This window comes from Vigna radiata, chromosome 3 (assembly GCF_000741045.1).
Source record: "Vigna radiata var. radiata cultivar VC1973A chromosome 3, Vradiata_ver6, whole genome shotgun sequence".
Classification (NCBI taxonomy): domain Eukaryota; kingdom Viridiplantae; phylum Streptophyta; class Magnoliopsida; order Fabales; family Fabaceae; genus Vigna; species Vigna radiata.
In genome coordinates, this window is record NC_028353.1 from 1,721,931 (window position 1) to 1,792,416 (window position 70,486).

Here is a 70,486-nt window from a genome sequence, read left to right on the forward strand (position 1 = left end):
CAATAACTCCCCTTCACTCTTCCATCTTCATCAACATCATCATCTTAATACCACATGGAATGAAATTGAAAAAAGAAGTTAGAATATAAAAATTATTTATGAAAATAAAAATAAAATAAGATTTAAATTAAAGAATTTACTATAATCACGAAACTTATGTTTCTAGTTGGAAGTATAAATTATTGCTTCAACATTTTTTATCAATAGATGACTTCTATATTTATTCAAATTCCTTGAACAATTGTTGAAAGCATATTTTTAGATACAACTGTAGTGATTGGGATACTTAGCAAGTAATATTTAATGTTGGCTCATCCAAGTATATATCAAGTTGATTCCTTCCTATTTTAGCATCCGCTTGAAGCTTGTATTGTTTTATTTCGTAGCATAAAAAGCGAAATCAAAGTTTAATTTATATGTATGATAATATTAATTAAATAACAAGAAAGCAATATGACTTACATCAATAGGATTGACTTGATTAAAGTAATTGAAGATGACTTTGACAAATCACCATGCTTATGTTTTAGAACAGGGAAGTCTCATTCTTGGGACAATATTCAGAGAAAAGATTGTATCATTTTTCCTTCATCATCTCTAGTTAGAGGATTTATCTTCTCATAGCAATATCCTAATGTTTTAAACTTCATCCTTGGATTTTAAAATTGCCTCAAACGCAAGGACAATGTTACTTTCATCTCATTATTTATCAAACTTCACCATCATCCTTTCAGTCATATCTCTAATAACTCCATCTTCATCTTTTAAACTTTCCATTAGAAGTATTTGAGTCCACATAATGTGATTTCAAAGCAATATAACCCTCAGTAGTTAAAGATGTCCAAAAATCCGTTATCGAACAAATCCTATTTTAAATTTTCTTAAACTCGTTCTTTAGCATGATTTTTTTCTTTCATAAATATTCTAAAAAACATCACTATTTATCGTATTTCTAGAAACTAAACTTGCATCAAGATTTAGATAAGTTATCCAAATTCTAAGCGTTTCACACTCAACAAAGTTGAATGGTAAGTCGTGTTAATAATTAATTAACACGCATCTCACTGAAAACCATTTGATATATATATATTTCCTTTCAACTTTCATTGTTCGTCCATTATCATTTGCCTCATATCTTCACATTTACTTTTACTACATTTTTCAATGTGATGCTTCAAACAGAAAGTGTCATATTTTTTACTACCAATTATGCATTTTTGGTTGCAGCCATTACAATTTTATTGGTAAAATTGAAATTTTCGACAAAAACTCAATATGCAAAATATTTTTGGTAAAATGTTTATCAATAAAATTTATCAACAACTTGGAGAAATCTATAGATAGTTACCGACTACCATAATTCATTGGTAATTACCAACGAATTCGTATTCATGGATAACTATTGCAATTTGGTTCTTCTTAATTCTCTTCATCCTCTTCCTTTAACTCATCCTCTTCCTCCTTTAGTTTTGATTTCGTTCTTCCAACTTCATCTGCTCCTAATTTTCTTTTTCTCTCTCCTCTTCCTCTTCTGACTTTATCTTCTCTTCCACCACGACCTTCTTCTTCTTACCTTCTTCTTTTCATCTTTTTTCAATGGATTTAATAATATATTGTTAGATTTAATAATGGTTTTTTTAAAAAAAAATCAATCACATAAATTTTATCGATGAATTTTATTGATAAATTTTATGAATAAAATTTATCAAAAATAATCAAAACCAAAATAAATTATTAGAATTTTTGACCCATTTTAGAAACAGATTCAGTACCTTTTTGTCAATAATAGAAATTCTAAATTTTCAATAAATTGATTATTGACATATATATCTATCAGCATTTGGTTTAATTTTAGTATTTGATTAACCTCTCGAAATATATACTTTGTAATGAAAAATTACTTTACAGATGTATTTTTTATTTTTGGAAATATAAATATAATGAAAATGAATAAAGAATCAAGATAAAATTTATAGTTGTGATGATAAGTATGAGTGATTGTGGTGAAGGGATATTAGGAAGGTATATGTAGGGAAGGAAAGTGGAGTGATTGGTTTAATTAAATCTACTATGGGAAATAGGATCTAGAAAAAAGATTAGGTGTTCAGAGGATATATATGGTAAAAAGCAAATATATCGTTCATGGTTGTATGTGAACTCAAATAATAAGGCAGACATTAGGGCATGTTTGGACATTTGTAAAAATTGGATTACTGTGACACTTGCACGACATAATCTACTAATTAATCACCTTAAAAACAAATCAGTCTACTAATGTTAATTAGCTAGGTAAGGTAATAGAGTTTAGGATATAATATGAAAGTTTTAAAGGTAAAGAAAAGATCCTGTGACTTGTGCCTGTATCTATAACTTGTTTGAAAATTGTGGTAGAGGTTGGTGGGAAGGTAGTTGGTAGGTTAAAGAATATTGGTAGGTCACATGAAATTATGGAACAGAACAAATATGAAGACTGCTACTCAAAAAATGTTAAAGAGACAACTTGAGGCCAATTGTAATAAGTGTACTAAAAAAGTTACTAACTGTCTCAATTTTTTATTATTTTTTTTAGATTATATGGCGTTAGTTCGCACTTTGCAAATGTGTTGCAGATAACAAGGTTGTCAACTGCAGTGATACATTCAAAACATCTAAAGAACATACTTATGTTTCATATAGTACGTATGTATTATGATCAAAACTAGTTTATGATATCGGTTCATATTTTGCATAGAATTTGTGTACACTCAAATGTATGCTTTGTAAACATAATGTTAATAATTGTAAAAATGTAAGAGTTGAAATCATTCATTGTTGATAAAAGAAATCAATTTCTTATTATTAAGTGTTTGGATAGTATGCGACTAATCTGATTTTTTTCAAAAGCTAAAAGTAACAACTTTTTTATTTTTAATAAGAAAAGGTAACCAAATCTTTTTTTCGTTTGGTAAAATGTTAATTTTTTAAAATTAAATATACTTTTAATTCTTAAATTTTAACGCAAAATTATAATTTATTTGAAACTTTAAAATTAAATGGTTTACGATTAATTTATTTTACATATCAAAAGACATTTCATATTTGAGTTATTTAAATAGTTTAACATATTATTATTTTAATGTTAGTTAAAAAAAAGTGTTTTACTCGTTAAAACAATTTAAAATAATTAAGTTAATAGAATTATATCTATTTATTTATAAAATTTGAGAATCAAAATGTATAAAAGTTTACAAACTTTAATTTTGTGTTAAAGTTGAAATATTAAAAACATATTTAACTTTTTTTATAATTAATTAATAAATATTTTTATTTTCTTATTTCTTTTAGCAAAAACTCGTTTAGAAAAAAAATATATATTTCTTGCTTATTTGTCCGTTCTTTATTATCTATTCTATCTCGCGCACTAAACGAAACATAAAAATTAAGTTACACACTAAATAGATATTTTTCTTATATATATATAAGCCTATCATCGATAAATTACCATTATATAGCGTTTTTTAATAGTTATGTATATAAAATATAAATTTGAGACAATAAGATAAATTTACTATAACAATCTAATACTATTTAATTTGTACACACAATATTGGATTGAATATTAATCATAGTTTCCTTTTAATAATAGGGATTAAAGATTGAGAATCCCAAAATCAGTACACCAAATCTTAATGCGTAACTACCAAGTTATTTTTTTGCATTAACTTGTAACATGGCTTAACGTAGTGTTCTTGGTGAATGTTGCCTTTGACCACCACCACCCTGACTTACATGATTTTTTTCTGGGTTGAAATCATATATATTCTGTCAAACCGACAACCAAAATGTGGCAGTTTCTGATCCATCTTGAAGTGGGATATTGAAGTTGACGATACATTAATAAAGAAAAAATAAATCACTTTCAGAGACAAACAAATTAAAAATGTTGGCACTCATTAGTTCATTTCCTTGACAGTTTTTGCACGAAAGAGGGTTAAGTTGGCCCCCCAGTTTCGCAGCCATGGCCATTGCTACGTCACTCTGATTCAAATCATATATATTCTTCACAGTTTTACTTCTTTTACTCATCTACTCTCATCATGTTCCTTCTGTATAACAATATTCTTCATCTTTACGATCAATATATATAGACGTTTCAATGAAACTGAAAACCATATTTTTAAGTAAAATCTATTTTTTAACCCTAGATTAAAAGAAAGATGTTTGAGAAATGAAACCTATTAAAATGACTTTTATATTAAGTTTTCACAAATTTTCTTTTCATATTATTCTAAAAAACCTTTTATTAATAAAAATATTATATATATAAATTGATGTTTATTTCTTTTTTTATCTTATATGAAACTTTGTGTGTATGATTCATATCTTAACAATTGATAGATAGCATGGAAATAGGAAACAACCTTTGTTATCGGTTGGGTGAAAATAAAGTAGAAACAAAAGTTGAGTCCATCAACACTTTTTGTACTTTATTTCACATCATTTTATCTTTCTCTTAGTTTTTTAATAAATTACGTTAACTTTGGTTTAACTTTTTTTTTTTTTCACATCAATCTCTTTAATAAATTTGGTTTCATTTTTCAATAAATAATTGTAGTTTCACTTTATCTTTATATATGTGTGTGCAATTGAATTTACTTGTGTTAGAAACAGCGGCCCATAATCTATTTCTAATTCGGGCTAAACATTACAAATGAAATAATTGAAATATCTGTGTTGTCATTCTACTAAGAACAATGAAGAATTTATTGATCTTTGGGAGAGCCTTCAAACTTACAAGAAAGTCAATTTGTATTGCTGGATTGAAATCGTTGTTCCGTACTCTATATTTCACCTTGTCTCGCCATTTAAGACATTCTAGTTAAAGGATAACTTACACTTTTCTCCTTTTATTTGCAATGTTAAAGTAATACAAGTTTTAAAAAAATATATATTAATTACATAAATATTATAACAAATATTTTTTTATAATTTGGTTGTTGAAAAATTAGAGTTAAGTGTAAATTAATCCAAGTTCTTTGATCAAACTTTGTTATATTATGTGTTCTTTTTTTTTTTTTTTAAAAAAAAGAGTTAGTATCTTTACATGCATTTTTAGAAAAATGATTCAAGATCCCATTATAATGGCTGGCAACACTAGGGGAGAGAGGAAGACAAAAAAAGATCGTGCACTATATGATAGAAATAAAAGTGATAAAAAAAAGTAACATATGTTTATTTTAAAAATAATAAAATACGATGTGATACATACATATTTTAAAAATTCTTAAAAATATTATAAATTATTATTATTATTTTATAAATAAGATATTTTATTAAAAAGTATTAGTAAAGTATTTTAAAATATGATTGAGCATGAATAGGGTATCCAAATTGAAGTATGAGAGTGTTTGTAATATTGAATATTTTGAAGGATAGGGAATGTGGTGAAAGGAGACAGTAACTTAGGTTATGAGATAGTGTTTGGTTGACGAAGGGGAAGAAGTGAGATGGTGTAGCTAAGGTAGTGAACAATGTAAGTCACATTAAAGTCGACCGTAGCTAGCTAAGCCTGCGCCAATGTCATGTGCAGAACTGACACAAGCTGAATGTGAAACATTGACAAAACAAAAATCTCAGATTCTTAGTACCAAGGGGGTTCCCATGTTCAAAATGGTTAAGGTGGTGTGTACACTTTAGGTAAACATGGAATCCTATTTCCACTTCGTCATCCACCTCAAGAAACCACACACAATATTGGATCTCAGATCACGCAAGATCCAAGAAAAGGAACAACTTTTTACGCATTCAAAACAAACTTAATTATATATCGCCAAAATCATCATCATGCCAATAATTTTTAATGCAATCTCTTGATTGCAATCTCTTTTTCATTTTTTTTTTCTGTTCCTAGATAGCCCCCAACCCCCTCAAATGAGACCCTATCTGGGTCTAATCTCCGTTTCTTTAAAAAAACATTGTTTTAAAAATTGGTTATCATATATATATTTATACCATATCTCTCATATAGTATAAAGAGAAGAAAAGGAAAATAAATGATTGTTGTATAATGAGGAGTGATGGTCTCGAAATTAAATGGTATATGAATTTATAATTTATTGAAATAGTTGAATACGTAAATGGGATGGTGAAGGCCTATAATTTAGAGGATAAGAAGTTATACTGTGAGGGAAATGTTTGATAATAGTGCAACTTTTTCCCGATTTACACGAAGCATTACTCTTGTCCCTATATTGTTGTGTCTCTTATTTGTAAATGGTAAAATAAGAAAATCTATATAGGAATAAACAGAAGGGTTAAAAGGTAAAGGAGAGAGAGAGAGAGAGAGAGTGAGTGGGGTGCCCTACAGCGGCGCACATGGGATAGGGTTTGACACCTAGGACTACATAAGGCCAACAAACCCACATGGCCACTTCCGTGGGACCTAACAATTCTTTCCAATGAATCTTACCACATGACTATGTGACATATATTGGTCCCACCCTTATCCCTATACCCAAATCACCTCTTACACCATTTTTGGTATTCATCTTCTACAATTTCCTATTTCATATTCTTCCATTTTCATCAAACCTCACATGTTTGACCATCACCTCCCATTTTCCTACATTACTACACTTCTCCATCTACCGTTTTAAGGAATTCTCAATTAACTTGTTTTAGTATTCATTCTCACCTTTTAAAAAACCTTTTTTTTTAAGTTTTTAGCAATTATAACTTTAAAGTTTTAAATGTAATTTTTTTAAATATCATCCCAGAGTTTGATCTATGTAAGTTTCTTTCGCTCAAACCGAAACATGCTTTTTGATGTTTTAAATTCTAAATTTGTTTCCCTATCATGATTTCGGATTAAACCGTCTTTTAAGTTTGTAAAGATTCAATAATGATTTCCAAACTATACAAACATTCGAACTTTTAAAATATATATATATATAGGAAAACTTGAAAGAGAGAAACCTAAAAAAAGCTCAAACTCTTTGATTGATCGAATATTAAACCATGCATGTTTAGTACACTAAACCTATATATAGGTGTGGTGCAGAGACGGATATTTAAATAAAATATCATAAATTCTAAATCGTATCATATATATATAATTCGTAACGTTTAAAAAAGAGTTCATGGTAACATGTTAGGTTGACCTAATAAAGAAAAGTTTCTGTAAGAAGAAACAAATTTTGAAATTATAGTTATAAGAACTTTAATATATGGGTTCTACTTGATAAGTTGGAAGACTCTGAATAACAAAATGGATTTGGTTTGAAATGATGTCCCTCAACTTGCGTGAATGAAGATCACAGTCATCCCACAAATTAAAAGCCATTGCCAAAACAAGATTTGGGTGTCTCAAACTTAACCTGACTCGAATATCAACCACGATCAGAAGCTCTCTAACATAATCTTCGACACAATCTTTTCAGTTTCTTTTCTCACTGTCCAGTTTGACAATTCCAGATGTTGAAAGGAGAAGACAATTGGGGCAACATGGACGTGGCCACCATGTGTGCGTGCAATTCTCAAGTAAAACCTCTCCTATCAAACCTCAAATCTTTATGTATGCACACAGTAACAACAAACAGTTAACTGTTCCTGTCAAATAATTGCATACCTTCATTTATATATGTTTTTTTTTTCACCTCCTTTAGCACATACATAAGGGCACATCCCAGCAAAAAAATTAGTCTGTCGTCTATAAAGTGCGCTTGAGTACTTTTATTTGTAATAATTATGTACATCACATATCGTATTAAGTGCTAGTAAATTGATGTAAGAGAATGCAACCACACACACAAACATGTCTTTCATTTTTCTTATTGATATTTATTTGTATGCTTTATTTGTTTCTCTACCACTGAACAATTGGTTATCTTAATAGGCAGCATGCCTGCCTCACAAAGAACCAACTGGTTAAGTTTGATAATTACCGAGCTATGGATATTGATGGACAGAAATGAAAGGGTTCAGCTTAATTACCAGTGGTGAAGTATCGTCATTTTCAGTAATGTAGGTTGATTTAACTATTTATGGCTACTCAGATTGACAACTCTAGATAAACAGTGAATAAGTTTGTACAGTGCAATTGTTTTAAATTCTTAATTACACTGTGTGAATTAACTGCATAAAATGAACAGGGAGTTTGATTAATATGGAGTTAGTATGTGTCTATTCCTTGATTATCGATGGTAAAATATAATAGAAGTCCTTTTTTCTCACGCATGCATCCACGTAAGAGTCCACTTGGGAAGCGAGTACTCCTTGAGTTTGGAATCTTTTTTATCGATCCTAGGTGGATTATCGATCTAAGAGCAACAATAATAATGGTGGCTAAACCCAAAGATGAATAGTGGTGTTCACCTCTAACGATGATCTTTGCTTAATAAAGGGCATAAGAATTGAATGAAAGAAGTTGAATTTGTAAAAACATAAAAGTGGGAAAAAGTAGAGTTTAAAAAACTATGGTTTGGAGCATAAGATGAACAGTTAGTGGTGTATGGAATAATCGATGTTGCGTGTGCATGCAAAGAAGAGTATTAGAAAAGGTATAGTTATGTGATAATAGAGATGATTTGAGAAGGGAAACAGGAATAAAAGCAGAAGAATAATTTAGAATGAAAAAGGCGTAAAGGGAGTGAGTGTGTGTGTGAAATGACGAAACCCTAGGATGAATAAAGAAATGAAGTGTGTAAGCAAGCAACATGGGGTGTCCACTTCCGGTTCTTCCACTGAACAATCATAGGAAGATAACATCAGGTTGTCGTCAGCAAGGGCAGCATGAACAGAAAAGTCCAGCTCACAAATTCCTCCACGTGTCAGAAACCCATTCCCTCTAAAAAATTTCGATTAAAAAGACAGGACGCACCATGCGTCCTTGTATTAATGGGCACCACGCCCAAACGCTACCCTCCTTAAACGTCCCCTTGTCCTGCCCCTGCCCCTATACCATAGTACATTAGTACCCCCACCTCCTCCTATCTTTCACTATTATTGCCACATACCAAACAAATAACTGAATGCTTAGAGAGAGAAACACTGATATAAGAGACTGAAAACTCATGGAGGTTGGCCTCAACAAGGAGAACATGGGCTTTGAGGAAACTGAGCTAAGGCTTGGACTCCCTGGAGGAAACGCTGCCTCACCCACTGAAGAACTTCTTAGGAAGAGAGGTTTCTCTCAGACTCAAACTCACCATGACACTGCCACTGTAGATTTGATGCTTAATCTTTCATCCAAGGAACCAACCACTGGATCAGATCCATCTCATAAACACAACTCCTTGCCTAAGGACAACACCCTTCTCCCTGCAGATCCTGCTAAGCCTCCAGCCAAGTAAGTTTTTCATTACAAAATTCTCAAACACCCCATTTAATTTCTTTTCTATTTTCCACCTAGTTAAATATACCTTTCATGATACACAGAGAGAGAGAGAGAGATGGAGTTAATAAGCTTGTAAACAAGTCTTATATATAGTATCATATACTAATTCATGATATGGTCTAGGGCTAATAAGTAAGTAATTTTTATATGTATGACGCTTGATGTGGAAAAGATAGAAACGGTGGGAAGAGATGAGATCGTGGAGGGTGGAATAAAGAAATGAAAGAGACTGAAACATAGACTTGTGATAGAGAGAGGGGGGGTGAGAGAGTGATTAAAAAATATACTTTTGTGAGTTTTTTCCAAAAGAAATATATTTTTATTTCCTTTATACTAATATGCAATGGAAAAATAAGACGCTCTCAACTCTCGTACAACATAAATATGGAATCACGTACGGGTTCATGCCAAAACCGTGTTCTACTTGCCTAGCCAGTTATGGAGAAAAGTGCAATAATTTACAATTATGTCTGAAAGTTTTGATGATAGGTAGTACACCAGAAAAAAAGTTACACCTTTCTTGTCCTCATCGGCCATGGCATCATTTCTTCTTCTGACGATTCATTTACGCAGCGATGTAAAACACAGTATGGGTTAATAAAGGTAAAACTACACCAGTAAATATAAATAGCTAAGTCGTCTTCAAAAACAATATAAAAGGAGGGTTGGATTATGGTATAATAAAGCAGAAACATAAATTCTTACGTGCTTAATTGATCTACTTTTCATGCAAAGTCATATGGCTCTCAGCCTATCAGTTTCATCACCAACTCTATTTTTTCTAATCTGCTTACATACATGAACTAAATCTTCAAAGAAACCTGAAACTGTAGAATTTGATTTACTTAATAATTTGGCTATATAATAATTAACCACACGTTTTGATGATGCGTTGTGTTGTATTGTATTGATGATAACAAAGTGATGAATTGAAATGAAATGCATAGGGCACAGGTGGTGGGTTGGCCACCTGTGCGGTCCTTCCGGAAGAATATGTTAGCTGTGCAAAAGAGTATTGGAGAAGAGAGTGAGAAGAATAGCAGCCCTAATGCAAGCTTTGTGAAAGTTAGCATGGATGGAGCTCCTTATCTCCGCAAAGTGGACTTGAAGATGTATAAGAGTTACCGCGAGCTCTCTGATTCTTTAGGCAAAATGTTCAGCTCCTTCACCATTGGTAATTCATTTTCCCAAAACCAACCACCAGTTTAAAAGTGAAATCAAGATTTTGCATGCATGTTTTTTTTTTATGACAATAGTTGTTAGTTTTGTTGGTATAGAACTTCAACCTTAACTTCTTTCACCCTTCTTTTCAAATCTTTCAAACTAACGTTTTATAGTGAAAAATTAAACCTATAACTTCTATCACCCTCCCTTTTAAATTTTTGTTGCATGCATGTAACACTTAGAAGCTTTGGTTGATGATTAGGGTTTGTAATGATTATGAATTAATGGTGCACGATGTATGCAATGGCAGGGAATTGTGAATCCCAAGGAATGAAGGATTTCATGAATGAGAGCAAACTGATGGATCTTTTGAACAGCTCTGATTATGTCCCAACCTATGAGGACAAGGATGGTGACTGGATGCTTGTCGGTGATGTCCCATGGGAGTAAGTCTTTCACCTCTGCTCGATGTCCCTCCAAATCAACTTGACCACCATAATTGAACTTTGTATAGTAACTCTAAATTTAAGAAGACTCTATACAGCAAACTAATTTACATGCATCAGAATAATTAATATCCTCATTAATTATGCATCTATTGAATGTGTACTTTGATGATAATGAAGCCATTTTGGTATAAAATCTTAGAAATATAATAAATAAAAGCGTGGTTGAACATATGCACAGCACAGGCTAAGGAATAACATGGATTTTTGTTCATGTCAACCAGGATGTTTGTTGAATCATGCAAGCGTTTACGCATCATGAAAGGAAAGGAGGCTATTGGTCTTGGTCTTGGTAAGTAAAAGTGATGAAAGTGTTTAAGTAATTTATATTAGATAGAGATTCTGAAAAAGGTTGTTTGAATTTGATTATATCAGCACCAAGAGCCATGGCAAAAAGCAAGAACAGGAGCTAGACTAGTGGGACATTGATGACCTGGTCCATCCTTTGTAATTGTGGTGCCCAGTTGGGTTAGTGACTAAAGTAAGGATAAGCAGCAGCAGCAGACAGGGATGGACATTGCAGGGTGTTGAATTATAGTTAATTTGTGTATCATTATGGTTTGTTATATGATATTTCAAACAAAACAATCAGATGGATGCATGTCTAATTAAGTACTAATCATGAACAGAAACATAATGACTCTCAATTATGTTGTTGTTAGACTTGGCTTTCTTATATATCTCTGCTTGTGTTGTGTGAGTGCTTGCTTAATAATAATTTTAAGATGTGTTTGTCTGTTGTAGTTGTAGCGACATATTATCATGCTTTACATTTAAAATTGTCTTGTAAAGTTTTCCCTTATCATTATGAGATTCCTTGCTATTAATCATTTTTCACATAATAACAAAACTGTATTTATTGCATTTACGTTAGTTTTTGTTTTGATCATCAAGACCCCAATAGATAGTACTGGAAATGTTCCCTGAACATGGTGGATGGGAAACAACAACATGTGCGTGTGCATGGAGCATTTATGCATGCCATTTCAAATACTTTCTTTAATTTATTATTATATTCCTTCAAGATATTGCTGTCTAATTTTCCATATATATATATATATAGAGAGAGAGAGAGAATGCTTTCTTGGTCAAAACTTATTAATTTTATAGATGACGAGATGGGAAAAACATCAATACTCGTAAATCATCCCTCGTTTAACTTTTCCTCGCATTTACAAATGGAATTTAACTTGTTGGTGCTTTTTTTCTTAGATGATTTGGTATAATATCTAGTGCTGGGGATTTTGAATTTAAAAATTATGATTATTATTCTATTGATAATACAATCGTAAATCTCTTTATGTATCCTTAATTAAAAAAAAAATTACGGCTAGTTCAATATATCAAAGTAAGAGAATTTAGATAAATGTTTTCACTGAAAGTGATTGAAAATCACAAATTGTTTCTTATGATTTATTTTCTGCGCGTCTTAAATGTAAGGTACTGAAATTTTCTATCCTCGCACATAGATTTGAATTGTAACCAATGAAGCTGAAATTTATTAAACAGACAGCATTTAATAGGACTCCATGATTGACTTGAATACGCATCTTTTTTTCTGAAACATGGCTCAGTTATAAAGTGTCATCTTACATTATAAGTTGTATATTAAGTCAATGTCACCAAATAAGTAGGTGCCTCTTTAATATGTCAAATTGTTGGTTTCAGTTTCAGTGAAATTATCATAAGCATATGTCTGCAATTTGTTTTAAAAATATTCCATGTCTGCATGTGCTTGGATCTTATGAGATCTTAATTTAACTGTTGACTTACAAGTTGGTAATCTGGTTGGTGGTTTCGAATTTTCCATTTATTTGTTGTCCTTTTTTTTTGTGGTGATTGATGAAACTAACATGCAAATGCAAGAAAGCGATGATGACAAGTAATTACTATCACATATGGTTTGGAAACTAACATTGTCGAGTGGTCTCCACCGTAACACTGGATAGGTTGTGCTGCGGATCAGAGCCAAGTTGCTTTCAGCAGTTCAATCACTGCAATTAGATCTGATGTTAAATTTTGTTAACGAAATCTATACGGATTAGAATATATTTTTTTAGGGTATAGAGATTGGAGTGTCCTTTTTCTATCAGTGTTAACGTTATCCTGAACATGATGAGATGTAGGTATTAATTGTTTTCCAAGGACTTGTATTGGGATAGATTTTAGTATAACCCTTATTCTCAAAACAAATGAATGCATTGAATTTTATATAAGCATTATGTATTTAATGTATAAGAGAAATAATGTATGTAGATATTACAATTTCTCATTAAATAATTGGAGTAATAATCACAAAAACAGTGTACATGGAGATAAAGTTATGAACAACAAAATTACCATCCGAGAAATATGCAACAAGGAACACTGAAGTTGGTGGTTATTTATTATCAATTATTGTAAATACAATTTTGCATTTATGTTCTTTGTTTTTCTTCTTAGCTTCATATATATATAATTGCTACCCTACCCAACATATAATTGCTTTGTTACATGTCATATTTAACTTGAGTGACATTTTCTTTCTCTATCTACTCCATAAATCAGACATCTCAAATAATTTTTCTCCTATCTTCAAAAATTTAGAGTCAAGAACAAACTTTAAAAATATTGTCTCTATAGAAGCTCTCAGGGAAAAAGTTATCAAACGTCGTTGCTTTTTATCAATCCATGTGTTTGACAAAATAGAACAACCATATTTATTCTATTACAATTTGTTATCTTTCAACAACTTTGTCAATGTTATTCATCTCCATATTAAGGAGTGAATTTTCAATGTCATAAAGAGCTAGAAAGGTAGGCTCATAAGAATTGATAACATCAATCATATCTTTGAAAGCTCTTCAACCATACAAGGTTAAATGATAAGCTTGCTTAATACCAAAATGCAGTTTATTGATGAACCAATGTCTTTAAACTTTTGCATACGCTTCTTTGATACCAGCTAGTGTGTCTTAGTTTCTCCCCTTTATTTTTTACATATAACAGTTGGATTTCTACAAAACATATTTATTTATTTCTCGCCTTATCACTAGTCACAGAATTTTCAACTTCATCTAAACTCATTATTATCATCAGTCACACTATATACAAAATTGATGGAGGAGGTGGTTTATCTATAAATAATTTCGAAAACTCCCCTCTCACAGTATGTGTTTTATCTTTAAATATATGTTTACAAGCTAAAGTGTTCACTGTTACAATAGGGTGTATATAAATGAGCATTGTCGTGGCCTCTGGTAGTGCCAACCAAATCAATGTATAGTAGTAATAAGAATGGAGTAGCAGTAAAGGCAGATCCATGGTAAACCATACATGCAGGGAACCATATATACATTCATAAACAAAGTTAACATTCTTTCTCAAATTTTATTTATTTTCATTTTTTCTTTGACAGGTTATATTTTTAGTTGAAAGGACAGAAAACGAGAGCAGTGAGTTGGGATCCCCCGACACACCCAAAATCAGAGCCAGCAGTGGTTTTCATGTCATGTCTAGATACTTGGACCCACTGCCAAAATATGTCAGGTAAGCTTGGGATAATTTTTAGGAACAGTTAACGATATAATTTTAGTAAAGCTGAGGAAAGAAAACTAAAAATGTACTAAAATTTGTTGTATAATAATAATTAAAAAAAAATCAGTTTGTTTGACTCTGAAAAGTCACAAAAATAAATTATTTTATTAAAGACATCCCTTCTGAGGTTATAATAGTCTCCTCAGGATTGACTTGGCGCAAACAGATTCCTCAGAAATCAACTGACTTGATAACTATATCAGCATTTTTCTTAGACTTCATTATAAGTTCTGCATTGAACCTGTCGTTGTTCTCTATCTGCATCATGAGATATAGTGATGCATGCAAGTGTATCACTCAGTGCCAACAAAATAGATCACATATATACAGTCAACACGCAACTGGGCAGATAATCAGAATAACTAATATCATAACATAAGTTACAAGATGAGTAGTTTACCCGTTGTTTAGCAATGTCTGGAGGTTTGCCTATAGATGGAGAAGGAGACACAAATCACAAGTAAATTCAAATGTCTTCCTTAGGGAAGAAACTGATACACATTGGGGAAAAGTACATGGTAAATACCAGTTGAAATATGCCTCTTTAAAACTCGCTGCATAGCTTTGTCAATGTCAATATCAATAAACCTAGAAAAGGATAGGAACGAACAAATTACAAAAAAGGATACCCTTGACAATTCTCTTAAGTTCAAAAGCAGAAATCGCTATCAGATTAGGTTGAATCTTTGTTGATTCATGTAAAGCCATTTTCTACAGATCTTGAAATTTCCCAACTGTCATTCTACAACATAAATCACCACCTCCAGTCTCACAGGTTATGTATATATGAAACAAAAATGCAGAAAAATGAACATAAACCAGTGACAGAGACTAGAATTCGCTAGTTTGAGATTTTAGTGAACGATTTCAACAAATGGTGCAACTAGAAAGGCAAATAGTCATGCCAAAACAATCATACTATGCTATGTCAGAATACATTAGATTCCAAACAAAGCTATACATTCTTTGCTTTCAGTACAGGTCTAAAGACACATGTGCATGTATTTCTTAAATAATACATACTGAACTGCATAATGAGAAAAATGCAACCAAAACGACAAAAGTGTATAATAATACAGTTTTTTATCAGATGAATACACTCTCATAGCTAAATATGGGATTTATAGAAGAAATAATTGAGATATGAGCCTCGAAGTGAATCAATGCGTTTATTTCTATCCCAAGGCATCTGTATCTTCATGGGCTTCGGAAACCAAAGATCTAGCTAGAAATAATAATTACATGCACGAGACAAGCACAATTAATGATCGGCTGAAATATGTGGTTCCGTAACATACAATTCTCTTTCACAAGAAGAACTTTTAAGCAGTGTCACTGACTCGGCTGAATTTTTATCAACTTAACGTACAATTTCAAAACTAAAAAGATCAACAGGAAGTATATGAAGACATATGTGCCTGGGTGAAATCAATACTTGCCATTTTTCGTCAAACAAAGATGATATCTCCTTCCATACCCCATCTTCCAAGAGTAAATAGTTACCTTCTACAATAACAACCTTGTGCCTAAACAAATGAAAAATATAATAAAATATATTCATGCAGTATATATCAACATATCCAAAATAAGCAGACATGTAGCAAGTAGCAACAACTTTTAAATCAATAACCCTGATGTGTGAAAAGACAGCTAATTGGGGATTCGGGGATAAACAAATAAATAAAAATACAAGTCTTACAGAAAAACCTCGCAATACGAGATATTATTGCCTTACAGAAAAACCTCACTTTAGCATTGTTCGTCATATCGATAATATAACGAACAACCAAACTATTGAAACCAATGTCTGCTCGGGGCTTAATGTGTCAGAATTGTTATACATGTACTAAATTACCATAAAGTTGAATTATATTTGGTACATTACTCAACAGAAAATTCTCGAACATTTAAGTTTTCATTGTGATACCCGGATTTTTTGTTTAAAAAATATTTACTGTATCTTGGCAAGAGTTTTAAAGACAATGGATTTCGTAACCAATTCAAACATAGACACAATCATATCATCCGGTGGAGAATCTGATTATTCCCTGTCAAACTTTATCTTCTAGCCTCATTAATGACGACAATTTCTCTCAAGGTGTTAGCTTTAAATATTTATCTTTCATCATTTGCTCTTGTTCAATATATAATTATAATGTGTCAAATTATTAAAATGTCTGCATTTTAATGTTGAAATACTCACTGAAGGTTCACAAAGATATCATCTTCCACTGGGTCCCCAACACCATGGTCAAACGATGGTACATAAACTGATCCCTGAAGATTTTGTTTCACCAAAATGCAAAAGAACAAACGAGATAAGAATTCCACCATGTCAATCCATAGATGCTAACTGTTCTTTCTGTGTATCCCAGTTTTCCCACAGAATTCGCCCATAGAGATAATCCGCATAATTTGAGCTAGAAAAAGTTTATGGCCATGAACCAATTCTAATGTTTCCAATCCTGCTGATAATAACACCACTGAATCTTAAGACTAAATAATAATAAATCTTACATCAATTCTTAGATTCTTGAGACATGTGAGTAACCGCAATGGATTGAATGTCCAGGGAGCTGATATACCAATTGAAAGATCAATGATTTTCTGATGAAATAGAACTTCTGGAATTAATGAATAATAAAAAAAAAGTACCATACCTCCCCTTCTGGCATGTGCTTCCTCGGGATTCTATTATCAAAACAATCACTCAGAATGTCAGAATTATGATTCCTCATGCTATCAACAGTAAATAAGGATCTCATTTCACAGGTATTTATACAGTTTACTAAATGTAGTTCACTCTAGAACTTCTATTTCTATTTGTTTGGAAAGGTGATAGTTTATGGTCTAATCTTCCAATAATGTGAAAGTAGCATCAATTCAATTTCAAAGGAAAGAGATCAATAAAAAAAAATACATAGCATGTGCCTATCCCAACCTTTTGAATACTTTGTCAAATGGAAAATGACAACAGATAACCCACTTATTGCACTTTAAAGTTCAACTGATTTGATTGTACCCTAACTAGTCAACTCTAGATCATCACTAAGATCAATGAAATGAATCTGGTATAAAATTTCATATGGATAGCAACAAAAAATGTTGAGCAGCAGGACACTTACCTCCATTGCATCTAGTTCTGAACGATAAAGATGAAAGCCATCCATGGGAAAGACAATCGCAATATCTGGAGGTTGCACCTTAGAGTCAAAGGAAGAAGCTTTCTCTAGCCAAATTTTGTTTATGCGTCTGGCTACTTCGTGTGCCAGAGTGCTCTTTCCAGCACCTGGAGGACCAGCCAGGCCAACTAAAAGCCTATGCAAGTATCACAGAAGGTGTGACTAACATGAATAAAATATGAGGACACAAAAGGACAGTATAATTAGTTGATGCTTGATTATATCTTCTACTTCACTAACCTCGCCACTCCCACCCCCGCAACCCCAAAAAAAAAAGGTGTAAAGGAAGGAGCTGTAACCACTTAACTAGATTTGATATAATAAATAAATTGTCAAATATTTGATAGTAGGAAACACATATTTAATGGAAGATAACATAAAGAATCGCAAGCAGATAAGTAATATAGCAGTTTGCACAACCCAACAAAGGCTTTCACGACAGAATTTGGTGATTCAGTGGTTAAAGTTTAAGGTATAAATGACAGTATAGCTATGACAGTCACATAATACTTCAAAATCATGCAGTGGATAGTACTGATAATACACAACAACCATCAATGTAATTAGCACATAGGATGCGACACAATGTGTTTAACACATAGGACACCACACATTTAATGGCCCTATACCACACGGTAGAGGATATACATCATTCTGCAAGGAAAATTACATTCTATATAATTGCATTATTACTCAGAATAACCTTTGTTTTTGTAACTCCACAAACAATAACTTACTTGTGATTAGGATTTGATGACAGTAACACCAAAGGCAGAAGACGTGCAACTAATGCATCATATAACTCATCAACACAGCTGCATAGTACAAGAACCAGAAGAAACAAAATAAACTCAATTCAGACAATCTTCGTGTACTGCTTTTTAGGGTTTCACCATAGCTTTTATTCCTGAGAAATCAACTGCTCTGTATATTGTAATTCAAGCTCAATAAGCTTGATGAATATACAAGAGAACATAATAGAGAGCTTGAATAAACAACTGTTATTATTGATCAGCAAAAACTGCTATACAGAAGACAGAAAGTTCATTTATTTATATCAAAGCTAAAATACAGAATGAGAAAGACTAACAAATTGATTATGTTTTACTATCAATAATTGAGAACTAACAGTGAAAAAACTAACTAATCATGTTTTACTATCAATGATTGAAAACTAACTTTAGCTAAGATCCCCCCACAACCTGGGAATAGATGTTTGACATTCCCAGCTTTGAGTGAAATGAACTAAATCAGCGGGTAACAAAGCCTTTTCGTGGACACCAGTTAACTGAAGATATGATGAAACTGGTAGGAGTTGAGTAAACCCAAGTTGACCTTTCCAAAAACAATGACAATCAATTCCAATCTGCTTTGTTCTTTCATAAAAAATGAGATTGACGGTGATATGGAGAGCAAATGACTCTCGTAATAAAAGAAAGCAGGTCTGTCAAGATGGATTTTAAAATCCTCAAGCAAATACATCGGCCACTAAAAATTTACATGCTACGGTAGCCAGAGGAACTAAGAGAAACTGTTTCTTGAGCCTCCATGAAATGAGGGATGGTCTTACACCGTAAAAAGAATCACAGATTGACAAGTGTCATGGCACTCATACCAGTCAGAATCACTAAAACCCTTGAGCTGAGTATGATTTTCTTAGAGAAATATATATACCTAAACCAGAATCATTCTTGAGATACTGATAGCTGCTTGTTGATCAGAAGAAATGGGGGAGTCGATGAAATGACTTAGATGTTGCACTACATAGGATATGTCAGATCAAGTGGTGGAAAGGTAAAACAATCTACCAATCATATAACGATAATGAGATGAATCAAGGAGAGCACTACCAGAAGCTTGATGTAGCAATAGTAGATTTGGGAGCTCACAGGTTTAGCACCAAGAAGCCTGTATCAATGAGAATTTCTAGTCATACTTGCACCAATAAATATGAATTCCAGTTCTGTTATGGGAAACTTCCAATCCAAGGAAAAACCACAAAACTAAGATCTTTCATGTGTTTATCAAGAATATGAGTGATAAAGATGATCTCAAAGATGTCATTTTGAGAAAGAAGAATGTCATCAAAATATGAGATGAGCAGTGAACAAAAAGGTAACCTTTGTATTGATAAAATGTACAAAGGAGGGCAAGGATTATCTTAATATAGAGAATGAAAACAGACAGGGCTGAAAAGAACCGCAGATAAAAAGAAAACCCCTATAACAAAAACAATATCAAACTGAATACAGTACTAACAGAAACCATGTATCTGATAGAACCCGGAAGGTTTACGTTAGGAAAAAACATAGAAGTTAGTAAGAAGTGATTAGGGTAGTTAGGAGGAGTTTTAATCAGCAGTTAGGAGGAGTTTTGTTAGCAGTTGAGTCTGCTTTACTATCAATGACTGAAAACTATCAATAGCTAAGACTACGTTTCAATGCTAGCAGCTAAGACTGCTTCTGAATAACTTTAACAAGAAAATGATGACACAGAATCAATGTGGATCATTGAATTAGTAAATATCACGGGAGTTGAATTCTATGCTGAGTTCCGACATTTCCCTTGAATGATTACCAAAATTTGCTCATGAATGCAAATATCCGTGCACCAGAACCCACAAATGAGCTTGACATCTATATCATATATTCATGTTATATTTGCAAGTGGATGAAAGAAAAAAGTACATATGAAGATTAAAAACACGTCAAAGTATACAACACGAAACACGTTATACCTTCCTTCTACAACATGAATTTGATCCTTTTCAGCTGATAAAACCTGGCAGAGCAAATAACGGTACCAAACATATTAAAAAGGCATGCAGAGCCAACACTCTAATGAAAACTTATGTGCGTTTGAAATCTCTTACAAACAAACGTATTACGTTGAAATGACATGAAAATTTGATTTAAAAAATCAATTCTCATTTGCAAATCGTTTTGGTGGTATATTTGAGGCTTATACAAAACTGAATTCTGAACCTTAAAGAGAGAACTCTTCCTCCTTCGAAGTGACAGCTGCACAAACTTGCTAGAACGCGCGATGGACAGTGAAGACGGATTCCGGTCGCGATTCTCCACTACTCTCAGGAGCAAAGGTTCTGCGAGAAGCAAAATAAGAAGGAAGATTGAAGTAGTGCGCGGATAGAATAAAACGAGGAGGGAAAGTGATGCAAAATTTCGGTTGCGAAATCAGAACCATATAAGGATTACATAGAAGCATACCTGCATCAGCACAAACCTTATTCCAGTACCCTCTTCCGGTCGTTGAAGAGAAAGTTGCTTCCATTTACCTGGATTTCAAAAGCCTTCAACTGTATACGATGACATTCCGTCATGGTATTATATGAGTTCTTAATCATAAAATAATTACTTTTAGTTTGAATCATTATTCATCAAGTCGTTGTAGTATAGTGGTAAGTATTTCCGCCTGTCACGCGGACGACCCGGGTTCGATCCCCGGCAACGGCGTTTTTCATTTTTCGCTTTTTTACTTTGTATTATTATTTTGGGTTTTTCTACTTTAGCTAGTACATATATTAGTCAAATTATTTTTTTTTCTTTTATAATATCAAAACAATTCATTTGCTTCTTTTAAAACTTTTTTACTTCTCTTTAAAAAATAACCTCATTTTAATCTCAACAAAAACTTTGAAACGAGTCTAGTATACTTTAGAATAACAAGGAACTGAAGTATTACAAATTTTTACAAACTAAATAAAATAATTATAAAAAATTAAAACGAACATAGAAAAGCAACCTTATATAATAAAGATAAAAATTACACTCAAATATATTTTTAGTTCCCGAAATACTCAACTTTCAATTCTTCTAAAAAAATACTTTGGTTCTTGTTATTTTATTTAAGTTTTTGTAAAAATACTTATCTTTGTTTTTCAGTTCCTACAATAGAAACCAAAATAAAACAAAAACACTGAGTGGACAGCAAAAAGTATAGGAACTAAATGTGAAGAACTAGAGAATAAAAAAAGACTTGACGATTTATTTAAGTCTAAATTATTCTGACTGTTAATATTTATCAAAGTTTAAGGTGTAAATGAGCTCATTTGAGAAGGAATAAAAAGGAAATTAAATTCAAACCAATTAAAAGGACTATATTGGCAGCAGCTCCAGACCAATAAATTTGTGGGTAATTTTATTTGAAAAAATCCATGGAACAGAATGACAGACTTGAGGAGACTAATCATAATGCTAAGCGATAACAGCTTGTGTAAAAAGAAAGTTATCGCATTCTATTTTATCATAGGGGCAAATCGAGAACCAAATCCGAACTGTTTTGTGCCTAGTAGAGTTTAAATAACATGCAAGGCGTTAACAGCTATCTGAGATTCAATTTGATTCATCTATCATGTCTTCTCAATCCAGGAGCACGTTACAAAGTCGTCTCTTCTTTCTACTTCTTTTCGTTTCTTCATTGAGCGACTGCACATTTTAAAAAAATAGTGTAAATTATGTCAGAAAAATGAACACTAAGCTGAGGTGTTTGGATCCAAAATAAAATCATCCTAGCACAAGTAACAAGTTAAAGAATCCAAGCAAGTTTGAATCCCGATTCCATAATATGGAACGAAAAGAAACATATGACTTTTCGGAACGTGACAAAAAGCCACTGGCCACGGTCTTCCTAGTTACTACTATCTCATTCTTAAAATTCGTCTATTTAGCAGAATAACAAATGACACCAAATTATTGTAAAACATGATCTGCTATTTCTTTTAGCTTTACCTCAGTATTGACTAGATGAGGGACCCGAACCCTTTTGGAGCCATCAGGTAATCGCTTACAAGGTGAGTTGTTTTCCAAATCAGTAAAAGCATTGCAAACCTGCAAACAAATCACAACCACGAATGCAAAGGTACCTTTGGGTTAGAACATGAAGAATTCCAGAAACCCAGGTAAACATGTTATGTTCATTAACTAAGAGAATTTATTTCTTCACATTTACTGACAACTGAAGCTTCCATCTTAAAAGGCCTATAGAACTATAAAAATAGGAAGAAAATATCTGAACTGTTTCGATACCTGACTTTGGATAGCCCCAACTAGCATGTCCTGACAACCAGACGCATGCACATTTTCTAAACTAGGGCACTGAAGCAACAGTCTCTCTGTAAAAAAATGGTGAAAAAGGATGAAACAACTATTTAAGGAAATCCTTAATGTAGCATCAATTCTTCAGCTGATAATGACCATAGAACGGGTGTGAAAATACTACCTGGGTGCAAATTTCTACAAGAATTTAGATTCAGATCCTTGAGCTGAGTGCAGTTTAAATATAAGGCCTGTATATTAATTCAAAAAAAGAGACTCCAAATATTAGAAGCGTGAGAAACTAACATGCTCAATAAACTTGCTCAGTCAAATAAAACTTACATCCAAGCCCGAACATCCCCATAAACTAAGTTTCTTTAAACAGCTGTGTTTGATGATTAGCTTTTGGTTTGTAAGGTGTAGATTAGTAATAATAGGCATCTTCTGTAGTTTGTGGTTATTTTCATCGGCAATTGGATTGCCAGAATCTGGTTCACATATTGTCATGCCACAGTCCATAATTTCAAGATGTGGCAATTGGGCAGTAGCAAACTGAATGCCACCTGAAATGTAAGATAAATCAGTTAAAGTAGAAATAAACCAAATTAAAGTTAGTAAACCAGTTGAGTATAAAACAGTGATTACTTGAAGTCACATTAGGGCAAAGAGCTAGAAGGAGTCGTGTCAATGTTTCAGAGAACACATTGCAAATCATGCTAATGCCACTGTCACTTACGCTGGATCTGTTATATAAACAAAAACCGTTAAAACAAACTTCTTGAACAGGCAACGCAGTCAGATATTCAATATCCAACAACATTGGCCACTTCTATGTAAATTAACTTAAATTGATCAATCTAAAGACTACTTTATATCGTAACATTAATCATTCTCCATTGACAATAACCAATATAACAACTAATTGACCAGTGGTTGTAGACTTTTAGAAAAACCGCTGCATTAGACCAAAGACTGCGGTTGGCTGAGGAGAATCTATTTTGGTCACTCATCCACTAATAAAGCATGAGGTAATGTTCTGGATTTTCCACTTCTATATAAAATGTACTGTATCCAGTTGCAACAGACCTTTAATCTTTTCCATTTTCTAAGACATACGCATATTTTCAGGACATTGAAGGAAACCAGAATGGAATCACACATACCCACTGAGATCAAGCAATTCCAGATTTGGATAGCTTGAGGCAATGGCAGCAACAGATGCATCAGTAACATCAGATCCAGAAACAAGTGAAAGCATTCGGAGCCCCCTAATTAACAGAAGCAAAAAAACTATCAGGGCAAATATTGCAACAGCCATTCAAATATAACCTATGACACATAGATACCATACATCTATCAATATCATACATGTTTGATATGCAGTATGATTACTGTAAAAAAGTATAGCATATTAATTTCCATACGATGTCTTTTAATACGTATAAAGAATTTATAAAACACTTAAAAAAATACATAATTCTCATTTTGCAAATTCAAATTAAAAGCATTTTAGACATTAGTACATGACTGAGAAAAAAATAAAAATTACAAATCACTGTCATCATAAATTACTTCCTATTCTCTACGAATAGGAATAGTACCATGTTCATTCCTTTCTTGAGGGGAGTTACTGTTTTTGAATTATTGGAGACTAGTGCTTCAATGTTTTCATACTATACATGTTTCTATACCTTGCATGTAGCTAGCAACTAGATTTTCATACTTTTCTTTAAGCGATGCGAGATACGTAACAAATATGTATCAGTGAAATATCCAAAGTTCTTAATATCGGACACATTGAGTGCATACATATAAAACAGGTTAAAGTGCTAGTGATTCATCGAATATAACAAAACAAAAAATAAATGAGTATGGCAATTGCTCCTATAAATAGTGGTTGCTTATTTTAGAAACTGTTAGGAAAACAAAAATGTATATTTCATAAAAAAATACTGATTATATATGTTTATAATGCAAAATTCGTGTCAACAACTACAAAATGAAATAAACCTATGTTATTTTATGCATGTCTAGTACAAACTTAAGGTGACATTAGCATTGACCGCTATATGGATTATGGTAAAGCTTAAATCCCCTTGCACAGTTCAAAAAGGAGGCCAGCAATCCTAGACTTAAACAAACCTTAGCTGAGCAGCAGTAAGAGCGAGCACTGCAGTATGTGAAAGCTGCATTGAATATATACGTATGTTTTGCAACCTGGGGCAACTTCTTCCCAAACCTTCAACCATGGTTGCAAGATCAGTACTGTCATTTTCTCGATGAGAAAACTTCAATGAAATCTCCCTCAAGTGAGGACAATTAAAAACCTACCAATTCAGAGCATCTATTAGTAACCAGAGTTCACTCCGAGGCTAAGATCAAAGGGATATATCAAATTCAGAAATTTAACAAATCGAACAGAATTAAAAGAAGATAGAAAAGTAATATTACCATCTTAGAATGAGAGTACAGATCGGACAGCCAAATGGTAGAAAGACTAGAAGAACAAAGAAGGAAGCCTCCAAGGCTACAACAGCCTTCCATCTTAAGGCTTTTGAGGCTCTTTTTATCAGCAACAAATCGACCTAACTCAGTCCTGCATCGTTAAAGTTGCAGGAAAGAGAAAGTTAATCAGTAAAAAGTAGCATCCTCTGGTTATGTTGCATATTTCAATACTAGTACAAACATCCTTCTCAAATATATGTAAAGCTCATTTTTTTATATTATTTCTTTAAATGTCACTCCTCTCATATCAACCAAAATCTATAACAAAAGAACCTTAAAGATTTGCAAACACAAACTTACCTAATCAATTCATTAATAATAACAAATCTGCAATTATTAGGTGCAATTGTTAACTTAAATAAAAGCCCTCAAAATCTGAGATTCCAAACCCTAACTAGAATTCAAGTTATATACAATTTTGTATCTGTTGAACCAAGCCTCACGTGTTCACAACTTAAGATTTTACATTAAGATGCAAAATCTAGTGTTCAAAAGCTGGGAAAAAAATCATGAAAACAAAGGACATATAAATAAAAGAGTAAAAACGTATTATACCCGGTGATTCGATTGACTGCAGAATCAGAAACCAAAATCTCCAAGAATATCAAATTGGGGCACGAAAATGCAATGCAAGCCAGCATTGTGGAATCCAAGTCACTGCAAGATCAAGGAATATAATATACAGTTAAAATCTCAACTCAACACAAACTATTTTGTATCCTGTGAATCATGATTAAATCGTTGTCCAAATTAGAGTATGTTGTCCAACTTATGGTGTGGTGTTATTCAGAACTGACTTTTTCTTCCCATTAATCAAATCACATCTTATGGGTTCCAAAAGATCTTGCAACTCTGTGCAGACATAAAGGAATGGATATTTCAAATTATACTGCTCGATTTTCATTATTTGGGATAAGTTAAAAAAATAAATAAAAGAACCCGACCTTTCCATTACAATAGAGAGACTCACAATCCCCGGACACTTCTGCAACATCGACGCCACGAAACCCACCTGGACACTCGCCGGAACCCTGAGTCTTAACTCCTCAGCCGCCTTCCACAATCTTTTCGTCATATCCCTCCAGCCTCTGGACACTTTCGCCGCCGTTAAGAGCCCAGAGGGCGGGAGCCTCTTAAACACGTTCCAAAGGACATTCCCCGGCAACCCAGACGAATCCAGATCATCCCCATGGGGCCACACGGCCGTAGACTCCAATGGATCAAGGCCGTCAGATTCTTCGTCATCGAATGACAGAGCACGACGCGGATGGAGAGGAGGGCAGCCAGCGGCGGAGAAGGAGGAAGGAGCAGATGCCACCACAGAGAGAGAAGAATGGGAAGGAGTGGCAGAAGTGGAGGTGGCCGGAGTACTGATGGTGCAGATATGGCCCTTCTTAGGGAGACCGCAGCGGCCGCAGTTGTAGCTACCGCGTTTCTTGCCGAACTTGGATTGGGAAGAGGCATTGGAAGATCTTGTGTGAAAGTGTTGCATGGTGTAAACTGTGAGAAGCGAGGGATCTTGGCGGAAACAGACACAGTGGAGGCTTTGAGATGTAACATAAAACAAAGGCTCGGAGCGGGAGAGTTCGCGCCATATTCTGTGTTTCACCCTTCCATTTCTTTTATTAAATTCTTGTCTGAATTAAATATAAAAATTAAGTATCTAGGAATCAAATCATTGTTTTACCTTTTTCTTTAAATCAGATTTTATGTTTTTTATTACTGTAATTATAGTTTTAAATTTCCCTCCTGATTTTAAATAAATCGCATAATTTTATAACTAAAAATTATATTTCATTTTTTTCTTATATTTTTCATAAATAAAATAGATTATAAAATACAATTCATATTTATTAATTTGATTTGTCTTAACATGAAGATTTATTAATTTGGTTTTATGTAAACCTAAGATAACTCTGATGATCTTTGACGATTTAAACTTGGTAAGTCATATAAACAAAAATCCATAATGTATTTTATTTTCTTTGATGAGATTCAAGTAAAGAAAACTCATTTAAAGGGTATGAGAAACATAGTACAAAGATGTTTTAAGGGTTGATAAAAACCAATTAAATGAATGACAACATGAGAAGAGGTTTCAAAAACAATTATTTTAATGACTAAAATCATCGAAATTGATTAAGTGTTAACATGAACATTCAACAAAATAGTTATTTATCAGACTTTAAGGGAACAACTAGTTTTCCCAATTACAATTATCACCACAAAAATAATTTTCTATCATTAACTTTTTTAAGATTTATAATGAATTACTAGAATGAGTTCTTTTTTAATAATTTTTTGATATTAACACGTACAAAAAATGGCCATTAACACGTACAAATAATTGATATTCTGTATTTCTATTTGATGAGTTTTAATATTTTTAACATTTTAGAATCCACTCCTGTCCTTTATTCAAATAAATTGATGTAATATCTTTGTCATGTTAGAAAATCATTGATTATAGTATGATATTTTTTGGATCAAGTAAAAATTATGATATTTGTGAACCTAATAAATTGTCTCGATATTATTTTATTAATGAAAATACGTGTTGATTTCAATAATATATTTATTTAATCAAATTATATTGTCTTAAAAATTATAAATTTAATTATTTTTATAAAACGTTGATTTAATCATTTTTAATTGTGACATTAAATGCATAAAAATTCGTGGCTATATTATACTATCAGATTATTATTTTTTTATTATGATAAAATTGTTATTATTATTACTTATAAATAGGATAAATTATTTTATTTATTAAAAACCAATTAATTTTATTTTTTAACTTTGAACTTTTTCAAAATAAATTATACAATTTTTACCAATGTTAAGTATACTATGTACGTTAAATCATACTAAAATATAATATATCATGTTTTAATTATCAAAATATGATAAAATATGTTAAAAGAGTATATTTTACGTTAAAATTTACTTGTGGGTGACATTATTTTTAATCAATATACTGTTGTTTCAAAAAAAAAATCACTGACTATTTTAAGTATACAATTCTGATAATTATTTCAATTATAAAAATTTCACTTTTATGATTTTTAATTGTTAAAATTTATAATCTAATCTTTATAAGTATCGTAATTTTTTAACATATGTTCGAAAAATAAATAATTGCTAGTCATCGATCAAAAACATTTAGTTGTATTTTTTTTTTTCATATTTTGCATTGTTTTATGTAATTCCCTGTCCATATTTGACTGGTATAATTTTTAAGAGAAACTTATTTTTGTGTAACCCGTAGACACAATATTTTAAAATAACCTTTTTTTTTATTTTTTTTCTTTCTTTTCAATGTTTTTCGCTACTTAATAGTTCTGAAAATGTGATGTTGTCTCAAATAATATCTGTATTGAGATAACCTCACAAATTCACGGGTTCTAAGGCCAACAAGCAGAACCTTTATAAGAAATAATATAAATTATTAATTTTTAAATTTTGGGGTCAGAATGCTTTTTGTCAAGATTTCTTAGAGTATTTTGATTTTTCAATAAACAAAACTGCTAAATTTTTTTATTTTGTTTTGTAATATTTTTAATTTTAAAATTTCTTTCATTAGGAGGAAAAAATTTTCAGGTTTTCTTAGTAATGTTTTATGAATAATGCATACGTTCATAAACCATTATTTTTGTAATGAAATATAATATTTTCTTAATAGTTTTTCCAATAATATTTAAAATCAATATAATATCAATTAATTCGTAGGGAGAGTTGGATTTAGATTCAATATAAAATTATAACGTTTTAAAATGTATATTTGATTTTTTGGATTAGTTTAAATTGAATTCTTTTTTGGATTATGGATTAATTTAGTTGGTTATTCATACTTACAGCGGGTCATGTATAGTGAACAAAAATTAGCATGGTTAAAATGGTCATTTGACAGTTTATCATGGATTGGTCATTTAGTGAGTAAATTCAACTCGACTCATTTATTAACGAGTTAGAAAAAATCGAATCTGGTATGATCCACCACAGATTAGTTCACTTAATTATAATTTTAAAAAAAATTACAAACTTCCTATAATTCAAATCTAAACAAGTCTGACTCCTAAATTTCACTCCAAACATGAGGTGTTTAATTAACTTTGAAAATTGGAAATTTAGATCATTTTTTCAAGTAAAAAATAATAATAAATATTTTTTTATAAAACTAAAATTAAATTTTAATAAAACAAAATGAAGTAGGTGGGTTGGTGGGCCAACCCAGTCCATCACGGGTTCTACCTCAATAAATCATGTTGAAATCTGACCTGCATCAAAGATTATATTTTTTTCAAACCCAACTTGATTTAAACCCGTGATTGGCTAGGTTGGTCCATGGATTGTGATCTGTAAAGGCCTGAAAATTATTTTAAAGCCATTAGGCCTTAATATGTGGGGCAGCCAAGCCCATCAGACTAAGGGTGTCTTAGCCTTAAAAGGGGCTTTTCTAAAATCAGATCTTTCATTAAGCCATTTTCCCTTCTCTCTCTAAAACCAGGTTCTTCAAATCCTCTGCCTTCTCTCTAGCTTTACTCTCCATTGAACCGTTCAAATCTTACTTGGGTGCTGCCAAACTGTTCCTGGCGTCAAGGGCTTCACTTCGAACCGATTACTTTCTTTGTCTCCTTCTAGTAAGTTGTTTCCTTGTTTCCTCCGTCATTTTCGAAACCCAGGATTTGGGGTTTTACTGATTTAAAGCAGTTACAACCCCCTTTTCTGATTTCTATTGTGTTTTAGTCTTAAGAGTTGTTCTCCATCACCAATTTGGTGATTTGTAGGTTCTGTAAGTGCATCGCCGTGTGGGTCACTGTTAGGGCGTTTTCTGTAGACTGCACGGGACAACCTAGAGGTAAGGGAAGTTGATTATCTCTTTTAGGAATTTATTTTATAAAATAATTACATGTTGAATGTTGAACTGATGTGTTTGTGAAGCGGCTCTGCAATTGTTAATCTTACTGGATGCCAGTATAAATCTGTGAATTGGCATGGTGATGAATCTTATCTGCTTTGAATTGAGTTGCTAACTGAAATTGAATGTAATATTATTAAATTGATTATATAAGATGTGAGAGAAATTGGGCAATAGAGGAGGAAATAGGATGATGAGTTTTTGGATTTGTTAGGTTTCCTTTTAATATCAAGATTGATATAAATAATATACCATACTATATTCATTTCGTTTTGTGATCTTTGTATAAAATATAAATATATATCTTTTACTTACCTTTGCATATTGTATAATAATATATATAACTTTTATATGACTGTTTAGAAACTTAACATTAATATATCTTTTACATTCTTTTGTATATTATATAATATATATAACTTCTACATAAGTGATTATATTACATATATTATATAATAATATATGTATCGAAACTTAACAGGAATAAGTTATATTTATTATTATATTATATTATATATATATATATAATTAATTAATTAGAAGCATAGATTGTGTGTGATTTTAATTTCTATTAATATAATATAGTATAGAAAAGAGAATAAAGTTTTATTTTGAGTGAAGTTTGGTTACAGAGTTGGTGAGTTTATAAGTCAGAAAAAAAAAATATATAATTAAATAAAGGAATGGCCGTGGATTTAATGTAAACATGTTTTAGTTTTTTAGTCAGAAACTTTTTATTTGGATTGGAATTTTGAATATTTTAATAGGATGGGATCATTTGATTTTAAGGAAATTAAAAGTGAAGGTGTAGGGGAGAAGTTCTAGTATTTTTTTGGTTTGATATTTTCAAAAGTGTAGAGATTTGTATTACTACTTATAGGTCCCATCGATGGTAGATTGAGAAGGGTATATCTTTTGTTTAAGGGAGTTTTACGTGAAAAGTTGCATAGGTAGTGGAATAGAATAGGAGTAATTGTATTGCCTTCTTGGGTTTTCTTATGAATAATGTTACACTTCAGGGTTGAAGTCTACGAAGGATTGGTTAACTTATTATTGATTAAATAATTACTTTGAATTTTAGAACTTTAACATGTGTGTTGATTATAATCCAAAGTATAGGAGTTCGAAAGTAAAGAGGTATGATTTCCAAGTTGTTCATGGTATGTTTCAAAGTACATTATAATTCAAGTTAGTAAGTGTGATTCAAAGTGTCGAATCTCTTGGTGAGATTCTTAGTGTTTTAAAATGAAAGTAGGAGCTCAGCCTTGGGAGTCATTCTGACGCTTCAATGGTCAATCAAACTCACTTAGAGAGGTTGAACCATGTGGTGAGAAGTAGCAGGAGGTCCTTAGTCTTGGGGGCTCCCAGTATGCCTCAAGGCGCGGAACGGACTAACCTCATGAGTGTGGCAGGGTGGGGAACCCAAGTTTCATAAGTCACCACGGGTGCAAGACTCGCCATAGTCCGACTATCATTTTAAAGTCCGGACGAGTCAAGTCTAGAATGAACATTGCTTATGTTGTATTTCTTACTATTTTGATCTAAGTTCAGCCTTGTATGATTATATGTTTAATCTGATACATGTTTATATATATATATATATATATATAATTAGCTCACCCTTGCATTGCTTGTGTTGTGCCATGTTTGTGTGTGCTTTCCTGTTGCGATGATCATCCATTTTGGATGTGAGCAGAGGAGAATGAGGTCTCCCTAGAAAACGTCTTGGAAGGAAATGAAGATGCTGCTGCTTAGACTCTTTAGGATTTCTGGGCCTGTTTAGCCCTTTTGGAACACTTTTAAATTTATGTCATTTTGAGATACTCTAGCACTTTCTGTTTCAAAGTCTTACTCAATTTGTGGATGACTGTAATCCTCATACTTTAATTACTCTAACTGCTTTATAGTATTGTATGTGGTGACGTCTTATTTTATATGCATGACGTATATAATGGGGATGTCACATGATCCACTTTGACCGATCTAACAAAAATACAGGACAACATGTATCAAGAAAGATAAAGAGAGAAAAGAACTAATATATTTGGAAAATGACATTTTAACATTAATTTTTGACACCATTTTGACACTGTACACGTGTCAAAATGTGGTTGGACGATTTCAAATTAAAAAAAGCTGAGACAAGGACATATTTGGAAGAGAAAAACCAAAGTATTTTTTTAAATTTGAAATCGTCCAACTACATTTTGACACGTGTGTAATGTTAAAATTGTGTAAAAAAATTGGTGTTAAAATATGATTTTCCAATATATTTTAGTGTGAAATCTAATAATTTTCATTGAATAAATCTTCCTGCAACTTCACACATTTCTCCATCCACCTTTAAATTTTTTTAAAATTTCAAAACTATCATTTGTAATCCAAAAATATATTACACTTCATTTTTTGTGTTTCAGATCCGTTGAAGGATTTTTCAACCATTTAACGTATTTCGAAATTCAATAAAAAAATCTTTCAACGATTTCGAAATTCAAGGAAAAAATTTTTGATAAATTTCAAAATTCGTTGAAATTCTAAGGCTATTTTTGGAATGTAGAGATGCAGAAAGAATTCCTAATTTTTGTCTTAGGTCAGTTAGCATGTGATATTTTAACATAATCAAAGAAATTTATGTTGGTTAAACTTTTTGCACACTCGAGTTTAACCAAAATCGTAAGTTTTTCAGTAATATACAATAAGAATCAACTGAGACATCAATATCAAAAATCATAAAATTAAGTAATGAATTATGTTAATGTACCGTATGAACTGATCGATATGCCATATAAGAGCAACTATGAGAAAGTATAAACTAAATGGTCGAACCATTTAACTAAGTGACTGTTAGGTACATTTTCTTAATTAATGGATTAAGCAGGTAAAAGCGGGTTTAAATGATATTGGACCGCAATTGAATTTCGATTGGACCTGTCATAATTAAAGGTCCATTACGATAGGATTTCACTTATTTCTTCATAAGGTTCACAACATCTTTATCTTAATCTTTACAATTCCAACGAAATAGGTTGTTCCTCAATCATGTTATGTCCTTTCTCGCCAACCAACGAACAACGCAAAAACAACCACAAAGGTTAAGGGCAGATTTTGAGTGGTTGAGGGTTGTGACAGGAAAGAAGCAGCCTGGGAGAACAAGAATCAAATGAAACCTGATTTCATTTGAAGGAATGATGAAACCTAATAAAGAATATAATGTTTTAATCATCTAAAAACAATCACGGGTTAACAGAAAAAAAAAATCAATTAAAAAATATATGTTTTGGAGTGCTTCATAAATTATAAAAAAAATAATTAAACTTTTTTAAATTTATCAAATATCTAAAATTTAATTAAATTTAAAATTATAAATTACTATAAAAGGAAGTTTATTACTTCACGCATGTTAACCTAATTACGTGCTTGTATTTTATGGTTGCAAACTGACCAGGTGAAGCACGCCTTCCATTATATAATGTTATTATAATATAATCTCTTTATCTGGTCCCTTGCAATAGAAAGATCATTAAAATAAAAAAATAAAAAATGTGAGTAGATACGAAATAAAAAATAACATAAATACCTAAAAAAAGGAATATATTAATTATATATTCTATGGAATGACCTTCCTCTTTCCATCTTATCATGATAACGACTTAATCCAATTCATTATCATAATAGACTTTGATTAAGGGTATGTTAAAGTAGACGTTTATGTATTTTTTTAATTATTTATTAATTAATTTGAGATTGAAAAAAAGTTGAAAGTGAAAGCGTGAAGATTAGATGTGGGTATTTCTTGATATATCTATTAAAGGACGAGCAAGGGTGGTCCCACTAACGAAGACAATGTGCGCCATGTTGTAAACGTGGACTCAATTCTTTATGTATATATTACTTCTCACCTAACAAGTTTAAAACTTCGTCCAGCCAGGCGTTGTTAGATTTCTTTTGGTTTTTTCACCATTATTCTGTATTTTCATTTGGTTCAAGTTAAATAAATAAATAAAATAATTGTATATGGATAAGTAGTGCTAAGTTGGTACCACTTCATAACAAATAATTCGTGTCAAATTAAAACGATTCCATTACAAATTATGTAAAGTTAAGTAATAATAATTTATATAAAAAATTTATAAAAGTGAATGTGTCACAATTTAATAACACCTCAATTTTAGAATAAAATAAATAGTAAACATGTTATGGTGTGTTAGAAATGAAATGAATTAAAATTGTATTGTATTATAATTATTTCACTAATGAAAATTAAAGTTATCAAAGCATCACATAATTTCAATTTATTTTATTTTAGAATTGAAGTCATATTAACATAACATGATTTTATTTTTAGAATAAAAATTGTCATTTGACATGACTTCAATTTATTTATAATAAAATTATTTAAAATTACACAATTTCTTTGTTATGAAATTGTGTTAAGTTGGCACGACGTGTTCAAATAAATCTGTGTTAAATTATAATCCTCTAAATACATGTAAAAATACTAAAATATTGGAGTCAAAGTCAATTGGTTTTTATTAACCTTGATCTTGAATGTTTTAGTCTTAATTTCGACAAATTCAGCAACATAATCATATAGAGGAACATATTGTTCTTTTCCATCTCCCACCAAACAATCCATTGCAAGTTTCTTTGCTTTGTCAGCCTTCGAAGGTTTTATGTCAGCATTGTATGTCTTTTTAATTTCATCAATTATGTGGTTCACTGTAATGTTCTCCACATTTATAAATAATTTGATTAATACCTGTGCAACCCAATCTACACTCGTATTTTTTTTTTATCGAATACCCTTCCACATTTATAACGCCTAATAAGTGTCTTAATCCTAAAGGTATGACTACCTCCAACCTTGCTAGCCATAATTAAAAAAAACCACATTTATTTTTAAAGATAACCCTTACTCTCTTGTGGTTGTTCTTCACAAATTTAACTTCTTTTACATTTAGAACATTATACTCCATTAGTGCATGCTTAAAATCCTTCAAAGAACAAAACTCTACCCCCTCCCCTAATTTAGATTTAAAGCTCTTGTTCATATCTTTAGGTCTATACTTTGAAAACTTCTACCTATTAACACTGACACCCTCATCACTATCCATATTTGAAGACAAATAATCAGTATTATATTATTCATTTATTTCAAACACTTCAACTTTTTCGTTAATCACAAATGACATTTCACCAACGTTTGTTCTATTTCTCACCATTTTTTTTCCTTTTTATATTTTTCAATCTTTTCCTCCTATCTAATACAAGATGAATATTTCTACGTGTTGGATTATCTATGATCCTTTCATTGTCAATCTCAAACCTATCGTTGTAATTTTCAACACTTTCTCTATCAGTGTCATCGAGTTTATCTGCAATTGACCCTTCTTTTTCCTCCTCATCCTCAATAATCTAATCTTATTCAAACCAATTCACATTTTCTTCATGCATATTCACCTCTTCTACAGCCGCATTTAGTTGTTCTCCATGCGCATTAACCTTTACTTCAAGCACATTTAGCTCTTTTTTCGACTCATTTAGGTCTTCTTCCTTAGCATCTTGATTCACCTCTTCCTCCACAATCTCTTCATTTCATGCCTCTGCTTATTCACCCACCACTTCACCCACTCTAACAATACCAATGAAGTTAATTTCTTCAGCCTGACTAGGAGCATGTCAAACACATATATCAACCCCTTCATTATTAGCCTCTACATAGTTAGTTAGGTATATTACTTTCCTATAATCACCAAGTATTCTCAAATTTTGTGTAATGTTCCTTTCGAACTCTTTCACCGTAACATGACCAATGCTTCAAAATATGACCATCGATGAGGATCGATTCCTTTAACTACATGTATTTCCCTACTAATGTATTTCACCCCCTCTTCTTTTCAAACTTGCCCATATGATGAAAAACAACATCAAACCCATTTCGAAACCTATATTGTAAATCACGACTCAAACTCAAACAACCATAACCCTAAATGCATGCACTCAACATTGCACAAAAAATAAAACCAATTTACAAATTAACCTCACTTGGACAAATTGCAATACGTTGATCTAACCACTTTCTTTGAACATAGGGACATAAATTTCACAATAAACACTCTTCATTTTCATTAACGGTAAAAGGAATCTCACCGCTCATCTCGATTTCAATTTCAACGCTAAACCTTAATTTCAATTTAATTTTAAACATTAATAATGCAATTATCATCTATTTCATTTTCCACGTTCAAACGTTAATGGCACACGTGTCTTAAGAATGTGGAATACTTTAGTCATATAAAAAAAAACTAATGGCGTTGGTTATGAAGGATTAAATTTGGGACTTTCTAAAAGGAGAGGGACGAAAATGAATCAAAATTTGGAAAAGGAACAAAAACCAAAATCGCATGATAATTTAGAGACCAGAAACATATTTAACTCTTAATTAAATAAATGTACAAAAATTCTTACATAAGAAAATATGGAACATGAAGTTATTAGGTGAAATTCAAAATTCAATGGCATTTCTTTATGAGATATTTTTACTGTTTTTATCAATAATTATAGACAACTATGTTACTTCATTAAATGCACGAGTAAAACGACAACACAAAATACATGCTACTAATAAATATAAATTGTTTGGGGTGGGGAGGTGTCCTTGGTCAGGCTTGTGATCGTTGTAGACTGGATGAGTTGTGTTGTAGATTGGACGATTTTTGTTAGTTGCTTCTAGCATCATCCAAAGGCCACTCAAATGTACCTGTAAAAGGTACTCGATGCTAAAATCAGTAAAAGACTATTTGGTTAGCAATCATTGCATATTTTGTGCATGTTATGTTAAAATCATACATGAGACCTTTATATGGCTAATGGACCTTTACCTTTTTATCGACATAATTACAGTCAAATCATACCTTAATATATATTAAAAGAGTAATTTGTCGATATCATTTTTAATCTGACTATGTTGTGATCAATTAGCCATATTGTATCAATTGATCCAAAGTGAGCGACCAAAAGAACTTTGTTTGGAAAGAACTTGATATTAAAACTCGATTGAAGGACATCAACCTAGAGAGTTCAACATGATAGAAATCGACCTAAAAAAAGTCAACGTGAAACATATTAACCTAAAAAGCTTAACTTGATAGAATCAATTATAAAACTTTATATTATGAAAATCAACCTAAAAAATGATTAATCTAAAAGAAATCAACATGAAAAACTCAACCTGTTAAACTATGTCAAAAGAAACTCAACTTAAAAAAAAAAAAGTGACGTAAATAAACTAGTTATTTGGAGCTCAATTATATGTACATAGGGTTTTATATACTAAACACACCAAAAACAGAATTTATTAAATGACCTTACATGATAATACATTCAAATGGTATAATTTATAAAATTTTACGTGATCTCTAACATAACTAGCCAACAATGTATTCAAGGCTTTAAGCATCTCAAACATGTGATCTAAACTAAATAAAAAAAATGTTATCCTCTAGAGTAGCATAGAAGATTCATGAATTTAAACACAACAAATGATTTTAAAGTGATTTTTCTAGCGCATGACTACTGTGGTTATTGTTTATGAAATCAAACTGACACACGTATTTGTATTGATAAATGAATGATTGACTATGGATGTGGGTCCATAGGCCCACGCCATGTGTCTGGAAATATAGTCGATGTTCACACGGAACGACACCATTTCCTTATCCTTGACTCAATAATAATTATAATTAGGGATGATATTTCTACTTAAAAAAGTATTTCATTTGACAGCTCATTTCAATATAATTGAATTTGAAGACAGAATAAAATATTAATATTTAAGTGATGATGAAGTAGAAATATTATTAGTTTTTTTGGGTTCGAAACGAAAAGTCTTTTCAACAATTTTTTTTTACAATAATTTTTTTTATAATGTATTGGTTTCTTTCAATTTTTTTTAAAAATAAATTAAAAAGATTAATAAAATAATGATAGTAAAGGAATATTAAAAGGAAAATAAAATTTTAACATCATTTTTTGACACCATTTTAACTATGCACACATGTCAAAATGTGGTTGGACGATTTTAAATTAAAAAATAAACTTTGATTTTTTTCTTCCAAACATATCCCTATCCCAACTTTTTTAATTTAAAATTGTCTAATCACACGTGTACAATATCAAAATCAAAATAGTATAAAAAAGCAGTGCTAAAGTATCATTTTCGTTATTAAAAAAGAGTTCTTTAAGAATGGTTCGAAGTATCACCATTATTGATCTATTTATAGCTGAATCCGCAAGCACCATCCTTTGATATTTCTTGAGTTTAACTGAGCATGGCTTCATCGATGGCAACCATGTTCGTCCCTTTCCCCCAAACACAGAAGAGCCAAGCCCGCAGCTTTCTATCCCAACCACCAAACACAGTAAAGAAACTCAAACCCAAACACACCAAAGCTTTAAAAACTTACGCAACCAGCGTAACATGCAATGCCACGCTTTCATCTACCGTGGAGACCATTGAGGGAGGGAAGAAACAAAAGGAAGTGGCGGAGGTGTGGCGCAAGATCCACGGGGAGGACAACTGGGCCGGCCTTCTGGATCCCTTGGACCCGTTATTGCGGACCGAACTGATCCGCTACGGGGAGATGGCCCAGGCCTGCTACGACGCCTTCGACTACGACCCCTACTCCAAATACTGCGGCAGTTGCAGGTTCTCCATACCCGAGTTCTTCCAAAGCCTCGACATGCCCAACGTGGGATACAACGTCACACGTTATCTCTACGCCACGGCCAACATCAACCTCCCAAATTTCTTCAAGAAATCGCGGTGGCCGGACACGAGGTGGAGCCAGCACGCGAACTGGTCGGGCTTCATCGCGGTGTCGGACGACGCGACGAGCAAGCGTCTGGGGCGGAGAGACATCACGATAGCGTGGCGAGGGACGGTGACGAACGTGGAGTGGGTGGCTGACCTGACGAATTTCCTGAGACCAATCGCTCCCCACATCCGGAGTCCCGACGAGGGTATAAAGGTGGAAGCTGGTTTCTTGGATCTTTACACGGACAAGGAACAGGAGTGTGGGTATTGTAAGTACTCAGCGAGGGAACAGGTTCTCGGGGAGGTGAAACGGTTGATGGCGATTTATTCGGATGAAGAGGTGAGTATTACGATAACGGGGCATAGTCTGGGGAGTGCGATGGCGATACTGAGTGGTTTCGATATTGTGGAAAATGGGGCGAGTGTGGGAAAGAGTGGGAGAAAAACGCATGTTTCGGTGTTTTCGTTTTCGGGGCCGAGGGTGGGGAATGCGAAGTTCAAGGAGAGGTTGGAGGGGGAGCTGGGGGTAAAGGTGCTGAGGGTGCATAACAAGCACGACCTTGTGCCGCAGTCGCCGGGGTTGCTGTTCAACGAGGGGTTGCCGCCGTGGCTGGTGAAGCTCTTGGATTGGTTGCCATGGTGTTATTTGCACGTTGGCCAGGAGCTGGAATTGGATCATAAACAATCACCTTTCTTGAACCCCAATGGGGATGCTGCCTGCGCCCATAACTTGGAGGCTCACTTGCACTTGCTCGATGGGTCAGTTCTTTATTTCCTTCCACCTTCTTTATCAAAATACGACACATTATTTTTCATTAATTTATTATTTATTTATTGGCATACTTTAAATATAATAAAAAATGACTTATAGTGTAAATTTTTATATTTAAAAAAATGTCAAGTAAATATAAATATTTAAATATGTTAAATAATTATTTTTCTTATATAAAATATTTTAAAAAATATGTGTTAACTTATACACAAAATTTCTCGTTTTTACTCTCCCTTGTTTTTTCAACAGTTTTTACACAGAAATCATATTAGGTAACAGACCAATCACATAGTTAAAAGAACTTTTTCCTTAAAAAATACAACACATTTTTAAGGATTCAGCTGTGCAATGTACGGCATCGTTGTCCTTTCTGTCTTTTCTTCTAAGGCTTTCTACTTTTTTCCCTGTATTCACTGTCATCCTTTGCGGAGAGGTGGGGGAACAGGAAAGTGTCCAATTTAATAAATCGAAAAATAACACAACAAAAAGTAGCAAACGAGTTTGTAAATAATGAAATATAAAAAAATTACAGAAATATTGGTAAATAAAGTGATGAAGAAGGAAACAAAAAATACTACAATGTAAAGTCATCTGTATTAATTTTTAATTTTTACTTTAATACAAGATGTTATGAGAAATAATTTTTTAAGATTTTTAATCTTTGGTGAGGAGATGTTATAATAGTAAAATTTTATTTAGATTTGGATATTTGAACACCTGATATCTTATCATAAATGAGGTCTCAAATAGTTGCATGGATAGTTATTGAAAATGTTATTTTAAAAGGTATGTTGTTTTATTTTTGTCCTGGAGTCAGTCAGCATAAATATGGCAACAGTTGTAAATATCCGGAGTTCTGAAGGGCCCATTCCTCTTGACAAGTTGAGAAAAGAAATTAAATTAAATGGGGCCCAGCCCATGTTTTCATATATTAATTCAATATAAATTTGAGAGATTTTATAAATAATTGTTTTCCATTAATTATAAGCCACTTATATAGAGTTTGAGAATATATAGGTATGAGGAATTGATGTGGAAGGTTTGATAATGGCAGATACCATAGGAAGTACGATCCATTTAAGAGAACGAGTGAGAGAGACATTGCTTTGGTGAACAAGGCCTGTGACTTCTTGAAGGACGAGTATACAGTGCCACCAAACTGGAGGCAAGACCTGAACAAGAACATGATGAAGACTGAAAATGGACGGTGGATGTTCACCGATCGTCAAGTGTCTCAAGATCCACACCACCAAGATATTGATCCCCATCTCCAGGAACTCGGTCTCCTCTCTTCTGACAGATCAATCAATAAGTAACTATGTTGCAAAGACAAGTAGTATTTGGCTACTCACAACAGATTAAGAAAGTGAAGTTATTAAAGTTTTCTTCATCAGTTGCATCAACACTGCAAATATGTCCAAAATATCTCTCTATATTTCATATCATACTACCACAATATTTTTTAAAATACTGTTGTTTACGTATTGGGATCCAAACCTCACAAAGACATACTCGAAAGGCCATTGTTGAAAGCTCACAAGGGTTATGTGTCTGTACGGGGTAATATATATATGTTTGCTAATCTACGTATATTGTTTTAGTTTGTATATATTTTAACAATGGATACCAGGTAGATAAAAATATTTTTATATATTATATATTTTAAGTTTTAAGGTCAAAAATATTTGAATAATTTTTATTTTCAAAATTAAAAAAAAGAAGTTTGAAACTCTCAAACCTTTATTCAGTTCTCTCATTTCTCTCAACCTTTCTTTTATCCTTTTCACTCCAATCTTTTCTCTATCATCCTTAAGGTAGTCCGAATTGAAAAAAATCAGAAACATTTGCCTAATCTTAATCTATCTTTCTCACTTATCCAATTTGTTTATCTCTCATCTCCATACTCTCTCTCACCACATATAGCAACTCGCGACATCGTAATTTGTTTTTTACTTTAATAACAAAATAATTGATGATGTTATGTTGATTTTTGATTAAAGGGTTGTGTTATATTTTCCCCTTCTGATTATTATTAAATTTGTAAAAAACTAAAGTCTAAAATAATTTTAATAATTTCAAAACTAAAAAAGAAAATTAGAAACCCCCACAAAAAAACGTTAACATCAACCCGTAATAGTCACAATGTATTTAGTTTCTTATTACCAATTTTGATAATATTATAGAAATGAAGGAGTAGAAGTTAAACTATGAGCATGATGATAACAAATTTATTAAGTTTAAATTCTAACTTGAAATTCAGTACGTTTTGTCTTTCTTAATTTCATTTCTAGAGCAAATGATAAATCAGAATGACAACATCATGTTTATATTGACAACACAAGTTGGAGATATGAATTGTTTAAAATAAAATTACATTACGTGACTTACTTTGGAAAGTAATTTTCTAGTCAAACTGAGAGCGAATAGGTTCGTTACTACTAGTTTACTAATTTCTGAATGATTTTTAATTAGTTGGTATATCAATGTTGTGTGTTCTGACATTGGTTGTATGCAGGAAGTAATTTCTGAATGATTTTTAATTAGTTGGTATATCAATGTTGTGTGTTTTGACATTGGTTGTATGCAGGAAGGTGAAAAGTATATTCCGAAATATTATTTTAAGCATAAAATATGTTTTTAGAATTATTTTTAAGAGCTGATTTCATAAATTCATTTTCTGGACTTTGACTCACTCCTTCCGGAATCCCCTTTCCACATAAGGGTTTTTCTCTTCTGAAAAATATTTCCAGACAACTTAATTGTCAAAATATCAAATCTTCCTGAAGATAAACTACTAATTCTAAAATTTAAAAACAAAATTTAATAACAATCAGAAGGGAAAAGATATAACATAACCCTTCAATCAAAAATCAACATCAACATCATAAATTATTTTGTTATTAAAGTGCAAAAACAAATGAAAGAACATAGTAAGAGCAATAAATTGAGCTGTCGCGGGTTATTGTGTGTGGGTGAGAGAGAGGATGAAAACGAGAGATAAACAAATTGGATAAGTAAGAAAGGTAAATTAGGGTTAAGTGAGTGTTTTTTATTTTTTCAGTTGGGACTACTGTAGGGATGACAAAGATAAGGTTAGAGTGACAAAGATGAAAGAGAAAAGGTTGAGAGGAATGAGGGATGAGAGATGCATCATTAAGGTTTGGGGTTTCTTATTTTTTTTTAGTTTTGAGAATGAAAATTATTCAAATATCCTTAACCTTAAACTTTGAATCTATAATATATGAGGATATTTTTGTCTACTAAAACCCAATACACATTGCTAAAATGTACCAACTGAAAAAAAAATGAACACAAGTTAGGAATAATTATATATATATATATATATATATATATATATATATATATATATATATATATATATATATATATATATATATATTAAAATAATTTGATTAATTGTGACTATATGTTATAAAATATATGTTAGGAAATGTTTATTGTACAAAGATTATAAATAAGGATAATGATATTTAGACAACATTTTTTTGATAACATTTGAACATTGATTACGTGTCAATATGTGATTGGTCAAAAATTACTCCACAATAATGTTTATGATTATTATTATTGATTGTGGAGTAATTTTTGACCAATCACAGATTGACACGTAATCAATGTTCAAATGTTGTCAAAAAAATGTTGTCTAAATATCATTATCCTATAAATAATAGGTTTAATCATTTTGAAGGTCCCTATTTGTGCAAATTAGTGTTAATTAGGTCCTCGTATTTTGAAAGAGCTCAATTGGATTCATTTTTATGTAAAATTGATCAATAATGTCCCTACCGTTAATTGTCGTGGATGATGTTAATTGTGTTGCCTGGTGGCATGGTGATGTAACATTTAATAACAATGTTGCACATAAAAAGGTCATTACTTGGAGTTATATGATTTTAAATTAAAAAAAAAACTTTTTTTGGATTATCTAATAAAACACATAACCATTAAATTTATTTCTGGAAATCAAATTAAATTTATTGATTGGGGAAGCATTTGTGTGATTCAACCACTGCCGCCGAACCATTCCAAGGTTCGCTACCGACAATGCTTCCATGGTGGGATCCCAAATCAGAGTCAATTACAATTGTAGGTTTCATCGTTCCGACTAGTGTTGGTGGTGCGACCTTCGCCGACGGTTGGGAAGATGTCGTCAGTCTGGAATAGCAGCAACGACGCCACCTCCAGAAGCTCCACGCCAAATGCGTGCCCTGAAAGCCGCTAGAGGAGGTAGAGGACTCATCATCGTCTCCGTCGTCGTCCTCCCATCTTAGATTTGTCATTTCTCGGCTCTCACACAGCGGCGAGGTGTCGGTCGACGGGAACTGTTTGTTCACGGCGTCTCGGAAGGCGATGGGAGTCGAGGAGGTGGACACATGCGAGCTGCGGTGGTAGACAGTGACTCGGTTCTCAGAGGATCTTCGATGTGTGCGTTTTGTGGAAAGAGAGGCGACCAATGACGCGATTCAACACATGTACTCTCCAGATCTGAAGAATGGTTGGGGGATTCATGTCGTTCAGGAGGTGAAGTTGTTGGCAAAGAAAGAGGATCAATTTGCTCTTGATTCGACCATCGACGAGCTCATTCACCTCGGCATGCAAAGGGAAATGGAGACCGAGTCTACATACAAAGAGAGATGTATTCTCGTGAATGATTGGGCCAAATACATGTTGATCTCTGGTTATCCTGATGTGAGTATGATATCGTCACTTTGCAATATACCGAGAAGGGTTTATTATCTGTAGACGAAAATGGAGAGGTTCGTGGTGTAGCTTTCGGTGACGATATTGCAGTGAGTGTGAAGAGAAAGGTGATGGTCAGTCGAGGAATAAATTTAACGTTTTGTTTTTTTATTAAATAATCCAAAGAAAGTTTTTTTAAATTTAAAATCATTTAACTCCACAAGACCTTTTTATGTGCCACGTGGTTATTAAATGCTATCTCACTATGTCACCAGGCAACACATTTAACACCGTCCACAACAATTAACGACAGAGGCATCATTGACTCAATTTTACATAAAAAGAGACCCAATTGAGCTCTTTTAGAATACGAGGACCTAATTGACACGAATTTGTACAAATAGGGATCTGCGAAATGATTAAACCTAAATAATATTTTAATTTGTTAAGGAGGTAAATTAAAATATTGAAATTTAAGAAAAAAATGATTGAGATTACATTTTTCCTTTCTCTTCATTCTATGAGAAGAGAAAATCAAAAGAAAATATATACTGTTTTGTAGAGAAAAAAATCAGAAACACCTTTTTGTTTCCTATTATGAAGGAAATTGTTGTATTTAAGAAAGAGTTTATTGCTCATTAATTATTGATCTTTGTATATAAAATCTAACATCATGGAGATAGAAACATAGGAGTGACCACAAATATTTTCTTTTTGTGCTCTCTTCCTCTGACATGGTGGTATCGAGACAACGTAAGTATAATTTTCAACTGAGATTCTGGCTCAATTAGTTTGTTTTGATCCTACCTAAGTTCTATTAAGTTTGTTTGCCTTGATTTGATTTAGATTGATTTGGTTCAACATGGATTTGGGATAACTAGGCTTAACTTGAGTTTTGATCAAATTGGAATATCCTAGTTCTAGGTCAATTTGCTTTGACTTTGATTTGACTAACCTATTTTGACCTTAATTTAAATAGACTTAAACTAAAACTGACTTAACTCAAATTGAGTTTGAGTCAAGATGACTTGATCTGAAATTGGGCCACTTAGCTCGACTTGGGTCCAAGCCAACTTAGTTTGACCTAAGTTGACCCAGCTTGACTTGGGTCAAGATTAACTCAATTTTGTTTGAGCTTGGATTGACTCACATCAACTTGAGTTTGACCCTCTTGCCTTAACCTTGATTTGGGTGAGATAGTTTTAACTCTAACTTGAGCTAACTTACTTGAACTACGTCATGATTGATTTAAATTCATGCTAACTTGGCTCAACCTAAACTTAATTTAGGTTCAGAATAATTTTAGATTGACTTTTAATCCAAATTAACTTAAATCGAATTTTTATTCAAATCACTTTAATTCAATTTTAAGTAAGATTAACTTACTTTAATCTGAATGCACGTTGATCTTGGAGTTTTAAAATTCAAAAAATTATTCAATTTATATATGATCCAAATCCAATTAAATGAAATAAATTTAAAATGAAAAAATATACATTTGAATTTAAAATAAATAGATTTAAATATACTCAAAATAAAATAAATTTAAATTATTATAAGTTAAATTTTCTTTTTGCTCATACTTGGCCGGAAGGGATGGTCTGTGGTTGAAAGCAAACGGAACACAACAATGTCAAACTGTGAAGACAGATAGCGGAGTAAAGTAAAGTAAATAGTTGTGTTGTATGCACTATTGCCATTGCCAACCACAGCTAACATCTTATCCACGACAAATAGTATTCTATATTAACAATAAAATGTTCTTCTTTTGCTACATTTAAAATAACTATAAACTAAATTCCACTTTATTATCCAACATCCATTTAATCAACTTAACTATTTCTGATGCAAATTAAGAATGGTCAATCTAACTGATAAACAACTAGCAAAAAGAAACTTTTAGATTAGATAATATAATTTGATATAATACCTGAATTTTTAACTTTTACATTGTATAATACAGAACCTTTTAGATCATTCCATCATACATCTTTCCAAAGCAATTACATGAACAGTATGCAGGAGGAAATCATTAAAAAAAAAAAAAAAAGTCTCTGTATTTATGGTTCTTAAACTTCAATGGTGTGAATAATGTTTTGAACTTGCTTTGGTGAACACCACTAAATAATGATTCATATCAATTGAATTATATTTACTGTGAACATAATGCAATTAAACACATTAAATGATTTTAACATAATAGTGTCAGTATTTGAATATACAATACCAAAAAAACACGTCAAATTTACAATTTGTTACTATTTCCAACATGATTGTCAGTTTGTATTGATCCCCCTGATTGATGCTGGTAGCAATTATTTTTCCACCCATTCGTTTTAATTTTCGCTTTAAAAAAATTAAAGATAGTTGAATCCTCTTATTTTAATTAGATTTCATAATCTTTTCATCTTATCTTTAATAAGTCGTTCTGCATAGTGAGAAATCAATAACTTGGGAAGATTGAAGATGGATACACAAGTAGATTTTTAATACAACAGAAGAGAATATGAGTGTTTGGAATTTATACGATACATACTGAGTTGGTGTTTAGAGGGACAACCCAGACTCTTCATCCTCTTCAAGAGTGGAAGTGTAGACAAAGAAGAGAGCCCATATAAGAGCAAAGACACCCAACAGGATCCAACCAAGAAGGTTATTGCTAAGCCCAAAGGGAAGCCCTGTCCCTTCAGTGCTCAGTCTCTCATCCACCAAAGCCATGGCTGGGCTTGACATGGTTGCGGCGCATGCAGCTGCTAGCAAGGATGCTCCCACTCCTGCCTTTGAACTGCTTTCCTGCATGGATGGTTTTTCCTCCATCGAGCATCTCACTTTCCCTGCCCTACTACCCATTGCTGGCAATCCTATACAGTTATGTTTGCCATATATGAATGATGTTATCTTAGTTATTGTAAGGAAAAAAGGTTGTAGGTTCACTAATAAGCATAGCCTAAAACCTAACTATGAGTCTAAATATTAGAAATTGAATGTAACTCTGATTCAACCTCACAAAATTCACTTATAAAATAAAATTTCTACCTTATTTATATATTATAAATTGGTATCTGCAACACTAAATGTGAGATATGAGAACTCAGAAATTGCTAAGTCTTGTGTTTCACTACGTTGTGAATACAAGAGAAAATGAGAAATAGAAATAGACCAATTGATTGCAAATTCTGAAAGAAATCAAATAATTATCTTCTGAGGGAAAAACTCACCAAGAACGGTGGAGGATGAGACCCCAAAAGGTCGTTTGAGTACAAGACCTGTGCGAGAGATAGAGGTTGTAGGGGTGCCGGCGATGATGGATGCCATTTTTCTTCAGTGATGAATCAGAGTACGTCTACGCTTCTGTCACGGTTGCAGTTTATTTCACACGCAATAGAAAATATTACAAAATTGTCACTATTATTATCGGCCACCACACACCATAGATAGGTTGAAAACCCGTCGTTTGATATCCATATCTGCAAAAACCCAATAATTTTCCTCCACGCGTCACATAATCTCTTCGTATTTCCATATTTTTTACCCGATCGAAGCTGATGCTTTAGAACGGTAACAAAGACTTAAAAAAACTACAAAAATATTTATAATCCACTTTCAGCTTATTTTTTAAAAAATATCTAAGACAATTAGTGAAAACGACTTAAAATGACGCAAAAACATTCTAAATATAGTTTATTTTAATTCTAAAAGAAACTTACACACTAATACTTATTTAAGAAATCTCTAATAAAGGTATTTGTCCAAAGAATCATGACCAGAATACTTTCTTTCTAACAATTAAAAGAAGATGCGGAGAAGCAGAACATAATTTGAACCCCCCATATTCCCGGATAATAAAGACATTACTTTCGAGACACAGAAGTCAGAAGAAGCAAAGATTACACGCATAATACTTGAATCCCATGGCTTTATGTGATAAATAATGAGAAAATAGCATATACTAACACTTTACAACTCAAATGGCAGCCACAATTGTGTATAAATTAGTTCCTGAGTGTACAACTTAACTCCGCTCGTAATTGGCGTAAAATGGTGGTAAGCGCTGGTAGCACGATCTAACACAGCACGGGAACGAATTATTATGTACACAACCAGCAACAGCATCTCCAAGCAGCTAAAATGCCTACGTGAATCTTATTTTATCTCAATGTCCCTACAAATTAGCTAAGCTTCTAAAAATATATATGACGTAAATTTTATGCATCTATGGAGGGCTTTACAAGAAGAATCGCCAAGAACAATAAAGAATCGATTGAAGCAGGCAATTAATATGCCAGGAAATTACTCAAATAAAACCTGCCATGTACGAAAGGTGATATTTAAATTTTGGGCTACGCCTGGAGATTGCAACGTTGCAAGATAGGGTGGTCAAACTCCACAAATTTGGTCCAGTAACTTCTATATCTTCCCATTGCAATGTCTAACCACGGTTTCCTAATTCCATCGAAGTGTATAACCGCAGCCCACTCAATCTGGTTTTTATCAACATCTGAGTCATAACCAAGACCAAGAATCTGCCACCGTTTGTCCAAAATCATAGTCTTGTTATAGAAGGTCAGCCACCCTAAAGGCAGACTTCCAGTTTTCAACAATGGCCTCTCGGAACCCTGAAATTAACAGCATAGAGAAACACATCAAATTATCGTTGCATCAGAATTTAATAGAATAAAATTGTCTTCCATATAACTGCAAAATAAACAAGACCTTCTCATTAGATTCAACAATCGAAATTAGAAAATGAACATGTTTCTTTGAATAACATCTGGATTCCAGGATTAATGCAAATCCAATTTGAAGGGAGCTCGTTTACTTTATCAACGCTAGAAGCCAAACTCAAGATTTGAAGAAATTTAAATGTAGGCAAATTTTCTGAGAGGAGAACAACATGCAGACTCTCTGAACAGAAAAAAATAGGTGTACAAAAAAATAACATTTCTTTAATCATACCATTTGCAAATAACTGTGATAGAGAGCAGTTAAATTTTGTCTTCTCCACTGTTGTAAATCAAACAAGTTCATCCCAAATGCCCAAGTGCAAGCATTGACATCAAACCTATTTGCAATGAATGGATCTGAGAAGTTTATGAACGTATCCATCCTATGAAATGAAGTTTCCCCTTCCTGACAAGTGCCAACTGCTGCATTTACTTTCCCTTTCATATTAACATTCCATAGCCTACTGAGATCTTGTTGCACCACGACATCATGATCAAAGAGCACAACCTTATTTAAAGTAGGGAAGATATCTGGAAGGTAGAAACGCAGGTAGTTCAACTCAGAAGTAAATCTTGGATCACTGGAATTTTGTTCTTTGAATGTATTGTACTTGAGCAACCATTCAAAGTTCTCTATGCTTTGTATGTGGACTGTGGCTTTGCCAGGAGGGTTTAATAAGAACCACATCCAGATTGCAGGAAAGTTTAGTGAATTGGTCACTACATGGAAAACAAGTTTCCCCTGTTTCTGCAATTTAAAAGTCATTGTCACACTTTCTTGTCACTAAAACATACACTTAAGCATTAGCTTCATACTCAATAATAAGAATTTTAAAATTTATTGGAAACTACAAAATCAACAGTGAGGTTCCCTAAACAAGGATGTTAAGACCCACTATTTTTTATTTTTTTATTTCAAATAAATTTCAGTAAATAACAGTGTGTTTAAAAAATAGTATACTGTCAGTACTGGTCACAAACATAAAAAAATCAGTCTTCAACTCAACATAAGACTGCATTCTCATGGGAATGAATTACTTTCTAAGGGATCTCATAATATCATCCTTCTTACTGCATCTCTTGTATTAACTAGAAGTTAGGCACTTCTATAAAGTGCTGAGAAACTAATAAAGTAGAAATAACTCCCGCTAACTAGAAAATCAAAGTTCATTCGTTAGTTAATGATGTAGAGGGAAGTATTTTATAGGATGATTGACTTATTAGCGTGATTCCATAATGAAAAATCACACGTCCTCTTGTGTTTTTACTGTTTTGAATTCTTAATTCTTCAGCATGTTCTGCAGCGCCTTGAGCAGCAGTGCAACTAAGATAACTTTTTCAATGTAGACAGAAATATTTCAAAAATCTTATGCCAATTATAAGCAGGGTGGGTTCAAGGAAAGATAGGAATGAAGTCAAATAAATTGGTGCCAGAATCGTGCATTCATACTGCCTGTCGTATGGCCACCCACCCCAATGGTTTTTACTACATAATAATTGAAGAAAAATCTTGAGTATAAATATGTGCTGCAATTTTCCGTAGACAGACAGCTTTGGCTGAAAAGGGTGAGACATAAGGGGTATCAACTATTCAAAAAGTCCACCAAGGGACTATTAAGTTGAAAGTAAATTACAGCCAATCTTGTTAATATTAAATTTATTAGTATCAGTGTTTTTTTCTCGGCATTCCATTGAGGTTGAACATTTTCCGAAAGCAAAAGAAAAAAAAAGAAGCTAACAACACCCGAATCAAAGGCAAAAAATAAAAGTTAATCAATTTAAAAAATGCATTTACCTTGGCATTAGAGATAGTAGAGTTAACAACAACTGCACACGCCAGAACATTGTCAGAGAAGACAACATAATGATGAAGTTTTGGATCATTAATCTTATTTTCATTTGGAAGCTTCCTGTACTCAGGTCTCAGGGCAAAGTAATCAGCAGTTAGCTGCATGGAAAGACAGTGAACACCTCTCGGGGTAGTCCTTGCAGCAAGATGAACAAGATATGTTGTTTCACGTTGTTGATAACGAATTTCCCCTTCAGTCTTCTGGTTCATTGCACGGAGCTTAGTTGCCATAGCAGTGCAGTCTGGGAAAGCACGGTCTGCTTTAGACAGTGAAGCCTCCATGTGTCTCATTTTCTGCAAAGCACTGTGAACTTCACTTGTTTTCAGATTAAAAAACATCTCATTTTCTTTACAGTTCATATTACATAAAAATGATAAGCGTGAATGTTCCCTGTCACTACTTTTATATTGGTAAACAAGCAGTTGCCAGATTTTCAAAGATTTAGTTTGTTTTGTAACAAAACATATTATGTTTTGGTCTCTGATAACAAGTTTCTTAATGTTATCCATCCACTTCTAATTTTCTCTGCTGAAACCTCGTATATTTAATTTGCTTCAATCAATTGATGAACCTAGTTGTGGGAAGAAATAGAAAATAATGTATTTTTGAAGAACCAGATCATTAGTTTTGTCTTGAAACTTGTACATTTTAGTAAGTACATGTAATAAATAACTGTCAAACTAAATTCAAGTTGTAGGGTCACAAGAAAATTTTACCTCCTAGACAGCTCTGAATCCTTAGTAGCTGTTCCAAGTGCACGTTCCATCTCTTTAATTCTCAGCTTCAACTCCTTCATCAAGCGTGAGCTGCTGCCTGGTGAAGCAAAACCCAAGTATGCTCGGGCTCTAATAATTTGATCCTTAATTTCTAAAACCTTCTGATTTAACACTCTCCGAGGCTGAGGACGTGAACTCTGATGATTTTGGGTTGCTCTCGGCATAGATTTCTTATCTTTCACTTCAACATTAGCATCTGCCGTTTTTTTAGAATGAGTGTGCATGCTCTGGTTATGTGTGACTGTTGTATTAAATATGTTCTGCAAATAAAACCGAATTCAAATACCGTAATCTTATTTAGAATAGTAAAAGAAAGTGCATAATAAGCGCACTATGGACAACCAAAAATCCAATTTCTTATCATGAACATCTTTTACATTAGGGTCATAGAAGTTGCAACCTGAAAATAAAACCTCAACCACACAAGTGATATATCAAATAATTTATTTTTATTTTACACAAATTCGGCTCATTTAACTGTCATATGCATGCATTTACATCTATTTTTAAAACAAAAGTAAAATCATGCATTCATCATAAATTTACGTACATGACATGGGAAGACGACCCTTAAAAAAATGAAGATTGTAACAGAAATGTTGATTATGAAAAGAATTTTGGTATCTTCTGAAATTTGAGAGAACGACAACTTCTCTCATGAAGACAGAACGGAAGAATCTTTAAATAACTTTTTTTGGAAAGAAAACCCCAATAGTTTAAAAGCAGCAGTCTCATCACCTTCAAATTGAAATGGTGAGTATTCAAAAGAATTAGCACAAACCTCATCCTCAACGATGGAGAATAATTCTTTCTGCTGAGCTTTCAGGTCCTGCCTTGTGTCCTGGTTAAATTCTGAAACTTGAAAAAGGCAAAATTTTCAGACTAGAGGGGCATTATGTACACCACAAAATTTCAAAAGTGCACCATCAAACACCAACCATTTCTTTCCAAAATGTTATTTCTACACCCTTGGATTTTAGATTTCTCACAATCATTAATCTTTTGTTGTATGGAACTATTTGTTGAACCAAAATCTTTTTCTTTATAAACAACTTCTTTTGGCTCTTCCAATTCTTCAACACCTTCCTGCATTGCACAAAAAGCGCCAAAAATAACAAAACGAAAAAACAATTCTCAAATTCATGGGGAAAACCAGAAGAAAGTGAAACTCAAAATACGATGGCAAAATTTCTGATAAAATTTTCCACTACCTGTCCAATAGCATTTAGCTGTAAAGGATCTGTCCTAAATGTCTGCAAGAAATAAAAAATAATAATCAATCCCCATTCCACAGCAGATCATCGGTAGTTGTAGAATTTCAACTGGAACTGATGAAGCATTAAAAAATTAAAACACTAAGTAATATAAAAATCGGTTTAACCATAAGAAAATTACTGAAAGCCAAGAAGTTCCAGTTAACTATCGGCCGGAAAACTTTTCAACTCACCGATAAACAAAAATTCACAGAGAACAAAAACAGAAGAAAGAAATATTTCAAAACATCCCATCCAGGAGGCATTCTCTTCAAGCAACACACAGTTTAAGCTATCGAAGCAATTCAAATTCAAATAAATTAACAATTTAACCAAGCTTGAGAAGCAATATGCTTACAACACTGGATATATCTTCTTGAAACTCTCGTCTTGCTGCAACGGAATTCAACATAAAAGCAAGAAGGTCAACTTAAACGGAAAGAGAGCACGCGGAACATAGAAATCCAAATGAGAGGGGATTAAGGTTTTTTTTTTTTTCTTATTTTACCGTAGGGAGAGAGATTGAGGCGGTGATAGACGAAGAAGACCGGAGCAACGACGGAGACAGAGAGAAGAGCGAGGATCAGAGTCCTCTGCCACCAACGCGATGACTTCATCGATGATAGCTGTCACCGGTAAACGCCGACGGAACCGTTACTCGCTGTGTGATTCCGAAAGAAGCACATTGATTTCACAGATTCATATCTAAGAGAATGGAATACGATGCGTGAAACAGAAGTAATAACACACAAAAACAGAGACTAGGGTTTCAGTTATTCGCTTTTGTGTTTTCTAGAGAGAGAATAATTGGAAGCAGCTCGCTCCTTGATCCATCTGCGCCCCTTCTGCGATGAGTTGCCTCGTTTAATTTCTCTCTTTTTTATAAATATTTTTGTTAATTATTATTTTACCTCGGGTTGCCTCGGAAATTGCGAGGCCAGGTTGACAATAATGAAAATAATGAAAGAGTACTTGAAAATCGAACGTCCATGATATAGATCGTAATATAGTAGTAGATGATGATGATGCTAATGACAGATATGCGATGATGTGATGGCCCGTGTGGGACATAAATTCATATGCATACTCTAATCTCATACCACACCTACCATTCATGAAAAGGAATTATGCTCTTTAAAATAAAAATACGTGTAAAGTGAGAGTTATTTATTACTAATTTAAGCCGTATATTTTTATTTCAACCATTAAATATTACTATTTTTGTTTGATTGAATGATAAATGAGTTGTTTTCACAAAAGTTTTATTCTGATGCTTCATTTGGAAGTACGCAGAATTTGAAAAGAAATCAAAATTAAAAAATTTCATGTCCTTAACAATTTTAAATTTCATCTAAAAAATAAGGATTAATTTGTGTGTTTAAGTTAAAATTAATGAAATTTACATGTAATTAAGTCCATTTGGTATGGGCCAATGAAGGCAAAGTGTGAGTTCCTTACCTACCCATGAAAAAGCAACAATACCATGGGAAAGTGAAAGGTTTCGGTTAAGAAATAAAAACAAACCTCACTTCGAATTTGTGGTTTTTCTTAGTAATGTTACTTCCTTGTTTGATCCGAAGAACTTGGCGTCTAATTTAAATTAATTTTGCAACAGTCAAGTTATAACTGATTTATTACAAATAAACTTGAAATGCCAACTACTTTGTTATAAGATTAAAGTTATTATTATTTATATTAATTAATATTTTAAATTTCAATGTTTAATGAATTGTATTGTAGTGTTAAATATTATAAATTAATTTTATAATATTAATTATTAGCCCACACATATTTCACCATGTTTTTAGGGAACTTTATGTAAGAAAAAGACATTAAGACGTAGGTGAGGATGAGAATGCGGTGTTGTTGTTGAATTAGGTTTTGAGCCGACGCATTAATTAGAATTGCAAGAATAGAGGCAACATCCAGCTGCCTCCTAGGAGGGAAGGTAACACAACTATCAAAATTTACTCCTCCAACTCATTATTCCTTCATCAATGCTTTTATCACTTTCCAACTTGTCATTAACTTTCTTTTTCTTTCAAGAGTTCATTCGTAAATTGAATAAAGATACTTTATAATATTTTTTTACAATATTTTAATATCATTTATATTTGTTATTTTTTGTTATTAATTTAAAATTATTTCATAATAATAATTATTATAAATATAAATATAAATCAATTACAGAGTAATATATAAATACATATAAATGATATTAAAACATTCTCATAAAATTGTTATTAAAATATCATTATCTCGTAAATTTGTTTGGAAGAATTGAGTGATGAAAAACACTTTTTACCCTTAAAATGAGAAAGCATTAAAAAGTATCTCTATTTCATGTTTAAAGGTAAAGTGATTTTAAATCATAAAATTTAATTATTTATAATTTAAAATTATTATTTTATTTATAGTAAATTTGATTAAGTATTAAAATATTTATTTAATTATTTCTATTTATAATTTTTTTTTATGTTAATATAATAAAATTATCTTTTTCAACATTGTTTGAAATTATGGCAATTTTGTTTTCATTCTTACATTTCATCACAGTAATATCTAACCGATTAAAGATGTTGAATATAAAATTGATTATAAATGGAATTAATCTCACATTAAAAAACACACTAAACTTGTAGGAGGTCTCCCATATTTACTCTACTAAATTGTATTATAACCAACAATAAAACGATAGTAATGAATTTATAATGCATACATATGTTTATTTTTTCATTTTTACCAAACTGAGGTTAAAGTAAAATTAATTACCAAACTGAGGTTAGCGTAATTTTTAAATATCAAAGTAAACTGGACGTTAAATTTTTATTAAATAATATCACGTAACGAAGTATTTTATTACATATTATGTTGGATTAAAAGGATAGTTAAAACTTTTAAATTTAATAAAAAGGCTGAATTTTATATAAAAAAGTTATATTAATAAGAAAAATATTTAGATGTAATTGTATTGTTGATAATGAATTATACATGTGATGGTATTGAGGAAATTGATTAATGTATATGTTTATATTAATGATTATCTAAGATTTATATAATCTTTTGATGTTTTACTTTTTTTTTTGCAAAACCATTTATACAATTTTACATTTCCAATGGTAAATAAATTGAGACATAAATCTTTTATATTGATAAAATAATGCTTTGTAAGGTGAAATAAAAATTGTCTTAATTCAATGGGAAATAAAACTAATTGATTTTTTAATATATTGAGATTGTAGCTAGAACTATTCGATAAATAGTAATATTTTTATATTGTGTTAGAGTATTATGATCCAAGTGTTTATTTTGTTTCTAGTACTATATAACATGATTCTTTACTCAAAACATGGTTGATATTTTGAATGAGGAAGAAATTAAATTGATCATCTTTCTTTTGGTAGAATTCAAGTATTTAAACATTTATTTGAACACTGAAGTAAAAGATTGAATCAAAACTCTTTCATCTAAGTATCAATCCATAACATGAGAGTTGTAAATTATTTTTCTTTTAGGTGTTCACTCAAATTACATTTTTTATTTCTAAAAGTTTTCATTTAAGTATTTAATATATCATTTTGAGATAACAATGAGTGAATGATGATGTGTTCTATATTTAATTTATCTATTAAGATATGGATGTATTGCATGAGTATGAATTGATGAGATGATGATTTATGTGGATAAAAAATGATTCATATTTGAGATAATATTCTCATATTTGAGATAATATTGTAATATGATCATAATTTTTTTTATGCTAAAAACTAGAGTTAGGGATGACAATGTAGGTTGGTGTGCAAAACATGGGTTGGATTGTCTCGTGTTACATAAGAATTATTGACGTTATCCTAATATCAATATTAATCTCTTGCACCTATGTGTACAACATCTTCAAACTTTAGAAAAGATTCAATTATTACTAATACTAATGGACTTTACTCAAACTAAGCTATATGATTTATTTTTTTTCCACTTTCTCTTCGTACAAGTCCACAATAAACAAGTGAGAGAGGTAAGATTCGAATCTATATAGGAAAACTTCAACAAATTTACAGTTTGTTGCTTTTGACCACTCGATCACTCTCCCCTTCACGGGCTGAGACCCCCTCCATCAATGGGTTTTAAGAAGGAGGGATAAAAACCTGAAGAAAAGCTTATCGATTTGATCGAAAGGAACTATCACTGACAATACAATTGAAATAAGCTAAGTAAAAATAAGATTAAGATCCACATCAAACATATATGTCAAAGTTAAACCTTTTACGAGTAAGAAAACATAAAACTAAATTATTATCTAAACTACCAAAAACCTATAGAAATTAATCAATTCTAAATGCTAACCAGAAAACAGGCTAAAAGATTTAAGTATGTAGTGAAAGAATAACAAAATAAATAAAATAAAAATATTTTATTTAAAAATGTGATAAACATTATTTTGCGATTTATACAAATAAATTCATTCTACCTCGTCATTAATTAACTCGTATAGACTATGAGTTATGTAGATAGATTAAAGGATACAAATAGATTAAATACTCAATCTATTTTTCACTTTTAGATATGAACTAAAAAGTTGATATGTGTGACCCATTCCATATCTTTATATCTAAGTGAAATCCATTAATGAAAAAAATAATATAATAATTTTTTAATTATGTAAATAAAGTAAATTAGAGAAATTAAAATAAATTTTTACATTGAACTTTCTTAAACAAATATAATAAATTACTCTTAAAACAAGATATCGAATCGAAATGCGATAATAGATTTTGAAATATATTAAATATTAATTTTTATGTGAAGTATGTATTTTATTGATAAACTACACTCCCTTAATTATTACATTTAAAAAAAAAGTGTATGATTGGTTTTCTCTTTAAAGTGTTCAGAAGGTAAAAAGAAGTGTTTATAAATGTATAAGAAATTTTAGAAACATTTTATTATATTTGGACTATTATTGTTGTTGCCAAAGTAATTTAAAAAAGGTGACAACTTTTGTTATTTTGAAATATTGTTTTATGGTAAATAACAACATTTTGTGGTTTCAAACCCAATTTTTCAATAATCAAAACAAGTTCTTAAATGGATAATGATATTATCTACATGTCATCTTGTGATTGGTTTATGATGGTGTTTATAATTATTATTATTGATGGTAAATTAATTTTGAACCAATCACAAAAGAATACATAAATAATATTAAAATGTTGTCAAAAAAATATTATGTAATTATCATTATCCTTCTTAAATGGATGTATAGAAAAGTTTTGAAACACTCTTACCAAGTGTATGTATGTGACAAAAACGAGACTCTCCAATTGTGTTGTGGCAGGTTATAATTGGCTCTTAGATTTTGCACTAATTAATGGTTAAAAAGTAGATCCATGGAGTTGTCCTTAATCTTATTCTTTTCAAAGCCAATGGGAGCCTGAAACCTGGCTTCCAACGACAACTCTTTAAACAAAATGCATTCAATTTCCCATGTGCAGGGTGTCTTACACCGACAACTTAACCAAAACAAAGTCATTAAGAATTTAATTTTTTTTATCAGATGTTATTATGTCATGTTATCATGTAAGTGCATAAAAATAATGAAAAGTCTATTATTAATATTTTATTTTAAATATAGCAACCAAATAAACAACTTAGAGCAATTTTATGATGGAAATAGAGTATTTAACACTCTTAATGAAATACCAATTAAAATTAAAATTATATAGCAACTTCACAAAAATAATTAATCAACTTTAAGACAAAAATTAGTGGTTGACATCATTGTGGCTTTTATGCCAAGTGAGGAGACACATCACTTCATTTTCAACAATTAATTGTGGAAACGTTGACAAAAAAAAACAAAGTTGTTCAGAACAATGCATTTATTTTTTGATTTTTTTTTAATTCGTACTAGCTTAACCAATGTCAGAAAATTACAAAAGAATTGTGTGTGTAATAGAAATACTAAACTATAATTATATTATACATTTAAAATTTATAAATAACCACTTTTACGTTCCAAGAAAATCTATAAATTATTAAATTGATACGTTAGTAGGAAAACTACTGTTAATACCTCAAAAGGTCAATTCCAGCTAAAGTTTTATGTCAGAAATTTTGTAACTATCCTGGCCCATTATAAACCGAGTCTCATTAATTTGTGGGGCCTTCTTCTTGAACTCCACGGTTTTCTTCTTGCACCACCACGTTTGTGGTGACTTCATCACGTAGTTGACCACCTCCTATGAAAAACGAGAATCGATTTTTGCTGCAAAATGAGAGGAGAAAATATATTCTCCACGACAACATAGAATCAATTGGAGTGTTGTTCAATCTGTTCTGCTCATTCAAACAAAAGAGGAGAATCAATTCTCCTAGTGTATCTTCCATGCAGTTGACATCACAAAATGAACTCAATCCTTTCATAGAATTGATTCAAATACCATATATTTAACTTATTTCAGTATAGGAATCAATTATCTCGTTTGAATGAATCTATTCTCCCACTTATGATCAGAAAAAGGAAAAATATATAACATAGTTTTCTAATAAAAATTAACATCAACATTATTAATTATTTTGTTATTAAAGAGATGAGTAATAAATTGCGATGTAGTAGGTTATTGTGTGTAGGTGAGGAAAAATATAAAAATGAGAGAAAAACAAATTGGATAAGTATTTCTGATTTTTTCAAATGAGATTAGTATAGAGATGATAGAGAAAATATTAGAGTGACAGATGAAAGAGGAAGGGTTGAGATAAATGAATGAGATTAACAAAAGTTTGAAGTTTCATTTCTTTTTGTTTTGAAAATGAAAATTATTAAAATATCCTTATATATATATATATATATATATATATATATATATATAACATATGTTTTATTTATCTTGTAACCCAAATTAATAATTAAAAAATGTGATGTTGAGAAACAATTAAAAATATTTTATGGTGATTTATATATTTATAAAAATCAAACTTTAAATTTTACTACAATGAAAATATTTTTTACAAGAGACCAAAAGAAAAAAGAAATCACTCAGGACATATGTACATGTTTAAATCTAATAGTAATTACTTTAATTAATTTTAACAGTAACTAGTTTATACTAAAAATGTGTTTTAATAAGTTGAAATATAACATTTTTTACATTAATGAAACAAAAAAATATTTGTTAAATAAAGTTTATTTACATTATTAAATGATGAGTATAATATTTCAAATTGGAAGAACTCAGAACTCAATACACAATACAATTCTACTGTCCAATTAAATAAAATTATCATATATTTGTGCTGTCCATTTCCTTTTAGTTTTGTAAAATTTAAAACGTAAAACTAATAAAAGCTACGTAAAACTAAGATGAGGGTTATATTTGAAACTATATCAGAGGTCCTTTTCCACCATCAATCTCACCACAGACACCATTGACACATATAGTACATCCCAATTTCACGTCTTTACTCTTTTAATAATTCTGGTTCCCAATATTTTCTATAATTTCAAATTTAAATCATCTAAATTTTACAATCTATCTCCATTCTTCTTTTCAATGATCTTAAGGCCATATTTTTTTTTCTCAAACATATTCCATAAATTAAAATAGCATTTTTATGAATTAGAAAAATCTTGGACCTGGACACCTTTTTACCCCACCAATAATTGGACCACCTCTTGTCACTCATGCAAGAGATTCTTATGATTGTTTTAGCAGTAAAATTATTCTTTTGTTTTATAATATTATATTATTGTTTTCCGATCATAAATTTAATTTTCTACGTCTAACATTTATTATCATTAAACCTTCCTTTTTCAATTCAACTACAATCACTACAAGAAGCCTTCCATTACAATACATTTAGCCATGGTTCAGGATATTTTATATATAGCTTTTTTTTTTAATTGAAAGTGAAATAAATTCTAAAGTTCACTTTATTGTGTTCGGTAAACTTAAAAAAAATTATGGATATAATTTCCCTGAATTTGAGAATAAAATTAGTTTTTTTTTTTCAGAAATTTAAAGATCATTACAAAATTAATTTAAAAATAAAATTAATAATAATTTATGAAAAATTTGATGTAATAGATTAAAAAATATTTTAATAGACAAAGAATAAAGGTAACAAAATTATCCTTAATATTATAAATAATATAAAGTGAAATTTGCTAGTTAAATGTGTTTTGAAAAAATTATCTGAAATTTTAAAATTTAAAAGAAAAATTAATAAATAAATAATAGGATAATTAAATTACTAAAATATGTACTACAAATCATTAAATATGTACTAAAATATATAAGTTTGATACATAAATTTTAAATTAATTATTTTTATTTAGGTCATGCATCCATACTGTAATTAATCTAATGATGTTCTTGAACTTCGGTCAAAAAAAAAAAAACTTAAGTAGAGTTTTGGTGATTAAAATTGCAATCATATTTTGAAATAAATCTATTAAGTATGATAGAATTAAGATTTTTCTTTTGAAAGTATGGTTGATGGTAATTCTATTTTATACATTCCATTTCTTTTAAATAATAATTTAAGTAGAACTGTCAAAATGGGTAATCCGGTTCGACTCGGCCTAGTCCACGACGGATTAGTCACTTAGTAAGTCAACCCAATCCGGCTCATTTATTAGCGAGTCAGAAAAATCTGAACCCGATTTGATCCATAAAAGGTAAAATATAATCCAAATGTCATTCAAAAACAAACACAAAAAACATACAAATAAGTTTCTTATATTAATCATTTTTGTGTTCCTTATCCATTTACAATATTAGAATCTTGAATAGATAAATGTACAATATTTTCTCTCTTGAGTGACAACATCGTAAATGAGAATAAGTTCCGTGAGAACAAGAGTTACTTTTTTTGTATACACAGTGAGTGAAGAGAGTATTTTATTTTGTAGGGTTTCATAAATAAAATAATAAATTAAAAAAATAAAATCGCCAACCCGGTCCACCACGGGTTCAACCCGCGTGAATCGGGTTTAAATGAGCTAGGTTGAAATCTGACCCGCATAAAAAAAATTCACTTTTTTCAAACCTAACCCGGCTGGATCCTGTGGTGAGCCAGATTGACTCGCGGATTGTGACGCATTTTCATGACTCTAAATTTAAGAACCAAAATACAGTATCATTTACACCATTATATACAAAAGAGACAAAATTTGGTGTTTTTAATTACATAAGTTTACACATATATCAAATTAAATTGATTTTAATAGTGCATAAATATATAGCTGCATAATTTTTCATTTAAACTACTCTTATCTTTATATTTTACTATTATATTATTCTAATGGCTTAAATCCTTAATTGATTCCTACGAGGGAATTTTCAGTTTAGTACCCGCTTTTAAAAGTGTATACATTGGGTCCCCATGTTTTGCAATTTGTGTCAATTTAGTGAATTAATGACACTTCAAACAAGTTTGTAACAACAATTGGAAGGTGTCCAAACATTTAAACAGTTAATAAACATGCTGCAACTCAAAATGACTTCTCCACTTGTAATATTCAAGCCAAATTGATGGTTCAAAGGGACCCACTTGCAAATTTCAAGCCAAATTGATGGTTCAAAGGGACTAAATTGATACAAATCGCAAAATATAGGAACCCAATGTATACACTTTTAAAAGTGGATACTAAACTGAAAATTCCCTCTTAACATGAGACGAATAGAAACTTTGAGAAGTTGTCTAGAGTGGGCGGGCAGCAAGGAAGTTGTCTGTTGTTCCATTTCTCATAAGTTTAAACGAATGGTAATTATGGTACTTTTTTAACTTCTCCTCTTATGCCACAAAGAAAGAACCCCACACACTACCTGTCAGTGTTGTCACCAAATCAACTCATGCAACATATCTTTCATTGCTCCCTAACTCTCTCATCCTCTTCCTCACTTCCACCAAATGCCTCTTTCTGCCTCTCTGCTCCAACTTCAACCCTCTTCACAAAAGAAGAAAACTGCTGTTTCCAGAAGTTGGGTTCTGCTCGACCACCATGGCAAACCCACTGTGCTCGATGCAGACAAGCATGCTATCATGCGCCTCGTTAAAATTCACGCCAGGGATCTTCGGATTCTCGATCCTCTCTTATCCTATCCCTCCACCATTTTAGGCAGAGACAAACTCATTGTTCTCAATCTAGAGGCAAACACTTCGCTTTCATCACTTCTTTCTTCCGCTTTCTAATCTTTCTTTCACCAACTCATTCATTCTTTTCTTTTCTGCAGCACATTAAAGCTATCATCACTGCAGATGAGGTATGCTTCCTACTCATAAACTTCTACAAAATTCAAATTATGAACTAGTAATCTATATATGTAATATTTTTTTTAAAAAAATCCATCACTAATATTTGTGAGGTTGTGTTGTTTGTTATTGGTGATGCAGGTGTTGCTGAGAGACCCAACGGATGATGACGTTGTGCCAATTGTTGAAGAGCTTCGTCGACGGTTACCCAAAGTAAGTGCTTCTGGGGAAGGCCGAGGAGAAGAAGAGACGTGTGCTCAGGATGGTGAAGGTGGAGACGAAAATGGTGTGCTTTGTGAAACATTTTGATTTCATTTTTTGCTATAATTAAGCAGTGTTAGTGTTGTTCTGTTTCGGGCTCTTAGTTTTCCTTCTGTTGCGATAATGGAAAATTGACCATGGCTCGTAGAATTTCCATTTGAGATACGGGCTTTGGAAGTTTTATTTGAGGCAATTTGTAGTTTCCTTGACGCACGAACCAGAGAGTTAGAGACTGCTGCTTATCCAGCTTTGGACGAACTTACCTCTAAGGTAAAAAGTCTTTGCATAAGAATTGTATATGTTTTTCATATATTTTTTCACCCTGGTACAAGAACATAGCTTAAACATATCTTCACATCATTGTATTGTCACTGACAATTTGTCAGCAGCATATGTCAACTTAAAAACTAGGCTAAGAAACAATTTTGTTTAAAATTTGTGATATCAATTTCCTTTTGATTTTTAAAATTAGTCTCCCCCTTTTAAGCTAGCACAATGGTTTTGGAGTAAGAATGAGATGTAGAACTATTATCAGAAAGACAGCACAGTATCCCTAAGGACTAAAACCTAATACTAATGGTAATTTCTGATTTAAAACTTCAGATAGCCTCCATACCTTATGCAAATCTGGTGCATAAACATGCAGTTTGTTATTTGAAGTTTGATTTTGCATTATCAGTTGTGAGTTGTGACAAATTTTTGACACTTGATCCTCCTCTTTCCCTTCCACACCTCTCTGATTGCATGACACTTGTGTCCAGATTAGCAGTCGCAATTTGGATAGAGTGAGAAAATTGAAATGTGCAATGACGAGGCTGACAAGTCGTGTTCAAAAGGTATGTTCAAATAACAGATAGATATTTTAACACAGTTTTATTCCTTTCCCCTTCACAACTGAATTCCCGTTTTCCTTTTCTCCAAGCGTTCTTTATTTTTAAATTGTACTTCTAAAATAAGAAAGTGGCAATGCTGTTGTATGAAGCCCGCATACTCTAAAACTAAAATTGAGTTTTTTTAGCTATGTTGTTCATGTTGTGAAAGGAATTGTAATGCTTACTTCTTTGAACAGAAACAAAAAGATCCTAAAGGGACAAATATTTAGATTATGTGCAATCTAGTCTTTCTTTACTTCGTTTTAGGAAAGATGAAAGAAAGGTCTAATTGTATAAAAAAGGAGAAACAAGGTTACGGGCTATTATTAGAGTACGATCAACTTCATGATGATGTTGAACTTTAGCAGACTTGATAAATGAACTTAGAAGCTGTTTTCTTCGGATGATGGTTACCGAGGAGATGGAAATGATACAATTAGCATTACACAATAGTTTAGTAATGATGTTTCTGAATTGTTAGCTATTGTAGTCAATAATTATTTTAAATTCAACCCAATGTGTTTTTATTGACGTAGTTAGCCAAAACTAGTTGAGATACAGACAAAAAGTACATTATTTTGTTATGATCACATATTTTTGTGATTATCATAATTATAAATTAACTAGGAATTCGACGTATTTTCTCTATATACATAAAATATTTTACAAATTTTGTCCACTATCCGAATGTATCTTATCCAAAATTATTTTAAAAAAATTGTCTCAACCCCGAACGTGTTGGTGTGTGTGTATATATATATATATATATATATATATATATATATATATATGTATATGTCTGTATCATATTGTATCAGTAAGATAAGAAGTACATGGGCTTCATATAGGTAACTAACTTCCCTGTCACTGATTTTCCCTCTCCTTTTCATATTACAACCAGTATATTTCAGTTTGCCTTTACTTTACTAGCTTTCTTGTAGATTAGAGATGAATTAGAAAACCTACTGGATGATGACGACGACATGGCTGATCTTTACTTATCAAGAAAGTCCACGGTTTCATCATCTCCAACAAGTAGCTCTGATGCTCCCAAGTGGCTTTATGGTTCTCCAAATACAGGTTCAAGAATACACAAATCAAGCAGAGCAAGTGGAACAACAGTTCAAAGGGAGGATGATGTTGAGGAGCTTGAAATGTTACTTGAGGTTATATGAACTCTTCGTCTATAATGTTGCCACAGTACAAAGATAGTTTACTTAAATCAATACCATTGAACTGAATAATGTTGTGCTTTGGTTTGCAGGCCAATTTCATGCAAATTGACGGCACATTAAATAAATTGGCCACAGTATGAACTGCATTTTCTTCTAATCTTCCCTACTTCATTTCTGATCTGCACTGCTTATAGCTGATAAACTTTTCTATTTTGATATATACTTCTCTTCATTTCAGTTGCGAGAATACATCGATGACACAGAAGATTACATCAACATACAGGTAAACTTTAGGCACTAGTGCTTCATATATTTTAAGCTCTTACTGGAGGGGGAAAATTTTTAATTTTTGAAGTGAAATCGAGCACCCCATTTATAGCATAACAACTCTTTGCAACATGTCACACATGGATGCACGCAGCTTGACAATCACCGAAACCAGCTGATTCAGGTATAGGCTTTTCAAGGCCATTGTTTTCACCTTATTAAGTATTTATGTGCATATAATTCTCACCAACATTTTTAGAAACATTTGCTACCAAAGCCATGATTGAAACCTTTAAATATATTTTCTATCCTTGTTTGGGACAGCTGGAGCTCTTCATCAGTGCCGGGACTGTGTGTATGTCCTTATATTCATTGGTGGCTGCAATATTTGGTATGAACATTCCATACACATGGAAATCACCAGGCCACGAACATGTGTTTAAATGGGTATGCACATCACTTGCAACTATAAGAGAAAGGTTTTCAAATGCAACCTTTGTCACACAAAGGAAAGTGTTTGTTATAACAGGTTTTCCTGATTTTTTTCCGATTCAATTTTTACAATTTTAGGTGGTGATCTTTGCGGGAATGGTTTGTGCATCCTTGTTTTTATCCATAGTGTCTTATGCCAGACGCAAAGGCCTTGTTGGGTCTTGAAAAAATGTAAAGCCTAAAGATGTCGCTGGGGAGACATCAGGTTCAGTCAAAAGTGGTCAATTTTCACACGTTGCTTCAAAACAATACTATATTTTTTTTTTGAATATAATGTTTATCTCTCTGTTCGTATTATATATCTGTTTCCAAAGTGAACAGATTAATTTTTTCACTAACCACTGAGATTATTTATCTTATTTTTTAAAAGAGAAATCCCTTCATTTTAACAGTCAAAGTCCCTCACATGTACAAGTAAAAAAAAAAAAAAACATTAATTTGGTTTTTAATGTCTGTTATTTGGTCAAATCAGTTCTGCTCCAGTTCCATCTTCTTACGGCACCATCGATTATGCGCATGCAGGTATCAATAACTGCAATCATAGAATTATTATGAATTTATCATCGTTTCACGACAATTTGTGATCTCGGGCGTTCTCCTCCACCCCTTGGTTTGGGTCCAATGATTATACATTGGTTTATTTTGTCCATAATAAATGGTGGCATGAAAAAGTTGGAGAAAATAATCAAGACAGGAGTAATTATTGGTAGCAATTCTTCCAGGTAATCATGTTATATTAGCAAACAATGAAGCATGGTCAGGGTGTGGACGTGATGTCTGAACTTTAGAAAATTAAGGTTAGCACAAAAAAAAGTTATTTGTCGGTGGTAACTGTTATTAATATATACAAATCCGTGTTTCAAATTCCCAAAACTTTGCCTTAACCTCTGACGTGGATTGACCTCGAGATGCATGGTTTTTTTTTTTTCTTTTTTTTCACATTGCACGAGTTTCAATTACTGAATTGCGCATGGGCCAGAGGTAGAGTGGTGAGGACCCTTTTGCAAATAAGATAAAAACGAAGATCACATGTTCCATTTTTCGACAAAGCCAATTGAAGGAGCTTTCTAACTTTGGGGTTTGGTTTGGTGTGTGCAAACCTAATTTTATTATTTTATTTTATTTTCTAGATTAAAAAGATGAGATAAAGGTATCGCTAACTAACAAACCTTCAATGCGAAGCAAATGACATTCGGGCACGTATTTAACATTTCTACGTGAAATTGCTACACCTCACATCAACATTTCAATATCATAAACCATAAAGCTGCACACAACAACGATAATACACTGATGCTTCAAACAGTAAAGGAGAAATTTTATTAATATATTTACTGTAAAAATTATAATATGTTATAATATTAGGCTCTGCTGTCAAATAATATTTCAAAGATTATACAAAGTAATAGAATAGATAGTTTCATTTTTATTCTATCTTTTTTGTGCAAATAAAAGGCTTTAGCATGTGTGAACAAAAGAGCTTCTTTCTTTTAAATCTTAAATGAAAATCATCATTCAATAGCTACTATAGATTTTTTTTTTCACTCCTTTTTATTATTTATTATTATAACTTCACTGAGTTTCACTTCAGATTATTCAGTGGAATTTTAGGCTCCATTTGATATTTTATTTAATAATTGAAGTTTGCCAATAGTTTGTTTATCTATAAAAATTAATTACAAGAAAATAGTTTTACAACCATTCATGCAATTTGCTTAATCAAGTGACTTAGAGCCTTTAATAATAATAATAATAATAAAGAAAATATTAAAAAATTTATCCAACTTTTTATTAACTCAATATTAAATTATATTAATCCATTTTAGATAGAGTGTTTTTTATTTTAAATAAATCTAATGTAACAAAACATTGATATAGTCCTCTTACATTACCCTAAAAATTACCCAAAAAAGGACTCTCCTTAGAACAAAGATTCAACGCATTGAACACTCAAAACACATTACACTCCATTCGTAGTATTTTAGATTCCAAAGAGATAAGAGACTGAAATTGGAAGTTAATTTTGCAGAGCTTATTTATATGGTGAACCCTCCCCATTACACGCCGCCCAAGGATGCGCACCTTAACCCCGGCGCACATTATCGCACACCCCGACTTCTCTAGCTGTCCTTTATTTTTTGGTCTAGCTGTCGTTGGTTGAAGTGTGGAACATATGTCCTTATAATATTTTGTTTGAATTGTCTATATTTTTTAATAAATTAAAATTCATCAAAAAAAAACCACATAGAAAAAGAGAGAACAAACACAGAGAACACAGCCATAAACACATAAACACTCGGTTTCGGTTCATGCGGGAACAAGGTCCTCTCGATTCAGATCACCCACAAAGCAACACAAACTCCCTCTGTCAAATCCAGCATAACCCACGTCAAATCCTTTCGAATCTCACCGACCCATTTCATTTTCGCACCGGTTTTCCTCCTTCCTCACCGATCGTTGTTGCTGCAATACCCACCTTTGCCAACAGCTCCATCCATTCCCTTGAGCTTATTTGTTCTCCGTCCCACCCTTTTCCACACTGCGTCTTCTTCTTCTTAATGCAGAGAGTGATTGCCATGGAATGGACGTAAATTTGGGAGGTGCAGGCGTGGTGATAGCATGCAGGGTGTGAGCGTGTGAGAGTAGTTCGTGTGAGCGTGCAAGAAAATTAAGGAGCATGTCGAATCAGGTGGTGAAGGTGAGGAGGAACACGATTGTAGCATGCATGACTTGCCCACTCTGCAACAAGCTGTTCAGAGAAGCCACAACCATATCTGAATGTCTTCACACGTGTGAGCCTTCTTCTCTTTCAATCTGTGTCAATTTTCTCTTCGATTTCTCTGCATTTGCTTCCTCCTTCACTCTTTGCCCCGATGCGGGAGCATCTGGACTTTGCGTAACCGGAGGGAGATATGGGTATTTCGTATTTTGACGTGTCCAACAAAAGTTTTATTTTTTATTTTTTTTCTAATTTTCTTTTCTTTTGGGTTCTCTCTCTATCTATACCTGTTGAGGACGTGAATGCTCGTCAGAAGCAGTGTGCTTTTTATTGGCTAAGTATTCGTATGCTGTTCCATTAATGTCCTTGGTGGAAAAGTGTTTGAACTTTTTACTACAATCCCCACTGTTTTTTTTTTTTTTTGAGTAAAACTGCTTCCTTTCTCATGCGAAGATTCAATCCTGATCTCACTGCATGCAAAGTTATACTAACTGTCCTGAAAGCTTGAATATTTTTATGGGGTTGGTTCTTGCATTTTCTGAATAATTTTCTATTGGTGTTTGTTATGTGTTGTTTGGTCGAATTTGATATCTTTGCATGCACTTTTTTTGCTTCACCAGTACAAGCTCTAAGCAAAGCCTGTTGTGTGTGACAACTAAACTAATAGTAGATATTTTTTTTTTTTTACTTTTTCTGTGGATTATATTCAGTTTGCAGGAAGTGCATTTATGATAAAATTACTGATGAGGAATTGGAAAGTTGTCCAATATGTGGCATTGATTTGGGTTGTGTTCCACTCGAGAAACTGAGGTTAGTCCCTGCCTTTAATTGAATTCCAAGTCACCCTTGTATACTCTTGTACTTCTTCCTTTAAAAAGGAAAAAAAAAAAGAAAACGAAATGCCTCTCTGCTGCTATACTTTAAGTTGTTGAATATGCATGGAGGGTGTTGTGGTATGCTGTGTAGTAAGAGTTTATCTGTATGCAACCCACACCCTAATTAGTGCTACAACTTACAAGTCTGCTAAAATGGAGATACGCCTTTAAAAGATGAAACCTTTCTTTTGAAAATGAATAATGTTGTTGATGGGTCGAGACATCTGCTATAAAGCTGTTGAGTACTGTTCGTCTTTCAAAAAATCTGTTGAAAGATCCTGCCTGGGACCAAAGAAACAAATAGCTGTCATAGACCATACCGTTATCCTATCTTCTTCGTAGGTGATATTATGCTGTTGCATCAGCGTGCAAGAATGATAAATATTATGCTTTTATTGTGCT

General features: G+C 31.9%; 8 protein-coding genes, 1 long non-coding RNA gene, 1 other non-coding gene and 1 pseudogene across 15 annotated transcripts in view; 7 read left to right on the top strand and 4 right to left on the bottom strand.

Moving 5' to 3' along the window:
- Positions 1–8,883: 8,883 nt before the first annotated feature.
- Positions 8,884–11,786, top strand: LOC106757571 (auxin-induced protein AUX28-like). The gene is made up of 5 exons (XM_014640255.2): positions 8,884–9,325; positions 10,321–10,547; positions 10,848–10,983; positions 11,268–11,335; positions 11,419–11,786. Exons 1-5 carry the CDS (start codon positions 9,051–9,053, stop codon positions 11,454–11,456), a joined length of 744 nt encoding a protein of 247 aa, XP_014495741.1. The 5' UTR covers positions 8,884–9,050; the 3' UTR covers positions 11,457–11,786.
- Positions 11,787–14,628: 2,842 nt separating this feature from the next.
- Positions 14,629–21,138, bottom strand: LOC106757570 (putative uridine kinase C227.14). 2 transcript variants are annotated; one of them, XM_014640253.2, is made up of 12 exons: positions 21,029–21,138; positions 20,786–20,904; positions 20,539–20,582; positions 18,539–18,616; positions 17,745–17,937; positions 17,280–17,310; positions 17,137–17,195; positions 16,823–16,896; positions 16,059–16,145; positions 15,146–15,207; positions 15,020–15,048; positions 14,629–14,877 (listed from the first exon to the last, which is right to left on the bottom strand). In XM_014640253.2, exons 1-12 carry the CDS (start codon positions 21,090–21,092, stop codon positions 14,791–14,793), a joined length of 927 nt encoding a protein of 308 aa, XP_014495739.1. In that variant the 5' UTR covers positions 21,093–21,138; the 3' UTR covers positions 14,629–14,790. The 2 variants fall into 2 exon arrangements, with proteins under 2 accessions (XP_014495739.1, XP_022634824.1); XM_022779103.1 differs by lacking the exon at positions 16,059–16,145.
- A 64-nt stretch (positions 21,139–21,202) lies between these two features.
- Positions 21,203–21,274, top strand: TRNAD-GUC. Its single transcript has one exon. It is a non-coding gene; the product is annotated as a tRNA-Asp (tRNA).
- A 626-nt stretch (positions 21,275–21,900) lies between these two features.
- Positions 21,901–26,961, bottom strand: LOC106757350 (F-box/LRR-repeat protein 17). The gene is made up of 11 exons (XM_014640001.2): positions 26,305–26,961; positions 25,916–26,017; positions 25,307–25,451; positions 24,998–25,182; positions 24,019–24,123; positions 23,501–23,598; positions 23,198–23,418; positions 23,040–23,106; positions 22,847–22,932; positions 22,550–22,648; positions 21,901–22,246 (listed from the first exon to the last, which is right to left on the bottom strand). The coding sequence occupies exons 1-11, from the start codon at positions 26,850–26,852 to the stop codon at positions 22,181–22,183; spliced, it is 1,722 nt and encodes a 573-aa protein (XP_014495487.1). The 5' UTR covers positions 26,853–26,961; the 3' UTR covers positions 21,901–22,180.
- A 2,805-nt stretch (positions 26,962–29,766) lies between these two features.
- LOC106757540 lies at positions 29,767–32,262 on the top strand. The gene is made up of 3 exons (XR_001375520.2): positions 29,767–30,000; positions 30,148–30,218; positions 31,975–32,262. It is a non-coding gene; the product is annotated as an uncharacterized LOC106757540 (long non-coding RNA).
- A 6,297-nt stretch (positions 32,263–38,559) lies between these two features.
- Positions 38,560–41,472, top strand: LOC106757918 (phospholipase A1-Igamma2, chloroplastic). Its single transcript, XM_014640774.2, has 2 exons — positions 38,560–39,852; positions 40,920–41,472. The coding sequence occupies exons 1-2, from the start codon at positions 38,609–38,611 to the stop codon at positions 41,179–41,181; spliced, it is 1,506 nt and encodes a 501-aa protein (XP_014496260.1). The 5' UTR covers positions 38,560–38,608; the 3' UTR covers positions 41,182–41,472.
- Positions 41,473–43,930: 2,458 nt separating this feature from the next.
- Positions 43,931–45,484, top strand: LOC106756867 (annotated as a pseudogene).
- Positions 45,485–46,999: 1,515 nt separating this feature from the next.
- On the bottom strand, positions 47,000–47,980 carry LOC106757657 (photosystem II reaction center W protein, chloroplastic). The gene is made up of 2 exons (XM_014640384.2): positions 47,785–47,980; positions 47,000–47,427 (listed from the first exon to the last, which is right to left on the bottom strand). Exons 1-2 carry the CDS (start codon positions 47,879–47,881, stop codon positions 47,114–47,116), a joined length of 411 nt encoding a protein of 136 aa, XP_014495870.1. The 5' UTR covers positions 47,882–47,980; the 3' UTR covers positions 47,000–47,113.
- A 485-nt stretch (positions 47,981–48,465) lies between these two features.
- On the bottom strand, positions 48,466–54,112 carry LOC106757658 (probable galacturonosyltransferase 6). Of its 2 annotated transcripts, none has more exons than XM_014640386.2 (9): positions 53,678–54,112; positions 53,528–53,562; positions 53,128–53,169; positions 52,855–53,002; positions 52,698–52,768; positions 51,857–52,176; positions 51,086–51,443; positions 49,523–50,038; positions 48,466–49,182 (listed from the first exon to the last, which is right to left on the bottom strand). In XM_014640386.2, exons 1-9 carry the CDS (start codon positions 53,784–53,786, stop codon positions 48,907–48,909), a joined length of 1,875 nt encoding a protein of 624 aa, XP_014495872.1. In that variant the 5' UTR covers positions 53,787–54,112; the 3' UTR covers positions 48,466–48,906. The 2 variants fall into 2 exon arrangements, with proteins under 2 accessions (XP_014495872.1, XP_014495871.1); XM_014640385.2 differs by having other exon boundaries at positions 48,741–49,182; positions 52,698–52,774; positions 53,678–54,111.
- An 8,870-nt stretch (positions 54,113–62,982) lies between these two features.
- Positions 62,983–67,003, top strand: LOC106757058 (magnesium transporter MRS2-I). Of its 4 annotated transcripts, none has more exons than XM_014639641.2 (11): positions 62,985–63,321; positions 63,405–63,434; positions 63,565–63,709; positions 63,833–63,954; positions 64,446–64,520; positions 65,498–65,722; positions 65,821–65,865; positions 65,970–66,014; positions 66,111–66,182; positions 66,323–66,445; positions 66,569–67,003. In XM_014639641.2, the coding sequence occupies exons 1-11, from the start codon at positions 63,082–63,084 to the stop codon at positions 66,653–66,655; spliced, it is 1,209 nt and encodes a 402-aa protein (XP_014495127.1). In that variant the 5' UTR covers positions 62,985–63,081; the 3' UTR covers positions 66,656–67,003. The 4 variants fall into 4 exon arrangements, with proteins under 4 accessions (XP_022634825.1, XP_022634826.1, XP_014495127.1 ...); XM_014639640.2 differs by having other exon boundaries at positions 62,987–63,321; positions 66,153–66,182; positions 66,569–67,000; XM_022779104.1 differs by having other exon boundaries at positions 62,983–63,321; positions 66,323–66,682.
- A 1,746-nt stretch (positions 67,004–68,749) lies between these two features.
- LOC106757147 (E3 ubiquitin protein ligase DRIP2) overlaps positions 68,750–70,486 on the top strand; it is a 6,790-nt gene continuing 5,053 nt past the window's right edge. Inside the window, exons 1-2 of the mRNA XM_014639744.2 lie at positions 68,750–69,282; positions 69,920–70,019. Of these exons, the coding sequence (XP_014495230.1) occupies positions 69,168–69,282; positions 69,920–70,019 (215 nt within the window). The 5' untranslated portion in view covers positions 68,750–69,167. The remainder of the gene's footprint in view (positions 69,283–69,919; positions 70,020–70,486) is intronic.

What these genes read in the sequence shown, in the direction of transcription:
- LOC106757571 (XM_014640255.2), top strand. Translation starts at nt 9,051, where the DNA reads ATGGAGGTTGGCCTCAACAAGGAGAACATGGGCTTTGAGGAAACTGAG. An exon ending in CCTGCTAAGCCTCCAGCCAA is followed by an intron (nt 9,326 to 10,320) that starts GTAAGTTTTTCA and finishes TGAAATGCATAG; the next exon opens with GGCACAGGTGGTGGGTTGGC. An exon ending in GGCTATTGGTCTTGGTCTTG is followed by an intron (nt 11,336 to 11,418) that starts GTAAGTAAAAGT and finishes TGATTATATCAG; the next exon opens with CACCAAGAGCCATGGCAAAA.
- LOC106757570 (XM_014640253.2), bottom strand. Translation starts at nt 21,092, where the DNA reads ATGGAAGCAACTTTCTCTTCAACGACCGGAAGAGGGTACTGGAATAAG. An exon ending in AAAGAGGCATATTTCAACTG is followed by an intron (nt 15,049 to 15,145) that starts GTATTTACCATG and finishes CTCCATCTATAG; the next exon opens with GCAAACCTCCAGACATTGCT. An exon ending in CAGACATTGCTAAACAACGG is followed by an intron (nt 14,878 to 15,019) that starts GTAAACTACTCA and finishes CTCATGATGCAG; the next exon opens with ATAGAGAACAACGACAGGTT.
- LOC106757350 (XM_014640001.2), bottom strand. Translation starts at nt 26,852, where the DNA reads ATGCAACACTTTCACACAAGATCTTCCAATGCCTCTTCCCAATCCAAG. An exon ending in TTGTAGAAATTTGCACCCAG is followed by an intron (nt 22,933 to 23,039) that starts GTAGTATTTTCA and finishes ATTTTTTTACAG; the next exon opens with AGAGACTGTTGCTTCAGTGC. An exon ending in TTGGGGCTATCCAAAGTCAG is followed by an intron (nt 22,649 to 22,846) that starts GTATCGAAACAG and finishes ATTTGTTTGCAG; the next exon opens with GTTTGCAATGCTTTTACTGA.
- LOC106757918 (XM_014640774.2), top strand. Translation starts at nt 38,609, where the DNA reads ATGGCTTCATCGATGGCAACCATGTTCGTCCCTTTCCCCCAAACACAG. An exon ending in CACTTGCACTTGCTCGATGG is followed by an intron (nt 39,853 to 40,919) that starts GTCAGTTCTTTA and finishes TGATAATGGCAG; the next exon opens with ATACCATAGGAAGTACGATC.
- LOC106757657 (XM_014640384.2), bottom strand. Translation starts at nt 47,881, where the DNA reads ATGGCATCCATCATCGCCGGCACCCCTACAACCTCTATCTCTCGCACA. An exon ending in CTCATCCTCCACCGTTCTTG is followed by an intron (nt 47,428 to 47,784) that starts GTGAGTTTTTCC and finishes ATAACTGTATAG; the next exon opens with GATTGCCAGCAATGGGTAGT.
- LOC106757658 (XM_014640385.2), bottom strand. Translation starts at nt 53,786, where the DNA reads ATGAAGTCATCGCGTTGGTGGCAGAGGACTCTGATCCTCGCTCTTCTC. An exon ending in CCTCAATCTCTCTCCCTACG is followed by an intron (nt 53,563 to 53,677) that starts GTAAAATAAGAA and finishes ATTCCGTTGCAG; the next exon opens with CAAGACGAGAGTTTCAAGAA. An exon ending in TCTCCATCGTTGAGGATGAG is followed by an intron (nt 52,177 to 52,697) that starts GTTTGTGCTAAT and finishes TTTTATTTGCAG; the next exon opens with AACATATTTAATACAACAGT.
- LOC106757058 (XM_022779104.1), top strand. Translation starts at nt 63,082, where the DNA reads ATGCCTCTTTCTGCCTCTCTGCTCCAACTTCAACCCTCTTCACAAAAG. An exon ending in TGGACGAACTTACCTCTAAG is followed by an intron (nt 63,955 to 64,445) that starts GTAAAAAGTCTT and finishes ACTTGTGTCCAG; the next exon opens with ATTAGCAGTCGCAATTTGGA. An exon ending in AAGATTACATCAACATACAG is followed by an intron (nt 66,015 to 66,110) that starts GTAAACTTTAGG and finishes CCCCATTTATAG; the next exon opens with CATAACAACTCTTTGCAACA.